Below are 71,491 nucleotides of genomic sequence, written 5' to 3' on the forward strand. Positions count from 1 at the left end.
GAAGCTGCAGACAGTGTTCCAAATGGACAATGACAGCAGCTTGAACAATGTGCATCTAGCTGGACCCTTCTTCCTGTAGATAATGTCAAAAAGGGGGAGAAGATATATCTAAATGCCAAAACAGCTAATGGATGTTGAATAAATCTAAATGCAACTCAGTAAAAGAAGACCAGATGGGAAGATTAGTTTCTGTATTTAGTTAAAGTTTTGATATCATCAATCAGAACTTGTGCATAATTTCTTAATGAACAAGTTGGGGGAGATTGTAATATATAATAGATGATGTCAAAGATTACTAGCATCTCTGATCATAGTATGGAGCAAATCAGATGGACATATGATCTGAGTAAAAGATTAATGAACAGTTATCTTCAGTAATCAGTTTAACTTGGGGTCAGTCTTGTTAACAGGCATGAATTTGTGATAAGCAATCTTCTCACAAATTGGGGGAGATTGTTGTGCAAGACATGCCTGTATCATAATAAGACTAAGTCATATTGACAACCCTAAGATTAGTTGTATTGTAACCTTAATCTGTAATTTATACTTGTAACACTTAATGTCTGTAAAATGTAAATGGAGCATACTGGAGCATTTTTCCCTAAACAGTGTCAAGTCTAAGAATTCTATCTGGAAGAAGATCAAGAAGGTCATGCCTCAGAAGAATTATGAAGAAGTTTGGAGTTGAATAATTCTGTTTGGTGAAAAACATTCTAAGTCAAGATATCTACAAGTCACAGAATTAGTGTTATAGAGAAGTCATTCGAGAACTCAGAAAGACCTATCGAGAACTCAGGAATTGTCTATCAAGAACTCAGGAAATGCTATTGGAGATATCGATAAGTCAGATACCCATTCGAGAACTCAGAGATATCGACAAGTATACATTCATTAGAGAACTCTGAGTTATCGATAAGCCAAAGTCCATTAGAGAACTCTGAGTTATCGATAAATCAAAATTCACCAGAGAACTCAGAGTTGTCAATAAGTCAAGTCAACAATGAAGTTTCAGAGATATCGACAAGCCGACAAGCCAACAAGCCTATCGAGATATCGAGTTCTCTACAACTTAATTGGAGATCTCGAAGTGAAGAAATTTCTCTAAGAACAGAATTGCAGAACAGTTAAATATCCAAGGTTGCAAATCAACAAACAATTCACATAGCTGAATTGACAAGTCTACAAAAAGTAGCTTGAGAGATGTGCAAGATTATTGGTAAAGATTAACTGACAGAGGAAGATTAAAGTAAACACGGGATGTTAAAGATATGCTAAGCCAGAAATGTAAGATTTGTTTTTCTATAAATAGAAATGAGAAGTGACGGTTTGGAAAAGCTAATAGCATGTTTATTATCCACTGTGTAATCCAGCAGTTAACTGAGTTATAAAGTTAAAAATGGTCCTTAGTCAGTAGTAAGAATTCAGATTAAAATTATATTCTCTCTCAAGAAAGAAGCTAAGTTCAAAACCAAAAACTTAGAGATTTTGTACCAAAACACTACTTGATTTTTAATAAAAAATTAAGTGAGTTTTGAAGATCTTTGTTTTACATATTTGCATTGTTATTTATGTTTAACATCTGTTCTACAAAATCATTGATAACAACCAACTGCTGAACCCAAAGTCGATCAAAAAGTAAACATTTAAGTCAAAACACATTCACCCCCTCTGTGTTGTATTCATATCTAACAAAAACATATATTTATTGATAAAACATATATTTAAAAAGAAAAAAAATAATTAAATTAGGAGACTATAATTTAGAAATTATTCTTAGACCATAATCTTCTCAAAGAAACATAGCCAACTTCTGCAGTTCTGCTGACAAAAATGACCCAGCAAGAACAATTGTCATGATGTTAACCGCATTACGCATTTGAAAGCCTGTAAATTACTAGTTCCAACTGGGCTTTCTAATGGGCTTGGAAGAGGGCGGTCACATGAGAATATGAGACTTATAACAGGGGAGAAGCAGGGTCCAAGTCAAATGGGGGCCCAAGGAAATAAAACACAACAAAAAATCGGCTATAAACATCTCCAACAAAAGGTAGAACCTGTTCCGTCAAGGCCACATCATTTTTTTTTGACAAATTCTTGACATTCCATGTGTTGGGGATGTTTTCTGCGGGTCACTTTGCCATCAATTTCAAAGCTAATCTTTGAAAAGTTGTAGTAAAACTTTTTAATTGAATTCTCTTTCTTGGACAGGTTATTTACGCAAAGAAAATATTAAATGCACAAAATTATATACAAAATATTGTTCAAAATAACGTCAAACTGGTTTTTATTAAAATGATCTTCTATTTTCACGTAATTAATGTATGTCACCTGATTTGTCACATTATTTTTTAACTAACATAATAACCCGTACAATATACGGATCATTTTCTAAAACTTTTTTTTATACATAATGCAATTATAATGTTTGTAACAATATCCTTATATAGGCTCTTAGTCAAACTTTGAAGAAATGAAGATAAAATTTCTCTCCAACAAGCTTCATGTCCCCCTCTATGACATTTAGGAGCTTTGAATGTTTTCTCACTTTTGGGAGTGAATATCCCCTCAACTATTATTATATTATATTTTTCTTACCTGTTATTTTATATTTAATGAATGAATATAAACAGGGTAGTAAGTGTTTGTTTAAAACAAAACGATTAAACTTAATTTGTAGAATGTCGTTAGTATGTTTACAAATAAAAAACTACAAATTAACATATATGTTGAATACAGAGTTGACTAAAATCTTGAATTTTATTTAAATAAACTATATGTATTGTTCTATATTATTACTGAGTTCACTGCTAACTTTCAAATAACTTACTCAATTTAAAAAGATAAAAAATGCATAACTGAAGTAAGAATGACTGATAATCATAATATACAATAATGTAAAATTTACATTATTGTTAATATTAAAGTTTATTTTAATGAAAAATATTAGTTTTTGAATTTTAACGTATGTATGTATGGAAAAATGTTAGTTTTTTTATTTACAATAGTGATAACAAAGTAAGAGTAAGTTATATGTATGTGTGTGTTAGCATGTAAATTATTGTATGTTAAATTTTTTAGTAAATTATGATGGTTTCAATTATTTATATGCTAAATACCTCATATATGCACATGTATAATCATTATTAACATGAGATAATCATTATTACTTAAATAACATGCATTTATAGTTATTCAAAAATTAAAATTATATAATAAATAAATTGCTATAATTTATATATGATATTCACATTACTGACAAACAATCCATATCTATTTTTTACGCAACCGGGTATCAACCATGGTTGTAACGTAAAATGAATTATATTTTTAAGACTTATTATTAATATTCATGATTTTTTCAAGAATTCGAAAGAAAAATTGTATTTATTTCGTTATTTAAACTGTTTTTAAGTTTCTTTCATTACGGCTCTAATATTTCTTCATATAATATTTTGATAACATTTTATACTATTCTTCTAAAATTTAAAAATTTCAGTTCGATAAAATTTTATAAATATCAGTTGAACTGGTTAATTTCTTCAAATTATTGAACAATATATGTTTTTTACCTTAAATAATATAAAATGCATTGAATCAAATGCTACAATATAATATAGATATAACTTTTATTTGAATAATTCAAAATATTAAAATAATTCAAAATAGTTGTACAAAATTATCTTGATCAATGAATATTGCTGATCTAAAAGAATTCTTTTTAAAAAGTTAGTTTTTTAAAGTGAAAAATGATAAATAAATCGATTTAATATATCATCGTAGTTTTAACAAATCTAGTGAGACCTCATTTCAAATTTCAAATATTCTTAAAATTGGGACAAATTCCAAAAATAATAATGCGTTATCAGTGAAGTTAGTAATTTTAATATAAATAATCAATTGACTTGATCCTATAAAAACCTCAAACACATTAATTTATATTAACATTAAATATTAAAAAAAATTCACATTATTGGTAAGATATTCTCGCCGAGCTTTTAATTTAAATTTACTAAACGTAGAATGTGACGATGTTTTTCGGCCGAGTCATGTAGTCAAATTTCGAGTATTTTTTGAATAATGAGCCAAGTTCTAAAATGCATTGACTCATTATAATTCGAATTTATCTAAATATGTAATACCAAAATAGATTATTTATATATAAACGATTCTATTTTTAATATATTTTTAAAAATTATATATGTACATTTTAATTACTTTTTATAATAAAAAATATGTTAAAAATATATGAGATATATTTTCAAACTAAAAAATGATTAATAAATAAGATATTAATCCATTTATGTACTATGCCTAATTTTATATCTGAAATTCAATTCTTTAAAATTAACTGTACAAATATTCAACTAACTATCCTTTTTTTTGCGGAATTCAAGTAAATATCTTTAAAGTTAAATAAAATATTTATTTAGCACACTTACATATTATGTGTATGATAAAAAACACATGTGACAGTATGGTGTAGTGGTAAGAGGTTGTATAGTTAAATGAAATAACTTGAGTTCGATTAACACAAACCATATATTTTATATAAATATTAAAAACATAGATAATTTAGTCTTTTTAATGTGAATTTTTAATCTCATGAAATTATACCATTGTTCTCCTATTATATAGAGTGTTGTTTCACCAGAAATCTCCTTAAAATGAAAAATAAAAATTAATGGTATTTTTGTAAATAATTACAATTTCAGTACCCAGATATTATACACAGATATACACCTAACACCCCTACAGCCCTACCCCATCCCCACCATTGCACATTCATTCATCCCTCCACCCCAACACCCATCTCCCCCAACCTGCACCTCCACCTCCTCCCCTCGCCTCCTTCCTCCGTTGCGGCACAACCTTCTCCCACCCCCTTTCGCCGCAAACCAAGCTCTACCGCTGCCGCACCACTGTCGAGCACCATATCTCTCTCTCTCTTTCTGTCACACCCCTGCTCCCTCTAGTTATCACTTAAATTTACCGTGTCTTTTAATCTCCTTAGCCCACTCAAACTTCCGATCTACCCACTATCCCTCCCTAACCCCGCACAACCTCCGCCCCGCCACCTCGCCGGTGACAGATTTGTTCATCTCTTTTCCCTCTTTTACCAAACCATATTCAAAATAAAAGTTTAGATCTATTATCAATAAAAACTCCACCCTGTGCAGATTTGATTGTATACATAAAAGTAATTTTTAATAATTGTGTTGGTGAAAACATGTTGGTAATAAAAATATGGTGATTTTTATTATAATGTTGGTGGTCGGAACTAATGAATGGAGATGATGACCGGATTTGGTAGCCGGAAACAATGGCTGGATGTGTTGATTTTTGTTTCATTTTGGTGATTTTTTGTATTCTGGTGGCCGGATATGGTGATATTTATTTTCCGATGGTGATTTTTTATTTTTCAGATGTGGTGATTTTAATTTTCCGGTGATGATTTATTTTTTGGGAATGATTTTTCATTTTGGTGGTTATTTTCCGGCGATGACGTTGCAGTGGGTCCCACTGCTGACATGGCGATGACGTGGCAGTAGGGGGGGGTCTCTGCTGATGTCTGTTGGGGTCATTACTTATTTAGGGGGCTAAAATGTAAAATTAAGGAAATTATTGTGTGAATTAGGGGGGCATAATATAAGTTTAAAAAATAAAGGAAGCATAATGTAAATTAAAAAAGTTATTTATAGTTTTCATTTTAAGAGTTATTTATATTTGAACAATTGTCCTATTATATATAGAAGAGATTTTCTTTGTGACTAATTTTATATATGTAACAAAACTCTTCACGAAAAAAAATTCCGGGCCAAACAACAACTCCATAAAAAATGCGCTTTACACATTATTATTTAAAAATGATTTTAATAACCGTATCAGAAAATCCAGCTTTTTTCCATGAAAAATTAAACATCATGTAAGGATTCACAAGGGCACCTAGACATATATATAACATATTTAAATGAAAAATTTGTTATAATTCTCTCAAGTTTTTTGAACTTCAAATGGAAGACACTTTTTGTTATCCTAATTTCTAGGGGTGTTCATGGACGGGTTCACCGGGTTGAAAGCATTTTTACGACCCAACCCAATTAGATCGGTTTGAAAATTTTTCACCTAACCCGTAAAATATAAAATCGTAACCCAACCGTACTCGTCATACATCGCTTTGGATTGGGTTATTTTGAACGGATTGAATGATTATATAAAAAAAGTTTTTGTACTGTATATAATTGCTAATTTCGAATAGTAGAACTTACGATTATAATACTATTTTTTAAATCTGATTAAATTAAGATTTTAGTAATGTATATCATGTTACAAATCATACATACATATACGAAATATAAATATAAATGAAAATATTTATATTATATAATGTACAATTGCATATATTATATAGATTATATTTAAATTATCGAACGAGTTTTAAGTTAAGCCAGGTTGGGTTGGGTTGACCGAAAAAATTCTTGAACCCGTACCCAACCCATTTAACGCGTTTTGAAATTTTTTTAACCCAACCATGGATCGGGTTTTTTTAAACGGTTTAATCGACTTAAAAGAGGGTTGGATTGTATCGATTTGATCGGGTTAACGAACCTTGAACACCCCGCTAATTTCTTTGATTAGTATACAAATCATGTGCGAAAACCACCTACACAAAACAGAAAGAGCCTCCGGTTTCCCACTAATGTCCATGCATCTTTTGTGGCTAGGCAGGCACACCCCAAAAGAAATTATTGAAAACTGAAAAGTAACCCATTAGTAAACCGACATAATAATCTATTCATAAAGTTACAAAATACTAGTACTTAGATAAATTAGATTACAAAATGTTAGTATTTCAAAACCAAAATGTCCAAAACCAGGTGTTTAGGTTGTATCTGTATTTCTTCTTAATTCCCAACCAAGCTACAATACATTTCCTCCAAACCCACAGTGTCAAATATACCACCTTAATTCCCTAAAACCATTCTCACTTCACCCTATATATATACTATATACCACCTTTCTACAAAATCACTACTTCAATCATCTCAAACAACTTCAAAAATTCATCTACACCCCATTAAAATTCATCAAAAAGGGCCAAAGAATCACCCAATGGATCCCGCAAATCAAGTAGGTGCAATCTCGCCGGCGATCACCGCCGGAACATTCACCGGAACTCTAGGCCGTCACCTCGCTCGCCGACTAGTCCAAATCGGAGTTAAAGACGTGTTCTCAGTTCCTGGTGACTTCAACTTAACTCTACTAGACCATCTCATCAACGAGCCTGAGCTCAATCTTGTGGGTTGCTGTAATGAGCTCAACGCCGGTTATGCTGCTGACGGTTACGCACGAGCGAAAGGCGTAGGTGCTTGTGTTGTGACTTTTACTGTTGGTGGGCTAAGTGTGTTGAACGCCATCGCCGGAGCTTATAGTGAGAATTTGCCGGTAATATGTATTGTTGGTGGGCCCAACTCGAATGATTATGGAACTAGTAGAGTACTTCATCATACTATTGGGTTGCCGGATTTTAGTCAGGAGCTTCGTTGTTTTCAGACTGTCACTTGTGCTCAGGTCAGTTACTTTCAAAGTTGGTGTAGTTGTGTGTGTTTTTTATTTTTGTTTATAGTTGAAATTAAAAGGTACATTAGTTTGCTCCATTGTGTTAATTGTTATGTATTAATACTTGGATCCTTTCCCACATCCAAATATAATTAACCTATATTGCGAGTATTTATGCTATACGGATAAAATTGATTTTTTAGTATTCGTAATTTTTTTGGCACATATTCCAGTTATTATCTACCGATGTCATGTTAAGGAAAATATTTGGTCGGACCACTTCCCCCGAATACTTTGTGTATGACCTAGGTTTACTTTAATTTATTCTCTCCCACTTATATTAAGTGTTATGTCTTGACTAGTTCATGCTCTAACTTTTTTTATATTTTTACCGTAAATTACACTTCATTTATAACTAAATATGATTCAAAACTTGTATCATTACAAAATATATCTAATTCTCTTCCAAATGTATTTTTCAATATTTTAAGATAACATATAAATTACTTTGATTACATAATAGTCAAAACAAGATACATAGTCCACATAATATGAATCTATCACCGCCAAGATTAGCATTTATCGCAAGCAGCATTCGACCTACAATAAGATCTTGTTGGCAGTAGCTATAAATGTTGTAATAAGTGTCTAAAAATAGTAATAACAGTCTACATGTGGACAACAAAGGTTGTGTAATGGGATAAATAACCAAAATAACTTTAGCATTTTATGTGTAACGCATAGAAATGCGTCTCATGTGTGAGTTAAAATGTGTAAAGTACACATGAAAATTAAATTTTGTGCCAGGTTTAATTTCTGGAATTTAAATAAAACATATGTTTTGACCAGTTTTAAGCATTTGGAATGATAATTTGTGGTAAGAATAATTTGGAATGATGCTTGCAACAGGCAGTGGTTAACAACTTGGAAGATGCGCACGAGCTGATTGATACTGCAATATCGACTGCTTTGAAGGAGAGCAAACCTGTGTATATCAGCATAAGCTGCAATTTGCCTGGACTTCCTCACCCAACATTTTCCATAGACCCAGTTCCATATTACCTAGCACCAAAGTAAGTGCTCCTTCAGTTTTCACTACCAACAAAGGATTTTTTTTGTTTGTTATTATTTGAATGTTCGATGGATATTTAATAGGAGCTGCAACTGCAAGTACAAAATAATTTTATACTCTATATATAAATTCAATTGCTTATTCATGATATGAGAAAAATGAGTACAATGTGAGTATGACTAGTGAGAGCAATGCTTCTAAAAATTGGTAACAGATTAGTGCTAGACATTCTTATGTGCTGTTCAGTTTTATTAGCTGTGTGATGATCATCATAACAAAACGTTTATACTGCACCATCAGACTTCAGTTATCATTATGATAATTCTTTTCACCTTTCTTCTCACGTGTTCTTTTTCGAAATCAGCTTATTGTCCAGATTCTTGTATTTATAGAAGGCAATATTCCTTTTTATTTCAGGGTCAGCAATCAGTTAGGATTAGAAGCGGCAGTGGAAGCAACAGCTGAGCTTCTGAATAAGGCTGTGAAGCCTGTAATTGTGGGAGGACCCAAGCTAAGGGTAGGAAAGGCACAAAAGGCCTTTGAGGAGTTTGCCAATGCTAGTGGGTATCCAATTGCTATCATGCCCTCAGCTAAGGGCTTGGTTCCAGAGCACCATCCTCACTTCATTGGGACATACTGGGGCGCTGTTAGTACCAGTTTTGTGGGAGAGATAGTTGAATCTGCTGATGCATATGTGTTCGTTGGTCCTATCTTTAATGATTACAGTTCAGTTGGGTACTCGTTACTGATTAAAAAAGAGAAAGCCATCATAGTGCATCCTAATCGTGTAACAATTGGCAATGGTCCTTCCTTGGGTTGGGTTTTCATGGCAGATTTCTTAACTGCACTGGCTAAGAAGTTGAAGAAGAACAGCGCAGCAATGGACAATTACCGTCGCATCTATGTACCTCCAGGGATTGCCCTCAAGCGTGAGAACTGTGAGCCTCTTCGGGTGAATATACTCTTCAAGCACATACAGGTAAAATTAATTTCCTAAATTTTTTACAATATACTACAGCACATGCTGTTGATTGGTTTATGCTTGCTTGAAAGAGAATTAGGATTTGGAGTGCAAACACATCATATCTGCTATGAGTGTTAACATAATATACCTTTGCTTGTTTTGATTCTTACATAATTTTGACAGTGCTTGTTTTGATGTTTAATATTAAAATCTTTCAATTTCGAGTTGAATAAGTTGCAACTCCGTCTCATTTCTTCCTCAACTCTATATGGATTTTTTATCCAGCTATACTATTGCCTCTTTGATTAGCAACTAAAACTAGTTCATTTATAGGCAATGCTAAGTGGAGATACCGCAGTCATTGCAGAGACAGGGGATTCATGGTTTAATTGCCAAAAGCTCTCTCTCCCTGAAAATTGCGGGTAAACAACATATTCCAGTGATAATGTGATTATTCAAATTTTTATATTAGTATCTTGTGGTACTCCCAACAGTTTCTATCAGTCTATTCTAATATAATTTTAAACTTATATTAATAAATCCTACTAATCACCTACTATGTTTGATCAGGTATGAGTTCCAGATGCAATATGGGTCTATTGGTTGGTCTGTAGGTGCCACCCTTGGCTATGCCCAGGCTGCGAAAGACAAGCGTGTGATTGCCTTTATTGGTGATGGAAGTTTCCAGGTAAGAGATACTGCTGGATTCAGTTTATTAAGGTGTAAAAAAGTTTCAGCTATTTCACGCATTGAAAATGTATATAATGAATGTAGATGAATGAGACACTCAATGTTATATAAAAGATCTGCATTCACTATTAATATTTGTTCATAAGGTTCACAAGGTTTTGACACAGTTATGAATGTATCAAATAAGGTAAAATATGACTTGCTGTAGAGCATTTTGACCAACAAATAGTTCCATTTCTCCAGGTAACTGCTCAAGATATCTCAACAATGATTCGATGTGGCCAACGTACCATTATTTTTCTGATCAACAATGGAGGGTATACAATAGAAGTAGAGATACATGATGGTCCATACAATGTGATCAAGAACTGGAACTATACTGGACTAGTTGATGCTATTCACAATGGTGAAGGAAAATGCTGGACTGTCAAGGTTAGCAGTAGCACTAATAAATGTTCATTCAATGATTTGAAAGTTTAACGAAGTGAACATAAAACTTATTAATAAATTTATTTCATATTGTACTCTTCCAGCCAAATAACCACCTTCTAATATGATTGGCAATTCCTGCTTCCAAATAACCACCTTTGAATATGATTGGTAATTAAACTCTGATTATGAGATGAAACACTCTGCAGTTCTTAAATTTTAGATGTTGTGATGCTACAGCATAAATTGAACTTGTCATTTGTCATGTACCAAAACTAGACTAAGATTGGTGTCGATGATTTATGGCAATGTAGCCTATACGGAAATATTTTGGCCTATCATGAGTGGGCAGTTACCAGTCATTACTACTTTAATTGTTCCTGCAAAATGATCTGGGCCATATTTTTATAAATAAATAGGTTCTGCATTGCATCTACCCAGTGATTCTGAAGCCCTTGTTCATTCAATGGATGGACATATAATAGACTAAAAAGTAATCAGCAGCCTTGCATGACTTGTAGTTTGGGACTTGTGTAGGCTGTGGTATTTTATTGAACTGGGTTTGAATATGCTTAACCGATTTAAGCATTTTAAGGTTTAAAGAACGGAAAAAGTATGTGGTTAGTTTGAAAGTTTGAAATCCTTGATTGATGGCAGCATCTGGACTAGACTTCTAGAGGCAGGTTTTCTTTTGGAATCCATTGATGCATGTATTCGGTATTCTTTAAAATAGTAACAGATGATATGTGCGAAGAAAAATTGATGCAGTTAAAAGGTTCCATTCAGTATTCTAACAAATGGCATGTGGGAAAATATAGGTACGCACGGAAGATGAGCTGACAGAAGCAATTGCAACAGCAACTGGAGAACAAAAGGATTCATTATGCTTCATTGAAGTGATTGTGCACAAAGATGATACAAGCAAAGAACTTCTTGAATGGGGCTCCCGAGTTTCTGCTGCTAACAGCCGCCCTCCAAATCCTCAATAGAACTATCAGTTTTATGTTATATAACTGACTCCTGAAGTCGGTATCCCGAGTCTTGCTTTCTAATTTGTCTGCACAGGAACTAAAAATAAATGTAGTCTAACAAAGTTGTTTGCTTCTTGTTTAATTGTGTACTAAAATCTCCAACGAAGTTGAAACCATCGGTTAATAATCCAGTTGTAATTTGTCTTGAATACATGAGTACATTAGGCTGTTGGGTTTCTGAGTTGAAGATATCTTCTTTAAAAGAATCCTGAATTCATGTGTAAGACACTATAGCAATAGATGTGCAAAGTGGAGTTTGTTAATCGACTTTAGTTGTGGTTCTCGGCTCAGATACTCTCTCTCACAATATGTACCACAAATGAATAATAAAAAGGATCTTTAACTAACCAACTAAGGTTTTTATGTGGATCAGAGTGATACTATGCTTTACACCAAGGATGCCAAGGGATACTATTTTGGTTAATACACATAAAAAATTTAATGAAGTCTTTTTCCGGTTTTTTTTTCGCTAAGTAATTGCAAGCACGCACCATGAGTCAAACTCTTACTTGTAACGAGAACAAACAAGAGGTTAACCACTGTACCGACCATTTGTTGCCTTTTCCGGATTTTTTTCCCTAAATAGGTCAACATGGGCATGCTGTTGATAGCCAGACAGACTCATGTTCATGTACTTATATAATTCACAGAGCGCATTCCCGTTTCATCTACATTTCCACTTATGGCTTTTTATTGTCCTTGCTTGAACAAAAGTACTCTCCTTATCTTGACTATCCTTCTAATCATTTCACTAGCTTCAGAAACAAAAGTGAGTGTACTTGCATCATCATGTAAACGTTTTAATTCGATCATAAGCTTTGGCGACTCAATGGCGGACACCGGAAATCTTCTTCATCTGTCATCTTCAAACAGCCCTCCTCATTTTGCATTACCACCTTACGGAGAAACTTACTTTCATACCCCCACTGGTCGGTGCTCAAATGGTCGCCTCATCATCGACTTCCTTGGTACGTACCCTTCTTAATTATGAATCTCGTATAGAACTATAGCAAACCCAAATAAACAGATTGGATTTTAGCTAAACCGTTTCTTTCTTTTCTTATTGCACAAGTAGTATAAAGCTTAAATGTAATGTGAATCACAAAAACCTCATACCTTTCATTTTAGAATTGTTGATGTAAATTTGTCTCTTAAAACTATATTTCTGGTTCTGCCCCCGACTGTGACTGGAAACAATGGTACATGTAAACAACTTAAGTAACAATTTAAGTATATGCAGCTCAGTATCTTGAAATTCCATTGGTACCGCCGTATATAGACAGCAAGAATAAGAGGAGCCCTGCAAATAATTTTTTGTCGGGAGTGAATTTCGCGGTGGCTGGAGCAACGGCCATGAATAAGAAATCTTTCGAAGAAAAAGGCGTCCATATTATGGTAAAGAATATATCTCTGGAGACACAATTGATTTGGTTTAAGGAACTGTTGCCATCTCTTTGCAAAACAGATTCAGGTAACCTAGATTTAACTCAAGTTTGTTAGTTTTACATAATTGAAAATGGCCTAGATCTCTGAACTCCTAGCAAGTGGGAACATTTTGTTAGGTACACTCATTAAAAAAAAACGAATACACTTTTGGCACTACTCTTATCACTTTATATATTACAGCAGCCAGCGTGCATAATGGGTCGCCTATTCATTTTGAAGCACTGCTTCAGAACGCATGTGCATGATCACCTTGATATAACTAAAAACTAGTATATAATACTAGTAACTTATACTCAACAGTTGACAACTGTCCAAGACTAATTTCTAGATTTCAATTAAAGTTTGCAATATTTCCTCAATATTTCAACCAGGAGCAATATATAGTTATACCATTCCAGGAGTCTCTCTGCCATTGCTCTGTCTCTGAGTGCTCTAGCAGTCCTTCATTTACAGGGTAGTTACATTATCATTTATACAAAGAAGTCATATATTTAGTCATGAAACTGCAAGAATTTGATTTGTCTAATTATTGATCAAGTGTTTTTGATGTGCCGCAGATTGTGAAAAACTATACGAAAGAAGTGTACTACTTGTGGGAGAAATTGGAGGCAACGATTACAACCATGCGCTGCTTGCTGGAATAAGCAAGGACGTCGTAAATACATTTGTACCATCTGTTGTTGGCCAGATTGCCTCAGCTGTTACTGTGAGTATCAGAATCCGAGAAATGCACATTTTTAAAGTTGTATGCATATAGGTGTGTTTATGTAAGTGTGATGTCTGTGTATTACATGCAGGAACTTGTAAAGTTGGGGGCTAAGTCAATAGTAGTCCCAGGAAACTTACCAATTGGATGCTCAGCAGCTTATTTGACACATTTTATGACTAATTCATCTAAACAAGACTATGACCCCAAGACTGGCTGCCTTATTTGGTTAAACAAGTTTGCCAAGTACCATAACAAGATGCTTCAGACAAAGTTACATCGGATTCAAGAACTTCATCCACATGCCAACATTATCTACGCGGATTATTACAACGCTGCAAGACCATTATTTATAAATCCACTGAAATATGGTACAAGTTCAGTAAACACACACATGATCACATTATGGTCTTAATCAATAGTTTGAATTTAAAAGTAAAATATATTGTTGTTGGCAGGATTTAGTAATGGAGCACTAAGAGCATGTTGTGGAGGGAATGGACCATATCATCATAACTCCTCTGTGGAGTGTGGGCTTTCACCATCAACTGTTTGCGAGAACCCTTCCTTGAATGTTAACTGGGATGGTCTGCACTTGACAGAAGCGGCTTATAAGTTCATTTTCAAACGTTTATTTACAGGGAGACTCACAGTTCCACCCTTCAAGACATTATGCACATGAGTTTCATAATTTTAATTAGTAAGTGCAAATTTTGGATGCCATATCTGTAATGATTCAACCGCATTAATCATTACATTACCAAATAACAACTTAAGCTTCCCATCCCACTTTTTATCTGCAACCTGCATATCATGTTGTACTGCAGTGTCATGAACAATAACATTCCAAATAAAGAGGATAAAAAGAGGTGATTGTTCAAATGCTAACCTATGATCCTGTAAAGGGTTTTTCTCTAAAATATTGAGATTTTAGAACGACTGATTCCTTAAAATTGATACGAGAAAAAGGTTGAGATTCTTCTTGTGGCTACAAAAATAAAAACTTGGCTCCAAATAAAGAAAAGCAAGAGATTTATTATCTTGGAAAAAAGAGAGAGAATAAAAGATATGGATCTTATTGATCACAAAAAGAATCCGAGGCTATTTTCTTGGTAATTTAAGTCGCAGAGTCTAGTTTATAAGAGGTTGAACCAACCACAGCCAACAGGGCTTGCTACAAATTTAAGAGGTTGAACTAACAAGAAAGTTTTTTTTATTGCAATTTAAGAAGTTACACTGTTTGAGGAGTTGAGGCTCGATGTTAAGGTGATTAATTTAGGTCTTTTTCCAGCATAGAGTGAGTTTCATACGCTATAAATGAAGTACTCTATGAGATAACTTACGTTTCATTTCAGAATCAGGACATAAAATCTTGGGGCTGTTTGTCTAGCCCTACATGAACCAAACGACTCCATACCTTGAACCAAACGACCCATAAATTAGTTACTATGCATACATTTCTTAATTTTGCTATAAATATAACTTACAAGTTACAGCTGCAGGTAGGTTACGGACACATATTAATATTGCTTCCGTGAAAAAGAACAAGATACGTGCCATGTTATGGTCAACAGAAATAATTTTGATAATAGTATTTCTGTACTCTTTAATAAAGAAATCATATACAGTCTTAAATATTCAACATTAATCAGTTTTCTATATAAATAGGCAACCTTAGCAATGACATGACCCCAATTAATTAACCAACATTTCACTAATTCATTTCTACCATTTCAATGGCTTCTTTTTCTTCTTCTTCTTCTTCCCCCTCAAGTACAAGTACAAGGACTTTACTCTTCTTCTGTATCGTTTTGACAAGTACATTAGCAGCGACAGACACGAAATCTAAGGTAATCGGATCATCCTGTAAACATATCGAATCATCGTGTAAACGTTTAAACTCGATAATAAGCTTCGGTGACTCACTGGCCGACACCGGAAATCTTCTGCATCTCTCAACCCCAATGGATACTCCTCATTATGCATTACCACCCTATGGAGAAACTTACTTCCATTACCCCACTGGGCGATGCTCCAATGGTCGCCTCATCATTGACTTCCTTGGTACGTACCCCTTTGTTATTATTCAAATATCTCATGCATCATGCATGTATAATATTTTTATATTAATTTTGAATATATGTTCCTATTTGTAAAAATATGCAGCTCAGTATCTTGGAATTCCAATGGTTCCGCCTTATATACGCAGCAAACATCACAGGAGCTTGTCAAATAATTTTTCGTCAGGAGTAAACTTTGCAGTGGCCGGAGCAACGGCCATGGATAAGGACTATTTTGAAGGAAGAGGGGTTCATATTGTGGTAAAGAATATTTCTTTAGGGACTCAGTTGGGTTGGTTTAAGCAGCTCTTGCCGTCTCTCTGCAGAACTGCTTCAGGTAATAAACTTTTTTTTAAGCATGTCCACAATTTTGTTTGAAGAAGATCATCATTTTTGATAATTTGATATACATATTGAGAATATACCAAATTTTAGTTGAACGTGATAAATTATCTAAAACCTTGTGTAAAATTGTAGTTTATTTTTTTGATCTTGTCAAAGAAAAAATTATAAGGATTACTGAATGAAGCCGATAAATTTTTTCAAGACAATATATATTAGACAATTCAATAAAATTGATTCAGTGCTTAAATCTGCAAGTGATGTGCGGCAGATTGTGAAAAACTATACAAAAGAAGTGTAGTGCTGGTGGGAGAGATTGGAGGCAACGATTACAACCATGCTTTGCTTGCGGGAATAAGCAAAGACTTGGTACAAACGTTTGTACCGCCTGTTGTTGGCCGGATTGCCTCAGTTATTACCGTAAGTATCAGTTTTCAGAATGCACATTTCAACATTAGTATGTGCAGTGTTAATGTGTGTGGTGCATGCAGGAACTAATAGAGTTGGGGGCTAGGTCAATAGTAGTCCCAGGAAACTTACCAATTGGATGCTCAGCAGCTTATTTAACACAGTTTTTGAATAATTCATCTACGCAAGACTATGACCCAAAGACCGGCTGCCTTATTTGGCTAAACAATTTTGCTGAGTACCATAACCAAATGCTGCAAACGGAGTTGAATCGGATTCAAAAACTTTATCCCCATGCCAAAATTATCTACGCGGATTATTATAATGCAGCAATGCCGCTATATCTGAATCCAAATAAATTAGGATTTAGCAGTGGGGCACTAAGAGCATGTTGTGGAGGGCGAGGACCGTATCATAACAACCCTTCTGTGGAGTGTGGGAAACCACCGTCAACTGTTTGCGGGAATCCTTCCTTGTATGTTAACTGGGACGGTTTGCACTTGACGGAAGCTGCATACAAGTTCATCTTTAAACGCTTATTTAAAGGACCGTCAATGGTTCCGCCCTTTAAGACATTATGTGCAGTTTCAGGCTCTTAATAAGTGTTTGCGAATGTTAATATTTAGCTTTGAAGATTTTAGCAGCATTAGCAAATAATACAATCTGTATAATACCCCTAGTCCAAAAAATATTTGTCCATTTTGACTTTTGACCATGACTTAACTATACTTTAACTGAAATTTGTATGTACCATATAATTTAATATAATAATATCGTTTCTAAAAGAGTGTCCGACACACATTTTAATATGAATAAAAAGTACGGCTCTATAATTTTTTTTTAAAAATTTCTTTTTTTGAATAAAAATTTAAACATTCTATTTTTATTCAGAGAAATAAAAAATTTAAAAAAAGTTATAGAACTATACTTAATATTCATCTTAAAATGCGTGTCAGACACTCTCTCAAAAACGATAACAAGTGGACGAGACTGAGGGAGTATATCATTAGAAAGTATATTTAATCTATTATAATATGTAATTTCCAGATTTTATAAATAATGAATAGATAATTTATAATATTTGTGACGCCTTCCCAATCTTGGGTCTAGATTGAAAAGTCACTTCTCATCATTAACAACATTATCACAATATAATTATTCAACCCGCTTTACACTACAAGGATCTTAAACAGGTCATGCTATGAAACAAGTTACAACTCCTAACGAACAATATAAAATTATTACAGACCCTTAATAAATAGCCATGATTATAACTCTGACTTGGAATTATACAAAACAAACCCAAAAGTACCGATAATACGATTTACATCAACATAGCTTACTTCCAACTACTATTAAAGTGTGTCCTCTGCCTGAGCTGGTATCGCAATTCTAACGGAACAGAGAGGCCCACTATAGACAATCTTAACAGCCGTGTCTAAACTTGACCATCTTCCGCATGCTTAACTGTTACAGTTAGATAAATAACGAAGTGTGCTACAAAAGCTTAGCAAATAACTAAGTTAAACAAATAGGCTAAATTATTTAACTGAATAAGGCCAGCCAAGGTTATAAGGGTCTTAAAAGAGTTTTCAAGATCAGGTTCATTACAAGGTAATCGTTTTACGACCATTACTTTATAAAACATTTCCTTTCTCAAAACTTTCATAAAATATTCGTTTATCAAAACAATACTTTTTGAAACAGTTCTTTTCATCAAAACTTTTCTTTCATTCATGAAATTATTTTATTTTCAAGAAAATAGTCCAATCATCTGGATATTTCTTTACATAAAACATGTTTACTCAATTGGAGTGTATGACGCTTTGCACTGCATGGGTGATCAGCCACGTACAATCCCCATACCGGACTTTATAGCCCCTTTGGACGTGAATATGGTACCTAAAAGGCCATATATTTAGCCTTTCAAATGCCAGCCCTCACTGGTCTTCATAATGTGTCATCCCTCGCAGGTCTTCATAATGTTCTGGCGTCACTCGACCACTTACACTTCCAATTAATGGAAATCCGTAAAAATCAATAGATATAAATCCTTCATTTTCAAAGTACTTTTCATTTTAAAATCTTTACCTTACCTTTGAAATCATTGAAACTCTTTCAAGTCTGAATTCATTCTTAATTTTAATTTCAATAAACCTTATTATATCGCAAATGTAGGGTGTACCAAAGGAATCATTATTCAGAGAATCAAAGGTATTAACAACTTGAAAGCATTGTCATTTGAAATAAGGTATAATATTCAAAAGGGAAAGAAACAGACTATGTCAATACACAAAACTAATTATAAGGCGACAGTAGGTGTTCAATCATAACAAAGGAGGCAAGGGTTGAAATGTTATTTGCCTTACACGCTTCCTTTCTTGACCACAGAACCTACTTTTTAGTCACCTGACGGGGTCTTCCCTTTTCTATACCGTGCGTTCTTACTTTCCGAATCTAGAGAGAAATCGAGAAATATGAGGTTTGGGTCGAAAAAAATAAGAAGGAAAGGGCTTGGTTTGATTTCAATACAGCCAGGCATTTTAGTAAATCTGCTGTTAAACAAATTTCAATATTTAAGTCATTTTATGCTAGAAAAATCCCTAAAATCGAACTTATTAAATAGAAAGCAGGAGATTGACAATTTTGAATTATTGAAATTTTATTTTTAAAAAGTGGAGAATTAAATTACCTTTCTTCCCATATTTTTAAAATAATTTTTGAGCGTATGGATTATTTTATAGGAATTTTACAAGTTACTACTCAAAATCAAAATAATGATACTAAAATCATTTAAAAATACTAAATCACCAAGATAAATTCATCCATCATTTTTATAAAGTCTCTAGGGATATTCTAGAGATACTACAATAAATCTCATGATTTTAAATACTTTTAATTATATTATAGGAATATTTAAAAGCTCATATACTTCTATTTTCACATAATAAAATATTTAAAATCGTTTAAAAATGCATCGAACACATAGTCCAACACGTACAAGTCATATATCACGTAATCACACATTCCTCGGTCGAAACTTCATGCTTACACTTAATTTCCATATTAAATCTGAAATATTCTCACTTTTCCATTTTCGTTATATATACAAAATTCCGATATCTTTTATCGGTCACACTTTCACTTTATTCATTTAATCGTATCAATACATACAGGTCACTTAATCATGAACTTACATGATTACCCATAAAAATTATAAATCACTCATTTCTCTTTTAATTCTCATAAATAATTATTTTTCAGTTCTTTGGCCGGTAATTTCAAATCAAATTCCATGTCATAACTCATTAAATGAAAATATAATGTAATTTATATTTTATAATTTCACGTAATATGGCACATTCACGTATAATATTCATGAATACAAGTTGCAAAATTCCTGAATTTTACAATATTTAGTCAAAAATTGATTAATTTGATTCTTAGAAAATCAAAATGTAGATGTAATTAGGGACAAAGAGAGTATTGTTTAGAGTAAGTCCAATGCAATGCTATCTTTGGTGCTATTGCTATATTATAGCACCAAATGCAAAAAAACTCAATTCCAAAGGATGTCTTAGATGCAAATATGCATATATGCATCCTTGGGTCTATATTTGAAACCAAGGATGCATATATATACATATATGCATATATATATATATATGCATATATATATATATGCATCCTTGGCACATCATCTATTATTGTAAATTGTTGACGGAGGAATTTGGGAACAACAAAACTTGAGGTTAGTAGCCGGAAACGAGATCTGTGATGGCGGTTCTTTATCGGAAAAGTGAACAGTAGTCGGTGGATCCGATGAACAGTACTCGTCGGAAAAGATGAACAGTGTTTGGTGGTGTTGATTATTGGGGGCTGAGATTGCTTAGGGTTAGTGGTGGCTCCTTTGCGCTCTCGCTTCTCCCCCTTACAATGTGCCTACTTACCCCTATTTATAGGGGATCAAGCCCACGTAGTTCTTGGGGAACAAGAAACCTAATGAGCTTAGATTTCTTATCCCGAGGCCCAATGGGAAACCCACTGGAAACCGTCTTCTACTAGCTTTAGGAATATCCGCCGATGAGGCCCAACCACAAAGGCCCAAGGCTCGTCCATGGCTTCGAGACTTCATGGATGAGGCATCTCCCTGGCCAAGGATAACCCTCCGCTACCAGCTGTTTCTCTAGTCCGTGGACGCAGGTATAGCCGAGGTTCACCCCAAATGTTGGACGCATCCTTGTCCCCCGATAAGGAGCCCCTACCAGATTGCAGGACAAGTGATCCCAAGCTTTTGGGTGCGAAGTGCAGGATACTCCAAAGTCTCCCAACGAGGACACCCGTTGACTACAGAGACAGAGCTCCCAAAGCACACACCAGATTTCACCCCACATCCCCAATGAGGACACCCATTGACTACAGGAGGAGGCCTTCAGTCCAGGCATACCCCTGGAGGTCTCTGACCACGGACACCGCCTTTCCTGTAGATATGCTACAGGAAGGAGTTCTTCAATAGAGTACCTGTATCAATAGGTTAGTAATAACATTCTCCATCTTCCTTGAGTCTTCCAGAGAATCCATCCAAGCAGCACATAAAAGTTATATTTATATGTCAAGTAAAAGTTGAGGGCGCGCCCTGACATCTCTGTATGTCGGCGCCGCCCTGTGTTACCAGCCTTTGGTCTCTTCTTATATCATTCTACATCATAGGGCGCACCCTAAACTATTCATCTTTAGGGCTCGCTCCAATTCTGTCTAAATCAAACAAGTCTGCCAAAGCAATCATGTCCAAACAACCCGTCCAAAGAGCCTTCCTTGCTCAAGGCGCGCCCTAAGGCTGACTACACTACAAGTTTCAGTTAAGAAAATTCTCTCCTCCTTCTTGATAACTGGGCGCACCTTCTCTACCTGTTGGAGGGCGCGCCTTTAAGGCATGATAACCACAACTGTCAATCAGCTATTCAATTCAATGGGACGCGTTCTTAGGGCGCGCCTTCTATTTATGGAAAGTCAATATCATCTTTTTCCTAGATTTCAGGCGCTCCTCCTTTAATTCTGCCCATTATATTAATCTTAATCTAAATATTGTTTATACCAATTTTTGGGCATAACAACTACCCCCCAAATTCCATATGTCATTGAAAATGGGATTGGAATTTTTCTTCATCTTTATTAAAACCCGTATAAACAAATCTTCCAATACTTTTTTACAGGGCACACCCTGAATAGGGAGTGTCTCCCAATTTTTCCCTTAAAGTTTCAAGGATTTCATAATAATAAGGCGCGCCTCCTATAAGGCGCGTCCCAGAAGTTCAAACGTTTTTAGAAGCCGTTCCACTTATTGGGGATTCACAATTGATATGATTGATTTGACAGCTGTCATATTTTTTACTATAAATATCAGTCATAAGCAGTCAATTTTTCTTTTACTTTTACCTTCCCCTTTTTTTCTTACTTTCTCTTTCTTCCCAAAAACTCCAAACCCGGCGGTATTGCTTTGCTCAGAATCGGCCTTCCCAGTCGCCATTCTCCAAATCTCTTTCAGTCAGCTTCTTCTCCATCCGAAAAGGTACGGCTGGCTTCTTACATTTCTGAATTTCATTAAGTAAATCACATTGCATGCCCATGTTACCTTTTCATCTTCCACTTCTGTTCTTGATGATTCATATGAAATGATGTATGTATCTGTGTATGTATATTATATATGCATGATTTGTAGTTCTAGATCCAAAATTATTGGGTTTAATTTTCAATTTTATGTTTCTGGGAATCCCAAACGCCTATCCCCCAGAAGTGTACGCCCTATGGTAAGGCGCGCCTCCTTGCTGATACGAGGCGCGTTCCCTTTTATTTTGAGCCATGCCATTGTCACCTAATTTGCTAGTCTTTATAGATATATTATTTTTTTAACTGTTTGATAGAATAGGACGCGCCTTCTTAGTATATGGCTCTCCTTGCTCTTCCTTTAAATCTATCCCTACCTTTTCTGTTTCCTTCATTCTTTCGTATCTCGTTCTTTCGTATTGGGCGCGCCCTCAACATTTCTTTTGGTTTTCTTAACAGCTGGAAGACGAGGGCGCGTCCTCTCCTTTTCACCCTTTCAAGAATTTTCTCATCAATTTGGGGATTTATTCGCCCCCAAATACTTACTTTGATCCTCAACCTCCAAATGCCCACCACACTCCTGAATTTCTGAGCCGGGTGGCGCGCCTTCTTCAGGATTCTAAAGAGGGTACCTTGATGGCAGACTCCTCAGATAATTCGTCCACAGATAATATTCTTCTATCTCGTAGGCAAGGCAAGCAGAAGCTGGTCCAAAAGGACAGATCTCCAATCCCAGATAGGACAGAGCTGGACGACGATGATTGGTTCGAGAGTTTGAACGCTGATAGATATAGGGGCATTGAGAGGGGCGTCAACGTAGGAGCAGGACCCTCTAAAGTATCCTACAGGACCATATCCCCAAGTCCGTCTCCCCAACACACAGAGGGCGCGCCTGAAGCGAGTACGTCCCCTCTTCGCGATGAGGAAAATTTCTTTGATGAGGATTCCTTCCAATTTTCCACTTCTCTTGAACCTTCTCCAATCCCTTTCCACCATTGGGAAGTTTCTGATAGTGAATTAGATTTTGACTGGGATGAATTTGAACCATGTACTGAAGCTGTGAAGAAGCGTTTTAGGAAGGAGCATGGGAAGCTTTTCTGCGTGGGCCTGTCCTCAGCTTGTTCAGACGAGCAACTGGGATGGCTTATGGAATTTTATGACATGAAGGGCATATGGGCGCGCCCTTTAAGCATGATGCGGCCCCATATCTTTAATTATGGGAAAAACTTTAAAATTCCCAGAATGGTGACCAGCCCCAAGCTGATATCTTTGGGTATAGGCGCGTCCTTACATCCCTACCTTAGGGAAGTGATAGAACTGTATGATGTGGCCCCACTTCAGCTATCTCCCAGCAACTATAAGTTTATCCTGGCTCTGTTTATCCTCTATATGGACTTGGGTTTCCCTCAACCGTCAATGGCAGAAGTTGCTTATTTTTTCAATCTAAGAAAATCTGACCATGGCTACTACTATCTGGTGGTGGACAAGCTACACAACAAGAAGGGTTTTTCCTCCGGCAAGCTTAGCCATGAGAAAGGTTGGAAGGAAAACTTCTTTTATCTGTATGACGTTCCCAGAATAAGGATAAGATTCAACAAGTCACCGAGTAAGGGCGCGCCCTTTCATTTTTTCCTTTGTGATTTCTATATTTTAGCTTTCTTTTCTCATCCTTATACTTTTTTCAGACAGACCAGCTTCTAAACCCCTTAAAGGCGAGCCCAAAAAATGAGCCGAAGCCCTCCTTAGAGTGGCTTCTGACAGGTGGAACCTAAAAACCTTAGTCACTCGAGCCAACTTGATGCGAGTAGGAATCCTTTCTGATCAAGTAGGAGTGAAGTGCAAATATTTAAAATTCAGGAAGGGTGCCCCTGTTTCTCGTGTTACCGATTTAGACAGCGAAGAAGAAGCTGAAGAAGAAGAAGAAGAAACAGAGGATGGCTCCCTACAAGGCCAAGATCCTTCAGGTTCATTAACTGTAGAATATAAGGGCGCGCATTTCCACTATTGGCGCATCTTACTTCTTTTTGTTAACTTTTCATTGCCATACTGGATAGAAAAAGTTTCGTTCATTTTATCTTTTTGCGTCTTTAAGGCGCGCCCTGTTACTCTAGGCGTAGCATTTTACTCATGTTTATCAATGTTGTCTCTATCAATTGCTTCTATTTACTGCATTGTTCAACATATTTGACTGTCATGTTTAACTAATATGTCTTTATGTCTTGTGCAGAAATGGCTCCTCCCAGAATCCCTAAGTCTTTTGGGGCGCGCCCTGGTGACAAGCCTAGGCCCAAGGCAAAAAAGGATGCTCCTGCAGCGCAGGCGTCTGTTCCAACTTCCGCCCCCATTCCTCAAACAACACCTGCTCCAAAAAGGCCCATAATTGATCTCACAGAAAAATAGGGCACGCCTAAGAGGCAAAGAGCAGAGGGCGCGCCTTCCGTTTCTTCTGCTGCCCTGAATGCTCTTGGCCCCATGGGTTCCATTCATGTTTCGGATGAAGAAGTGGAGCAATGGCAAGCCATGGATTTGAGAGATGCAGCTCGTGCTTCAATAAAGGCATCTTGCCAATTGTTTATCCACTCTACTCGAGTGGTGGACAAACTACTGGAAGAGGGGGCGCGCCTGGAGATGCTGCAAGGGGATAACAATATATTGAGGAATACCCTCAAGGACAAGGACTTTTTGCATGCTAAGGACATTAAGGCCAAAGATTCTGAGATTTCTTTTCTCAAGGACGAGGTTGCCAATCTTACTTCTTAGCTAGAGATTGCCAACAAAGAGGCTACCTCTCTCCACACTGAGATGGGTGCAGCCAACTTGAGGATTGAATATCTTGAGGAGCAACAGAAACTAGGCTGGCCTGATAAAAAGAGGGAGATATCTGATGAGGCATTTGCCAATGGTTTTCATTTCTACAGGATGGGCTTTGTGACCAATGATCCTGACTACTCCTTTGAGAAGTTTGGGGAGGAGACTGTTGCTGAGATGGTGGAATTCAAAAAGGAGCATGCTGCTGAAATGAAGGCAAGGAGGGTAGAGCTTGGATTGGAAGAAGAAGAAGAAGGGGAGGGCGCGCCTCAAGAAGAAATCTCCAAGGACGCGCCTGAAGTCGATCCAACTGTCCCTCTCCAATCTATTCCTCCAACAGACCAGTCCCAAGGCGCGCCTTGATTATTTACTGCTTTAAATTTCACATACTTATGAGGAGCCAGCCCTCTTTTGATGCTGTGTAAAGTTGTATGACTTGTTTTTCTGCTACTCTTTTATTCTTGCATGTATGACTCGTTGTTAATTTCATTTTTACATATGGAATTTGTTCAGTCATTTTGATTTTTCCCCTGGTAATCATATGTTTCCATGGAGTATGTTACTATATGGCGCGCCCTTATAGATTTTTGTGTGATCTCAAAGTTTGTCATTGTGTTTCTTTCCATTAGTGCCTTTGCCATATTTTAATTTACTTATTGGTCCAATAGGCGCGCCTTATTGACCATGTGCATTTATTTTCTTCACTTTTGTCTACTATGTCTGTCATGATCATAAAGCAGGAGTTTATCAGATAGGGCGCGCCTCTTTGTAGGGCGCGCCATTGATATTTTTCAGGTGAGAATTTTCATGTTAAGCAAATACAGTAACTTTTGAAGTAACTTTTCTCTTTTATTGATAATGCGCTCTAGTGGGTAAATTATACCAGTCCCATGGCTACTATGCTCTATGGGGAAATTATTTGAAAAAAATTTCTTCCTTCTGCTAGTTCCGAGGTTCGCAGTCATGTGTACTACCCCCCGAGGCTATGAGGAATTTATTTGCTACTAGCCTATTACATAAGAATTAAAACAAGGAAACAAAGGGGGCACAACCACACCCTACTGATAATACTTCCGCAAATGTTCTGCATTCCATGCTCGAGGAATAAGTTTACCATCTAGATCTTCTAAGCGATAGGTCCCTTTCCAGAGTATAGCTTTGACTTTGTACGGTCCTTCCCAATTAGCTCCAAGCACCCCGTGCTGAGCTATCTTAGTGTTTGGCATAACCTTTCGCAACACGAGGTCTCCAACCTTGAACGGTATGGGTTTTACTTTTTTATTGAAATACCTTGCGACCCTCTGTTGGTACGCAGCGAGCTTCAATTGAGCATTTGCCCGGGCTTCATCTAACAGATCCAAGTGGAGCCTCTGGTTAACTTCTGCATTCTCCTCGACGAACACATCTCTCCGTAGAGATCCTGCTCCTACCTCCACGGGAACCATGACCTCATACCCGTAGGTCAGCAGAAAAGGGGTTTCACCTGTGGTTGTCCTAGGTGTCGTGTTGTAAGACCAAAGGACCATAGGCATTTCTTCTGGCCAATCCCCTTTCTTTTCTTCTAACTTTGCCTTCAAGGTATGTTTTATGATTTTGTTTATGACTTCTGTCTGACCATTACTCTGTGGATGATAAACCGTGACGAAGTCTTTTTTAATCTTTAAGTCTTCACAGAGCTTCCTTAACTCCTTACTATCAAATTGTTTTCCATTGTCTGAAATGAGCTTGTAAGGAATACCAAACCTGCATACTATGGAGTTGAACACAGAATCTCTTATCTTCTTTGCCGTGATCGTGGCTAGTGGCGTGGCTTCTGCTCATTTGGTGAAGTAGTCCACATCTACCACGGCGTATTTCACACCCCCCTTTGCTTTGGGTAACTCTCCAATGAGATCAATCCCCCACATGACGAAAGGCCAGGGACTTGTTAATGAGGTAATGGTGGATGTCGGGATGTTGGAATAGTTGGTGAACCGTTGGCAACGATCACAAGCCCGGACAAAATTGAAAGCATCTTCCCTCATAGTCGGCCAGTAGTACCCTTGTCTGAGCAATTTTAATGCCAAAGAACCACCCCCCGAGTGATTGCCACAAATCCCTTAATGCACCTCTCTGAGAATATAATTTCCCTCTTCCCTGTCCACACAACATAACAGTGGCTGGTTAAATCCTCTCTTGTATAGTACCCCGTCATACTCGACATACTTTGCAGCTTGGTACCGAAGACGTCGAGCCTGTAGTTTATCCTCCGGTACAGCCCCTGACTGAATATAGTTATGGATGAGGGTTATCCAGTTTTCTTTTGGGATTTCTTGCGTTTGAAACACCTCCACCTCTGGGATACTTGGAACTTCCTGGATCCCCAAGGGGATTTGTCCAAGTTGAACGCTGTCCATCTGTGAACCCATCTTGGCCAAAGCGTCCGCATTACTATTCTCTTCTCGCGGAACACTTTCCAGTCTGGCACTTGAAAATTTTCCCAGTAGGCGTTTTGCACATCTCATATACAGCTCTGTCCGCGGTCCTCGGGTTTGGAATCCTCCGTTGACTTGATTGACAACTAATTCGGAATCACTTTGAACTATCAAATTCACGGCCCTACCTCCAGAGCTAACTTCAGACCGTTAATCAAGACTTCATACTCAACATCATTGTTGGTAGCATAAAACTTGAAATGGATAGCACTCATCAAGCGGTGCCCCTCCGGAGTAATCAAGACTATCCCGGCACCGGACCCGCTGTTGTTTACGACCCCGTCCACATGTAATGTCCACCACGGGTGGGGGAGTTCCTGCTTCTTTTCGTCCTGATGACTTTCTTGCGGGGTTGGTTTTGCCGGCACTATGGCCTTATCATCAATTTCTTCATCAAACTCAAGTACGAAATCGGCCAACGCTTGTCCTTTGATTGCCGTGCGTGGACAATATTCCAAATCGAATTGCCCTAGCTCTATGGCCCATTTTAACATTCTTCCTGACGATTCAGGTTTATGTAAAATTTGCCGGAGCGGATAAGCGGTGCGAACTTCTATTCTGTGAGCCTGAAAATACGGTCTTAGCTTTCGTGCCGCAAGAATAAGAGCGTACACTAATTTTTCCATGTTGGTATATCTGGTTTCCTCATCCAACAACCTTTTGCTTACATAGTATACAGGCCACTGGTGGCTTGCTTCTTCCTTTAACAAGACGGCACTGACGGAATATTCTGACACCGCCAAATATAGAATTAATGTTTCTCCGTCTTCTGGTTTGGCCAACATCGGCGGATTTCCCAGTTGTTCTTTGATTTTCAGAAAAGCTTCTTCACAATCAGGGGTCCACAGAAAATCCTTCCCTCTCCCTTTGATCGCTTTGAAGAATTCTTTGCACCTATCCGACGACTTTGACACAAATCGATTCAGGGCCGCGATCCTTCATGTTAGACTCTGTACCTGTTTGACACTGGTGGGAGATTTCATGTCTAGCAGAGCTTTTATTTTTGCCGGGTTGGCCTCAATTCCTCGGTTATTGACCATGAATCCCAAGAATTTTCCCGACTCTACGCCGAACACGCATTTCTGCGGGTTCAGTTTCATCCTATATTTTCTCAGGATATGGAACATTTCAGTTAAGTCGGCGACGTGGTCTTCCGCCCTTTTCGATTTCACGAGCATGTCATCCACATACACTTCCATAGTCTTCCCAATCTGCTTCTTGGAAATTTTGTTTACCAACCTTTGGTAAGTGGCACCGGCGTTGATCAGACCAAATGGCATTCCGATATAGCAATAGAGCCCTCTATCGGTGATGAAAAAGGTGTGCTCCTGGTCAGGCTCATACATAAGGATCTGGTTATACCCAGAATATTCGTCCATGAAGCTGAGCAGGGCATGTCCCGCCGTGGCATCGACCAACTGATCAATTCTTGGTAGGGGAAAACTATCTTTTGGGCATGCTTTATTTAGGTCGGTGAACTCCACGCACGTTCTCCATTTGCCGTTGCGTTTTTTTACCAATATCGGATTTGCTAGCCATTCTGGGTAAAAAGATTCTCGAATTAGTCCGACGTCTAGGAGCCTTTCTACTTCTTCTGCTAGGGCTATAGCTCTCTCTCCACTTACGGCCCTTCGTTTTTATCGAACCCCTTTATGCTTGGGGTCGATATTCAATCGGTGGCACATTATTTCTGGATCAATCCCCACCATATCAGAATGGCTCCATGCAAATACATCAAGGTTCGCCAATAGAAATATTGAAAGACTTTCCTTTAACCTTGGTGCCAATTGGGACCCTATTCTCAGAACCTTACTCGGGTCTTTTTCATCAACGAGGATCTCGATCGTATCTTCTGCTGGCCCCATCTTTTCCGTCGGCATTGGTATCCGGGGATCCAAGTCAAGGGGATTATAGATCTCCTGGTCTTGTAGAGAGGGTGCATCCCCTTCAGGCGGTGTGCCTTGCGTAGTAGAGTCATCAACTTTTTCAGTATATTTTGCGGGCGAGGGTGCTCCTGCAAGAGGAATGGCATCACCCTGTTCGAGGCTTTGCAAGACATCAAATCTGCCTTCTAAACGTTCCCCATGGAAATCTGCTTGGACTATGGTATCCATCGCCTCCTCTTCTTCTTCCAACATCTCAATTCTGATTATGTCTTCCAAGTACAACATTGTCGAGGGCAACTCAGAGGGATGTTCTTCTTCTTGCTCAACATAATAGTGGACTCGGATTTCCTCGGTTGGTTGCTCAATGCTTTTCTCCCGATCCATGTCCGGAGTATCATCGGCGTGGGAGTCTTTTCTGAAACCTTTCAATGCTTGCATGTAGCACTCCCGTGAGTCATATTGGGAACCCCTGATAATTCCCACTCCATTTGGCGTTGGAAATTTGATAGTTAGGTGATGAATTGAAGTGATGACTCTCATTTCCCGCAGAAAAGGTCGTCCCAATAACACGTTGTGGGACGATTCCTGATTCAGAACCTTAAATTCGAGCATCTTTGTTACCGACAGTGGGCTTTCCCCCAGTGTACATGGGAGCCGAATTGACCCCATGACTCTAACTCCTGCACCTGAAAAACCATAGACCCACGAGTCTTCCCCCGACATATCCTGATCAGGCAGTCCCATCTTTTTGAAGGTGCTGTAATAGAGGATGTTTGCGGAGCTTCCATTGTCCACAGAGGCTCTATGGACATTCTTTGTACCGATTTGGATGGAAATAACCAACGCATCATTGTGTGGGTGATGTACCCATCGGGCATCTATTTCTCTGAAAGTGATATCCATGGACTCACCCTTAAACACCTTGGGTGGCCGGGTTTCCACCCTATGAATATCTGTGAGAGGCCTGAACCGGGCTTCCCTAGCGTATTTTGCCAAGGCTCGGTTGCTGCATTCCATTCCGGGATCTCCCCCGTAGATTGTTCGGATACTGCCATCTCTGATAAATTTATTTTCCTCCGGGGTATCATTGTTTGTCCCGCGTGGGGCTCGTCTTTCCTCTTCCCTTGTCCTGTCATCCTTGTGCTTCCTTACTTCCTTAACTACCCATTATCCGAGGTATCCTTCCTTGATAAGCGCTTCGATTTCGTCTTTTAAATGTCGGCACTCGTGCGTGTTATGTCCAGATAATTCATGGTATTCGCAATATTTTTTCTTGTCTTTGCTTTGCCATGATGATAAAGCTTCAGGTTTTCTAAATAGCCCTTTATTTCGGTTTACCTCATAGATATGGTCGATAGATGCGACCAAAGGTGTGTACCGGCTTGTCCTGTAGTCATAGTTTGAGGGAGGGCTCCATCCCCTCCTTGTGCTTGTTGTATTTATCCGGTCTGGGCTTCAACTATCCCTTCGGTATCTCGGGCTTGGTGACCTATCCCTCTTCCTTCCTTTGTTTCTCTGACTCGACTGTGAGGTTGGTTGTACATCTGCCAAAGATTGTTCTATAGCTTTAAAGGATTCTGCCAAAGTGAAGACATCTGCGAGAGTGGCCGGATCTTTCCCTTGTAAGTGCTTCCAAAAATCTGAACCAACCCTTAATCCTGCGATCAGGAAACTTTTTAAGGCTTCGTCTGACGCCCCCCTCACGCTAGTAGACTCGGCGTTGAACCTGTTGAAGTACGATGTTAAGCTTTCATTTTCTCTTTGCCTAACATTGGCAAGAGTTGTGACAGAGGGAGCGTATCTCACCGCGGCTTGGAACTTAGTTAAGAACAAATTCTTCATCTGATCCCACGAGGTGATCACCCCTGGCTCGAGCTTTTGAAACCACTGCTGGGCGCTTTCTCTAAAGGTTGCCGCCAAGAGACGACATCGAGCCAAGTCCGGGACTTGGTACACATCCATCTCTATATTAAAACGGCCCAGGAATTCCACCGGATCTGAGTTTCCGTGGAAACGGAGATCGTTAGTAGTGTTGTGATACCCGGCCGGCAATTGTGCATCCCTTACTGCTGCCGAGAATGGGGACGGGATTTCAGCTGTAGCCGTCACCCTGCCTTCGAGATGGTTAAGTAGCCTTTTCAGATCTCCTACATTGAAAGTTCCCACGCCGGGAATGGTCTGCATTTGAGACTGCGGACCTTGGGGTTGTAATGGAGGTATTTCCACTTGATTCCCCCCGGAAGGGGCTTGCTGCTGGTTTGTATTCTGGGCCTCTTCAGGTATTACAATTATTTCAGGATTTCGTTCTTGATTTCTCCCTTGATTCTCTTCCCCACCTTGGCCGCGGCCCCGAACCGTACCGCGGTCATAGTTTTCTATATTCCTGGGATCATCATGTTCCACATAATCATAGCCATCTGCTTGGTTATACCAGCAGGAATCAAGGTGTCCGCGGTGATTGCCACGACAGTACCCGTCTAAATATCTGCCTCGGCCTCCACCTCTTCCTCTCCATTGAGGCATTCTCTATCGATCGTTTCCATACCCACGTCCATATCGATCCAGCGATCAGCGGGGAGGAGCTCTCTCATGATCGCGGTGCCGCTCCCTATTTTCCTGGGGATTCGGGGGCACACGCGTTGGATCGCGGTGCCGCTATCGATTTTCCTGGGAATTCAGGGGCACACGCGTTGGATCGCGGTGCCGCTCCCGATTTTCCTGGGAATTCAGGGGCACACGCGTTGTATCATGGGGAGTCACATCTCCGCGATCAGCTTCTTTCTGCCATTCAAGTAACACCATTCTCAAATCGTCATCGCCCAAGCGAATCCCCAAGCGATCTTTCAGAGCTGCGAAGCCTCGTGGCTGATTCTCCGGCATTGACTCCGCCTGCCGGCGTTCCTCGAGACTACATCCAGAGCGGTGCGGATGGGTGGCTCCCCGGTTATCTGTTCGCAGAATTTCCCGTCCATCAGCATCTTCTTCCACTAGCTCAACGATCGGGGACGTGTCATTAGAATAGTCCAGGCGTCACGGGGTTATCGGCACACGCCCTCTTTCAGTGTGGCCATGGCCGGCCGAGACATCCCTGTCTGTCATGGGTGTTTTTCCAGGCGCCTGAGCCGCTCGGTTAGTAGCCGGAAACGAGATCTGTGATGGCGGTTCTTTATCGGAAAAGTGAACAGTAGTCGGTGGATCCGATGAACAGTACTCGTCGGAAAAGATGAACAGTGTTTGGTGGTGTTGATTATTGGGGGCTGAGATTGCTTAGGGTTAGTGGTGGCTCCTTTGCGCTCTCTCTTCTCCCCCCTTACAATGTGCCTACTTACCCCTATTTATAGGGGATCAAGCCCACGTAGTTCTTGGGGAACAAGAAACCTAATGGGCTTAGATTTCTTATCCTGAGGCCCAATGGGAAACCCACTGGAAACCGTCTTCTACTAGCTTTAGGAATGTCCGCCGATGAGGCCCAACCACAAAGGCCCAAGGCTCGTCCATGGCTTCGAGACTTCACGGATGAGGCATCTCCCTGGCCAAGGATAACCCTCCGCTACCAGCTGTTTCTCTAGTTCGTGGACGCAGGTATAGCCGTGGTTCACCCCAAATGTTGGACGCATCCTTGTCCCCCGATAAGGAGCCCCTACCAGATTGCAGGACAAGTGATCCCAAGCTTTTGGATGCGAAGTGCAGGATACTCCAAAGTCTCCCAACGAGGACACCCGTTGACTATAGAGACAGAGCTCCCAAAGCACACACCAGATTTCACCCCACATCCCCAATGAGGACACCCATTGACTACAGGAGGAGGCCTTCAGTCCAGGCATACCCCTGGAGGTCTCTGACCACGGACACCGCCTTTCCTGTAGATATGCTACAGGAAGGAGTTCTTCAATAGAGTACCTGCATCAATAGGTTAGTAATAACATTCTCCATCTTCCTTGAGTCTTCCAGAGAATCCATCCAAGCAGCACATAAAAGTTATATTTATATGTCAGGTAAAAGTTGAGGGCGCGCCCTGACATCTCTGTATGTCGGCACCGCCCTGTGTTACCAGCCTTTGGTCTCTTCTTTTATCATTCTACATCATAGGGCGCGCCCTAAACTATTCATCTTTAGGGCTCGCTCCAATTCTGTCTAAATCAAACAAGTCTGCCAAAACAATCATGTCCAAACAACCCGTCCAAAGAGCCTTCCTTGCTCAAGATGCGCCCTAAGGCTGACTACACTACATGTTTCAGTTAAGAAAATTCTCTCCTCCTTCTTGATAACTAGACGCGCCTTCTCTACCTGTTGGAGGGCGCGCCTTTAATGCATGATAACCACAACTGTCAATCAGCTATTCAATTCAATGGGACGCGTTCTTAGGGCGCACCTTCTATTTATGGAAAGTCAATCTCATTTTTTTCCTAGATTTCAGGCGCTCCTCCTTTAATTCTGCCCATTATATTAATCTTAATCTAAATATTGTTTATACCAATTTCTGGGCATAACATAAATGAAGAGTAAAAGTTAAATGATTATTGTCTCGTACATCTTAAAGTATCAAAACAATATTAAATTAAGTAAAAGTTAAAAGATTTATAAAAATTTGAAACTAGTTATGAAACTAGCGTGCAACTTTTATTTTAACACCAAAATAACACCTTTTAGTGTCAAATTATAATAATGACTATAGTCATTTTGCATCTATAATTAGACTTACTTATTTACAGAAGAGCAGAGTTTGAGTTTCCATTTCTTTAATAACGAAGTTGCGATGCATTAAACTTTCATTTTTAGTTCAATAAAAACTCAAATCCCTTCTTTGGGAGTTTTGCTGGTTTGGAATCAAATATTTATTTGTTTATATAAATAAATATAAATTAAAATTGAACAGATACTTTTTATAATACTATGCGCCTATATAATTATAATCAACAGGATGATAGTCTGATGAGAACATATATTAGGCGGAGGACTCTGATAATATTTAGCATCATTTAAAATGTTCAAGTACACGATATAATTGTTTTCACTATTTTTACTACAAAATTGTTGTCACCTAAATCATCCATCTCAGTAGTTGAACATATACATTTGACGACGTATATTGTCATAAAGATATAAACAACTACTCTCTTATTTGAAGGGGACAAAGAGCATGAGAAACAGATGTGCTTCAAATCTTGGCGGTGATAGATTCATGTTCATCGCATACTAGACATTAATACTTGTTTATTTCTCCATGCTCACCAACCGGAAGTCACTCTCTTTCTTATTTCTCCGATAGTCTTGTTGTCTCCTCCACTTTACAGGCGTCGACACTTTTGGAAAATTATATCTCATATATTAAAATCATTGAGATTTAGAGACATCAAGATCGAATATCGACTTTTTTATATCAAGAATCGAATAAGATTCGGATGGGTCAAATTAACTATTTTAATTAACACTCTGTCCCGTTCCTCGCACACAGTAGTGAGCAGACAAAGACATTGTCAGTTAGATTGTACTACATTTTCCCTCAGACTCACTCCATGTCCGAACCCCTTTATCTACATTGGATCAACTTAAAAACATAACACTCTACGTACATACACACGCACACCTTTGTAAATATGGTTACTGGAAAGGTGACGGGTTTTCAAAGAACTTCAGCAAATCCAAAACCAGTCGCACCTATAAAACAACCATCTTTTACAACCTCAACGAAGCCACCTCAAAAGGGACCACCCTCACGCTCATTCAGTGTTTATTTCCCACGTGCCTCTGCGCAAGTCCAGCCACGTCCACCTGATGTACCTGAGCTTCTCCACCTACTGGATGAAATGCAGCAGAGAGAGTGTGTATTTAAGACACAGATTCTTCAACTAAAGAAATTTAAAGAATCTAGTTCTGTTGTTTCGGATCTAGAAAACAGGATTGTCGAAAAAGATCATGAGATTAAGCGATCGGAAACAATGGTGGCTTGTTTGGGGAATGAGAATGAGAGGTTGAGGCAAGAAGTTGAAATGCTGCATTGTAAGTTAGTTGAACAGAGTAGAGATTATGGGGAGAGAATTAAGGCATTGGAAGCTAAGGTTTCGGAGTTGAGTCCAATGACAAAGGTGGATATTAGGAAAAAGAATGGACAAGTATCGAAATTGCAGAGGTTTCAGGGCTTAACTGATGTTTCTTGTAAATCTAGTGTTAGGAAAAATGGGAACATTCTTGAAAAGTTTGATTATTTAGAGCAACCAGTAGGTAAAGAAAAAGTTGAATCTGAAATTATATTGCCAGATCGTTTAGGAGTTAGTGTAGAGTTTGTTGTATCAGCTGAATCTCGGATGCCTAGAATTCCAAGACCCCCGCCAAGACCAAATGTCACATGTGCTGATTCGTCAGACTCTGTCTTGTCATTAGTTGTAGCTCAACCGTTGTTGAATGTGGCTCCTCAGCCTCCCCCACCGCCACCTAAGGGGTTTATGGTTGCGGTGGGGAAGGTGAGGAGAGTGCCGGAGGTTGTGGAGTTTTACCACTCTCTGATGCGGAGAGATTCGAGGAGAGATACTGGTGGTGGAGGAGCGACTGATGGGATGCCAGGGACTACAAAATCACGAAACATGATCGGGGAGATTGAGAACCGATCATCCTATTTGCTTGCAGTAAGTACCATCGTATATCTTATTTTTCTTGATTTAGCTTCTTGTTACTTTGTCAGTAAACACAACTGACTGAATCTAGTATTCTTAGTGTATCCAAGTATTACTTCTTAAAAATGCATCACTAGTTAGGACTGAATATGTTCTTGGTTTGAGCCTTTGAGTGCAATAAGTTCAATTACATGTTCTTTTTAACTGGATTTGTGACATGGCGGGCTTTTTTTCCCAAGGACTAACTTAATGTTTTATATTTCCTTGTCATCTCCAATTTCAGATTAAATCAGATGTAGAAACGCAAGGTGAGTTCATTAGGTTCTTGATCAAAGAAGTCGAGGATGCTAAATTTTCAGATATTCAAGATGCTGTTGCTTTTGTTAAATGGCTTGATGACGAGCTGTCTTACCTGGTAATATATATATAATCCTACCCCAGTGATAAGTTTTTCTAAATATTCTGTCCTGTAGTACAGTGTCATTAATTATAACTTTGATAAATTTCTTAATTTTAGGTCGACGAGAGAGCAGTGCTTAAACACTTCCAGTGGCCAGAGAAAAAAGCCGATATATTAAGAGAAGCAGTATTTGGTTATTGTGATGTCAAGAAGCTGGTATCAGAGGCATCTTCGTTCAGTGACGATCCCCAGTTGCCTTTTATTCCCGCTCTCAAGAAAATGCAAGCCTTGTTTGAAAAGTAAGCCAACACCTTAGCTTTGTGTTTGCCTAGATTTTAATGCAAAACATGTTAAGAGAGATGATTGCATTCTAAATGAGTAAACAATTGTGACTGCACAGACTAGAGAACGGAGCTTACAATCTCTCACGAACTAAGGAATTGTCTGGCCAACGATATCAAGGGTTCCAAATTCCAATAGATTGGATACTAGAGACTGGATTTACAAGTCAGGTAAATGATTATATCCTCAAGTTCTTTAATATATACAAGCTCAGATATATTCCACAGTTTTAAATTAATTCATATTTTTACTATTTTTTTTTCTAATTTTGCTGGAGTATAGTAGTCATATACTAGCAATTAGTGTCTTTTTCTTCAGACCATTGCGCATAAGGTGACTGATCATATACTATAGTTGCAAAGGCACCCACTAGTCTTAATGTCATATCATAGAATGTGGAAGTGATTGTTAGGGCATTCGGCCTTTCGTCGTGTTCATCCATCTGTTCACCTATAAATGGAGCACAGCCTGGAAAATTGGAGTTGGGAAGCTCTCTTAAGAATTCTGTCGAGGTTACTACTATACTAGGTGGCTCTGATCTCAAAAGGCAATTCGCGCACTTAATAAATTCTTGGACAAAAAAGACTTCAGAGATCCTAGACCAAGCAAGATCCGTAGACATTAACATATCACCTGTTTTTTTTAGTTGTTATTTCATTTCGTATAGATATTATAGGCCAAACAAGATCCGTATACATAAATTTTGTCGTTGAGTTATTCATAATTTTAGCATTCAAAAAGTAATATAATTGCACTTCAAAATATCCTATCCTTTTGGACCCAATACTTAAATATACAAGATTATGTTTCCATGCCCATGACAGTATTGATCTAAGCCATGTGCTTGGGTTTCTTACCTATTTGTAAGATTCATCTCAATAGACAAGTTAATGTAAATCATGAATACGGTATTAACTAATGTTTCTGTGGACTTTATCAGATTAAGCTAGCATCTGTAAAATTAGCAATGAACTACATGGAAAGAATTTTGGCAGAACTTGAAATGGTAGGTGGGGGCTCTGAAGAAGAAGAAATGATAGTTGAAGGAGTAAGGTTTGCTTTCCGGGCACATCAGGTATGACTTTTAATTTTGACATTTCATAGTCAAGGTCGGTGCTTGAAAGTTTTGTCGTAAACTTTAAATAATTTGATCCTGGGCTGGGCAGTTTGCAGGGGGTTTTGATGCAGAAACGATGAGGGCATTCCAACATCTGCGACATAAAGCAAGACTGTGCGGTATACAATGCCAGAGTCAACAACAAAATTATGCTTGGAGGTCTACAGCTTGCTGAAACAGAGAGAACACAATAGCTCTACAAACACGATGGAAGATCAATCAAGGATTGTAATTCTTGATTAAAGAACCTTTCAGAAGTTCAAAGTAAATTAATTACTTTATTAGCTATCTCACGCTAATTTCCGGGGCTTTTCTGTGTCCAAGTCACCATACCAACAACTAGCCCTTCTAAGCAACAGTGTAATTTTGTAAGATGTGGGATACATGTGGTATTTTGAGCCCTCATCCCATGTTATAATTTGGTTTACACTTCTTGAAATTGTGCTACATTGTGTATATCTTTTTGATAAGCAGAGTATTCGACCACCTTTGAAGTAGAACACGTAAAAAGTTCATTCATATCACACCTAAACACAGGGAAACCAATGAATTGACTAAGTGAGAATCAGTGATGGTCAAGCTGATGAATATATAAATCACAGTGGAGGCATTTTGAACAATGAAGTTTTGGAGGGACTTTCTGCTTTAGCTGGAATGCGGAACAAGTGGGAGATTAAAATGTTTTTCGTAGTCGAACTTTCAGTATGTATCAGACGCTGAGTAACACTAAACTGAAGGTTTAGTGTAGTGTTCTCTTATCTTGTTGTTTCTTGTTAAGTACTATTTCCTCATTTCAATCAAATTTATTGCTTAGCCTTAAGATTTACAATGTTTTAATTATTTTCTATTTGACTACTTTTATGAGAGGTTGAGATTGGATATCCGGCTTAAATGTCACAAAAAAAGAATAACTAATGACAAAATCTGATATTAAAGCTCAATCTGGAGCCATTAGTGATCAACTAAAGTAAGTATAGAGATAGATTGTATATATGTATATCTATAGCAACTGTATTGATTAGAAAGAAGAAGATATGATGTTATTTTCCATCCGTTTCTTATATACATACTCAGAGAAATGTGATGTTATTTTCCATCCGTTTCTTATATACATACTCAGAGAAATGTAATGTCTTTAATAAACTTTTCCGCCTAAACTTAACTATAAGTATTTCTATTTTTAATTTAAATACTTGAATATGCCAATACCCCCCTCAAGTTGGACTTTATGGAGGTTCAAACAGAAGACCAAACTTGAGAGACTTGAGAGACTTGAGAGGCAGTTCTTTGTGTTGAGCCGCAGACAAAGTCTTTGTTATGATATCCGCAGACAGTTCTAATATGAAATTTTTTGATGAAGCCAGAATTAACAAAATCTCGAACGAAATGGCAATCCATGCGAATCTGTTTAGTGCGTTTTTGAAATATCTGATGCTCAGCAATATATTTTTGTTACAATAAAGATTAATAGGTGTTTGATAGAAATATTAAGATCAATGAAAAAGCCTTCTAACCAGACAAGTTCACTAGTAGTATAACTTATACTACAATATTCAGCTTCAACAGTACTCTTAGAAACTATCTTTTGCTTCTTATGTTCCAAGAAATCGAAGAGAAACCGAGAAAAATAGCATAACCAGATAATGACTGAGTCGAAAAGGGACAAGTAAGTCAATCAGCATCACAGTACGCTGTTAATTCCAGAGAAATGTTTTTCCTTATAAAACAAACCAACATTTAAAGTACCTTTGAGATATCGTTACACATGTTGTGCAGCATTTAAATGAAATTGTGGAGGTGCAGACAAAAATTGAGATAATTGTTGAACAACATAGGAGATATCAGGTCTAGTGAGGTTCAAGTAAAATAACTTGCCAACTACCCTTTTGTAAATTTCAGGATTAGAAAGTGTTGGAGTGTCATCAATGCTTAACTGCAAACCTTTTGACAAAGGAAAAACAACAGGAGTACAATTGAGCATATTAATATCCTTAAGTAAATCAATGATGTATTTGCGTTGATTAAGTTTGATTTTTGAAGCATCCATGTAAACTTCAACCTCAAGAAAGTATTTAAGATCACCTAGATCCTTGATAGTAAAAGCCTTATGTAAATCAAATTTGATAATTTGAATTGCATCAAAATCATTTCCAGTAAGAAGTAAATCATCCACATAACAGACAATGACTATATAAGAAGTGTCTTGTTGTTTGATAAATAAGGAACAATTTTGATTAGATTAACTGTAACCCATATCAATAAAAAATTTAGTCAGTTCAATGTTCCATTACCTGGAAGCCTGTCTTAAGCTATAAATGGATCTTTTTAATTTGCAAACGAAGCCTGGAGGAACATCATAGCCAAGAGGAGGCATCATATAGATATCCTGATCAATAAAATCATGAAGAGACGTATTGTTTATATCTAATTGTTGAATGTGCCAATTGTTTGTAGCAGCTAATGCAATTAAACATCTAACAGTAGTAAATTTGGCCATAGGATTAAAAGTATGCTTGAAATCCTTTCCCTTAATCTGTTTATCCCCTATTGCCACTAATCTGGTTTTGCACCTTTCCACAGAACTATCAGGGTTGAACTTAATTTTAAAAACCCATTTTGAACCAATAACATGAGCATCAGGAGGTAAAGGTGTCAGATCCCAAGTTTCATTTGCCTCAAGAGCAACTATCTCTTTTTGCATAGTTTCAACCCATCTAGGGTCCCCTTTAGCTCGCATAGAAGATGAAGGTTCAGAGGTATTTAAAACAGAATTAAGACTTGTCAAATTGTGATGGTCAAGATGAGACAGTGATGATTCAAAAACACATTAAAAATGTGTGATGTAACAGGAGAAGCAAGAGAAATAGACTTGCTAGTGGGAAGAACAAAATTATCAAACTTCTTAGGTAACTGAGAAACTCTAAAAATTCTTCTAAGTGGAACAATATCAGATGGAGTATGTGGAATGAATATATCAGAAGAAGTAGATGTAGGAGAGTCTGGAGAAGCATAATCAATGACATGTAGAAGAACAAAAAAATAGGTGTTATCAATTCAGAAACAACTGGATTGACCTAAGGTAGAGTAGGGGCAATATGAGAGGAAACAAGAGTTTTGAATGGAAAACATGTCTATTAAGAAAAACTTGATAAGTTGCAAGATCATATAATTTGTATCCTTTTTGAGCATAAGGATAACTAAGTAAAATGCATCTTCTAACTCTATGAGCTAATCTATCTATTGTTTTGATAGCAGTAAAACATAAAAAAACCTATGGTTCTTAGATTCTCATAAGAATCAGATTTCTTCATTAAAACCTTATAAGGTATTTTCCGATCTAAAATAAAATTAGGCATCAAATTAATAAGGTAAATAGCAGCCAAAATACAATCATCCCATAATTTAGTTGGAAGATTAGCATGAATTCTTATGGCTTTAGTTGTATCCAATAAATTCCCATGTTTTCTCTCTACCCTGTCATTCTGTTGAGGATTCCCAACAATACTTTTTTGATGCACTATCCCTCTAGAAGCAAAAAGATTGACACAATTTTGTTGTACTATTTTTGTTCCATTATCAAACCTAGCTGTGACGCCCTCACGCTCCATATCTACAATCCAAAAATCAAAACCTTAATTAGATTCCCATTTGACGTTCCCGGAACGCTTAACAATTTCCCTTTATCGCAATACCCTAAGAGTACATATACTCAATCATAACACAAAGCACGTTTATACCATAACTCGTATACTTTAACCAAATAGCCATCGAATCACATATTGCGACACAATTACAACATATAGCATATAATCCTTGTATCCAAATTCTATACTCGAGTTATAATAACAATTATACAATCTCATATCAAGACGAATCAATCCTTCCTTTTATTTCACATTATTCGAACCAAAACCATCAAATAAACCAAATAATCCCTAGTAATCTTACATGCATTTACTTTGTGAAGTCCTATGATCAAATCACCCTCTTTTACACCCTTAACCATTCGGCCCTTACAACCAAACACAATCAAGTGTACTCAATTACAATCACACACAGTCAAACACAAATAAACCTCTTTTAGTAACATGCAAGTACAAGAATCACTTACACAATCAAGTCTCATCCTTATTAATCCAAAAGTCGAATCAAAATCACAATCAAAATCAAAAATCAAAACCCACTTTTAATTATCAAAAATTCGAACCTAAAATCAACACAAACACCATCCAAAATTGACATGCAACCAAGTACTCATTTCGATTATCATTAGTAGCTAGAGCAATTAGCATATAAGCCCACAAAACCGACTTAATCCTTTTCCAATCATAAGACCCATTCGGGTTTTTTCAAAAAAAAAACACATGCATAGATCAATTTTGACATGCAAGGCTTTAAATCACAATTTCAACTCATTTTAACCCTTAACTTAACCATTTAACTCATTTTATTTATAAATCAAACTAAAATCATTTGATTATACTCAAATCTTACATGCATGCCATGAAACTTTCTTGGAAACAAATATTTATATTCAATATCAAGTTTAACACTAAAACAAATAAACAACTCATCATTCAAAATCAAAACCCCCTTTTTCTTTTAACAACAAAATTCGAACTAACACCAAACAAAACCAAAAAAAATACCACATATCATCCGTTATACTTCTTCTATGATCATATACTAAGAAATTGAGATTTTCTTAGGTAAAATCAAAAGAAGTTGATTTCAAAACTAGCTTAAACACTTACATGCAAAAGATAAACAGATAGAGAATGAGAAATAAGGAAGATTGATGGTGAAAACTTTGATTTCCAACTAGAATTAATTTTTGCATGTAAGAGAGGGAAGAAGGGAGTGTATGAGAGAGAGAGAGAGAGACGAGAGGGAGAGTTCGGGAGAGAAGAGAGAAAAGAGAGATGAGAGAAAAGAGAGAAAGAGAAAAGAAAGATATAGAATGATATGGAAATGACCAAACTTCTCTCCTTTTATACTTACAAGTTAGTAAAAAAGAGAAATTACCCTTGTACCCTTCTCTCATTTTTAGCACAAAATGCATGCAAGGATAGTGCAGTCATTTGGTTAAATTCAATGGAGATAGTGGGGTAGGAAATGAGACATCTAACCTTCTCTCATGTTGATAGTGGGGTACGAATTTGATTAATATATTTTTAAATCAGAAAAGATAAATATTCCACGAATATCACTTTTAGAATATATATCTTGAAATTAGCTTTTCAGCCATATTTTTAAAATAATTTTTGAGCGTACGGTTTATTTGTTATGAATTTTACAAGATTGCGCTTAAAATAGAATTATTACTCAATAAAATTATTTTAAAATACACCGATCACGAAATAAATCCGCCTATCATATTTATAAAGTCTCTAGGACTATTTTGAAGATAACCAAACCAACTTCACACCTTGAACATACTCGGATAATTTTATAAAAACATTTAAAGGTCCAATAAACCTTATTTAAATCAAATAAATACTTTAAAATCATTTAAAATCATCCAGATCACGTAATCATGCATACAGAAAAGCAAACACATATATTCACACATCACAACTCATACTTGATCACAAAATTTTCCTTTTTATCATTACTTTCCTTTTTCGCGTAACGGGTCGCGTCTTGTCTGACGGCCCGACGCTGAGCGTTTTCAGACACGCTTCATAATCATTCTCTTTATATCAATTGACACATCACTGAAATATAATACTCATATAAATATTCTATTTCACACAATAGCACATAGTTCACATTTAAATACTTTTAATCTCTTTTAAAACGGGTCCCGTTCTACCTGACGGCCCGACAACACAGCTTATCCCCTAAGCTAACTCATCAAACTGGAACGGGTCATCTTTCGTTCCCAGTCACTAATATACAATAAAGAAAATTAACCAAAAAAATCATTTATCCCTTTATTTAATCACATAATTTATAATTACACCACATAATTATACTTTATTCACTTAATCATGTCGCGAAATTCCCAATCGTCACAATCTACCCCCCTTAAAAGGATTCCGTCCCTAGAATCTAGTCTAAGCAAGTAGATGGGGATACTTTTATTGCATTTAACTTTCTAATTCCCAAGTTGACTCCTTTTTTTAAAGGATTTCTCCACAACACTCTAACTAGAGGTACAACTTTATTTCTGAGCGTTCTCTCTTTTCGGTCTAAGTTTCGAACTGGTTGTTCCACATAAGTTAAATCTTGTTGTATTTCCACTGGTTCCAATTCGATCACATGGATTGCATCACCATTATATTTCTTTAGAAGAGAAACGTGAAACACGTTATGAAGATATTGCATCTGCGGAGGTAACGCTAATTCATAAGCCACTTTTCCAACTTGTCTAAGTGCTTCGAATGGTCCAATATACCTGGGACTCAATTTTCCTTTCTTTCTGAATCTGGATAAACCTTTCCACGGAGATATCTTTAACAACACTTTATCTCCGGGCTCGAATTGCATATCCTTTCGATCTCGATCCGCATATTTTTTTTGTCGATCTTGAGCAATAATTAACCTTTTACAAATCATTTCCACTTTCTTTTTCGTTTGTTGAACTAGTTTTGGCCCAATTAGTTTGCGCTCACCAACCTCGTCCCAATATGTAGGGGATCTGCATTTTCTTCCATACAACGCTTCATAAGGCGGCATGCCAATACTCGCGTGATAACTGTTGTTGTAGGAAATCTCAATCAATGGCAAATTATCATCCCAATTTTCTTTGAAATATATTGCACAGGTTCGCAGCATATCCTCGATCGTTTGGATTGTCCTTTCAATATTTCGTCGGTCTGCGGATGATACGCCGTGCTCATTTTCAATTTAGTTCCCAAATGATCATGAAATTATCGCCAAAATCTCGAGTTGAATCTCGGATCTCTATCAGACACGATAGATACTGGAACTCCGTGACGCATCACAATCTCGTCCGAATACAATTTGACCAACTTTTCCTATGAAAATCTTTCGTTGATAGGCAAGAAATGCGCTGACTTCGTCAATCGATCAATTATCACCCAAATCGCATCATGATTAGACTTGGTCATTGGCAATCCTACCACGAAATCCATCGCAATATGTTCCCATATCCATTCAGGTATGTCCAGTGGTTGAAGCAATCCACTTGGTCGTTGATGTTCCACTTTTACTCTTTGGCACATATAATATTTACTTATCCATTCCGCAATTTCCTTTTTCATGTTTGACCACCAATAACTCTCTTTTAAGTCCCTGTACATCTTTGTACTTCCATGGTGAATTGAAAATCTTGAGTTATGCGCTTCGTGCAAAATCTCATGCTTTAGCTCCAAAATGTTAGGTATCCAAATGCATGACTTAACGCGATATATTCCCTTTTTCATCCTTTTAAGCTTTAACTTCCTCTCCTGTCAACTTATCTTTCTCGTGGTTCATTACTTGTTCTTGACAACATCGAATCTTTTCCAAAAAATTTGGTTGAAATGACATTGCATACATGGCTCTTCTTTCCAGCTCTGGAATCTGCACTTCTATTTCCAATTTTTCAAAATCTCTGATCAATTCCTTTGATGAAGTTAACACATTCAATCTTTCTTTACGGCTCAATGCTTCTGCTACCACATTCGCCTTTCCAGGGTGATAACTTATCATACAATCGTAATCTTTGATCAGTTCTAACCACCTTCTCTGTCTCATATTCAACTCCTTCTGAGTAAAAATATACTTTAAACTCTTATGATCCGTATAGATCTCACATTTTTCTCCATATAAGTAATGCCTCCAAATTTTAAGAGCAAATACAATCGCTGCTAATTCCAAATCATGTGTGGGATACTTTTGTTCATGCGGCTTTAGTTGCCTTGACGCATATCCTATTACTTTTCCGTGTTGAATTAACACACATCCTAGCCCTTTATAAGAAGCATCGCTAAAGATCACAAACTCTCCTTTTTCATCTGGTAACGCCAAAACTGGGGCAGTTACCAACCTCTTCTTTAATTCTTAAAAACTTTCTTCGCATTTATCCGTCCACACAAACTTCTCGTTCTTCCTTGTCAACTTAGTTAATGGGACCGCAATCTTAGAGAAATCTTGCACAAACCTTCTATAGTATTCTACTAATCCCAGAAAACTTCTGACCTCCGTAGGGGTCTTGGGCCTTTCCAAATTCATTACAGCCTCTATCTTGGTTGGGTCTACTTTAATTCCTTCACTATTTACTACATGTCCAAGAAACTGTACTTCCTTCAGCCAAAACTTCACACTTTAAAAACTTGGCATATAACTTTCCTTTTCTCAATATTTCTAAAGAAATCCTCAAATGCTCCATATGGTCTTCCTCTGTCTTGGAGTATATCAAAATATCATCGATAAACACTATAACGAACTTATCCAAATAATGCTTGAACACTCTGTTCATAAGATCCATAAATGCGGCTGGCGCGTTCGTCAAACCAAACGCCATTACCAAAAACTCATAGTGTCAATATCTCGTTCGAAACGCTATCTTGGGTATATCTTCCACTTTAATCTTTAGCTGATGATACCCAGATCTTATATCAATCTTGGAAAAATAAGTAGCTCCTTTTAATTGATCAAACAAGTCGTCGATTTGCGGTAGAGGGTACTTATTCTTAATCGTCAACTTATCCAATTCGCGATAATCAATGCACAACCTCATACTTCCATCTTTCTTTTTCACAAATAACACCGGTGCACCCCACGGGGATACACTTGGGCGTATTACTCCTTTATTTAATAATTCTTGTAACTGTGCTTCTATCTCCTTCATCTCGACTGGCGCCATACGATAGGGAGCTTTCGATATTGGTTCCGTTACAGGAGCCAAATCAATCATAAACTCGATCTCTCTATCTGAAGGTAGTCCAGGTAATTCATTTGGAAACACATTGAGAAAATCTCTTACTACTGGAATATCCTCAATCATTACGGATTCTTCCTCTATATCTTTGACATGAGCCAAATAAGCTTCGCATTCTTGACATAACAATCTCCTCTTCTGAATAGCCGTTAGAAACTTTTTCACTTGTCTTGTTCCCATAAATATCACTTTGTCACCATCCTTGGTTCTTAACTTCACCTTCTTACTTTTACACTCAATTTGCGCCTCGTGGTTAGACAACCAATCCCTTCCTAAGATAACGTCGAATTCTCTTAACTTAAAAGGAATTAAGTCAGCAGAAAAGTGCCGACCTTCCATAACCACATCGCAATCGGGATAAACCCTTACCCTATTAACAATGACTTTCTCTTGATTTTCTACTTCTATAATCAAATTGGGTTCAAGAGGGCACGCAACATAATTTAATCTATCAAGAATACTTTCAGCAATAAAGGATCTAGTTGCTCCAGAATCGATTAACACTTTTACTTCTACTGAGTTTATAATGAGCATACCTGCCACCATATCCACATCTTGCACAACATCTTTCATTGTCATATTGAAGGTTCTAGCTCTGGGTTGAGCTGTTGGTGCTGGGGGAAGCGGCGGTCCAGCAATTCTAAGAACATTGGCCTTTTGAACAGGCTTCTTGCAGTTTCTGGCCATATGGCCCACCTTTCCACAATTGACTAAGGTTAAATCAGGCTTCTTTTCTCCACTTGGGTACTCCGACGAATAATGCCCCTTCTGATTACACTTAAAGCAAGTCACATCCAGCTTATTACATATTCCCGGGTGTCTCTTCTCACAAACTTTACATTCTTGAATCTGAGGTCTATTATCCTTTCCCGGTTGTCCGACCTTCTGGAAACGATTCTTCTGAGCTCCGTTCCCGGGTTTAAACTTTTGAAACTTTTGGTTCTGACCTCCACCATTCTTTCCAAACTTCCCTCTAAACTTCGAACTTCCTTGCTCTTGCTCCGAGCTCTCAAACTTCCTTTTCTTACTTTCATTCTCTCTTTTTACAGCTTCACGATCCCCTTCCACTATCATTGCCTTCTACACCAAGGTGGCATAGTTCTTGATTTCCAATAGTGCCACTTGACTTCGAATCTATGGCCTAAGTCCCTGTTGGAACCTTTTGGCCTTCTTCACCTTCATACTCGGGTACAAATCTAGATAACTCCGAGAATTTCACTTCATATTCTGCCACCGACATATCTTCTTGTCTAAGTTCCAGAAACTTCATCTCCAGCTGATCTTGAATGTAACTTGACAAATATTTCTCCAGAAACATCTCAGTAAACTTTTCCCATGATAAATCTTTTCCTTCAATAAAAGCCTTAGAAGATTCCCACCAGAAACTTGCCTCATCTTTAAGATAATAACTCGCATATTGAGCTTTCTTTTCATCCTTAACTTCTGCTAACTCAAACGCTTTCTCCATTTCTCTTAACCACGACTGAGCTTTTATCGGGTCAGGCAATCCTAAGAACTCTGGGGGATGAACAAATTGAAAGTGTTTGAAGTTTCCAATTTTAGGGGCTTTGGGTTATTGCAAAAGCTGAGCAAGTCGGCTCATCATAGTGGTATCTTGGTTCAATTCTTGGTCTTGGGTTTGAGTTTCTTCTTCTTGGTGATTTGGTGAATTGGCCATTTCTTACAAACCTGATTGAGCAATTATTTAGGAATACGATAGCATGGCATTGATATATAACAACAACATTTTATTACGAAATCACTTTTGCGGGTTTTAAGCTTTACCCAATTTGCACATGCAATCCTATTACTATATAATTTCTTATATCATTGGTGTTTTCTCATGGCACAGGGTACGATTTTACGAAATTTTAAACACGGTTGTATATAGACATGGTATACAAATCATTTGTAAAGATTTCAGGGTCCACAATAGGAAATAAGATATATGATGGATTCAACAAGCCAAGGGTACATCGATAAAAAGTCTGATTATGACAAGTTCTGAAATACAATACAACATAATAAATGAAAAAGGGATCCCGGCATCTGACCAAGTATCCCAAGCCTACTGGCGCTGAAAGGGAACAACAATTACGAGCTCCACCAAATGTCCCGCTTGATCAACACTAAAATCTAATCATCCAGAATCTCTCTCAACACAACCAACATCCAGCAAATGATCTTATGCAGCCTCCGGGCCTCCGCATCAGCATTATAGTAGATGGTCCCTCTTCCAATCTCCTCCGGGCAACCTGCTCCACCATCTTAATTCGGACTCTTCACTCATCATCCACAACTAAAGCGTTCTACCTAGACTCTCGAGCTAGCCTATCCACCAAAGCTCCCAACTCAGGAATGCGGGAGTAAATAAAATCTCGATCCTGAGCTAACTTGCCACCAACACTAACAGGCACAATCTTAGGCATCTCAGACTCTGGCTCAGGGACCGGGGTCGCTGACTCTGGCCTCAAGGGTGATATTTGCATAGGATCTCATTACTCTCATATGGATCCTCCTCTGGATCTGAACTAACATACACAGGCTCCTCTGAAGAGGGTGAAATGTGGTCCACTGGGGTACTAGTCAAACTAATCTCTGAATCAGAATCACTACCACTACTGGGGTCCTGAGAGAAAACATAAAACAACCAAGAAACAGTGTTAGGGCTAAATAAGACTTCCAACTGTCTCGCACCCTAACTCTAGTTGCCACTTTAACATATTTACTTTTCTTAGACTATACCTAATAGTCTAACTTAACTCTATATGAGTTGAACACTCTCGCGATATAGATATAACCCAAAATATCCTTTTATCCTAACTTGTCTCAGGGACTAGATCTTGTAGCTCTGATACCAACTTGGGACGCCCTTACGCTCCGTATCTACAATCCAAAAATCAAAACCCTAATTAGATTCCCATTCGACGTTCCCGGAACGCTTAACCATTTCCCTTTATCGCAATACCCTAAGAGTACATATACTCAATCATAACACAAAGCACGCTTATATCATAACTCGTATATTTTAACCAAATAGCCATCGAATCACATATTGCGACGCAATTACAACATATAGCATATAATCCTTGTATCCAAACTCTATACTCGAGTTATAATAACAATTATACAATCTCATATCAAGACGAATCAATCCTTCCTTATATTTCACATTATTCGAACCAAAACCATCAAATAAACCAAATAATCCCTAATAATCTTACATTCATTTAATTTGTGAAGTCCTATGATCAAATTAACCTCTTTTACACCCTTAACCATTCGGCCCTTACAACCAAACACAATCAAGTGTACTTAATTACAATCACACACAGTCAAACACAAATAAACCTCTTTTAGTAACATGCAAGTACAAGAATCACTTACACAATCAAGTCTCATTCTTATTAATCCAAAATCTGAATCAAAATCACAATCAAAATCAAAAATCAAAACCCTCTTTTAATTATCAAAAATTTAAACCTAAAATCAACACAAACACCATCCAAAATTGACATGAAACCAATTACTCATTTCGATTATCACTAGTAGCTAAATCAATTAGCATATAAGCCCACACTTACATGCAAAAGGTAAACGGATAGAGAATGAGAAATAAGGAAGATTGATGGTGAAAACTTTGATTTTTAACTAGAATTAAGCTTTGCATGTAAGAGAGAGAAGAAGGGAGTGTATGAGAGAGAGAGCCGAGAGGGAGAGTTCGGGAGAGAAGAGAGAAAAGAGAGATGAGAGAAAAGAGAGAAAGAGAAAGGAAAGAGATAGAATGATATGGAAATGACCAAACTTCTCTCCTTTTATACTTACAAGTTTGTGAAAAAGAGAAATTACCCTTGTACCCTTCTCTCATTATTAACACAAAATGCATGCAAGGATAATATGGTCATTTGGTTAAATTCAATGAAGATAGTGGGGTAGGAAATGACACATCTAACCTTCTCTTGTGTTGTGAGTGGAAATGCATGCAAGGGCAAGTTGGTAATTTAAAAAGAATCTAAATTCTTAATTCCCTTTTATCCTTAATCAAAAATGAATTTGATTAATATATTTTTGAATCAGAAAAGATAAACATGCCACTAATATTACTTTTAAAATATAGATCTTAAAATTAGCTTTTCAGCCATATTTTTAAAATAATTTTTGAGCGTTCGGTTTATTTGTAATGAATTTTACACGATTTTACACGATTGCTCTCAAAATAGAATTATTACTTAATAAAATCATTTTAAAATACACCGATCACGAAATAAATCCACCTATCATTTTTATAAAGTCTCTCGGAATTTTGAAGATAACCAAACCAACTTCACACCTTGAACATACTCAGATAATTTTATAAAAAGATTTAGAGGTTCAATAAACCTTATTTTAAATCAAATAAATACCTTAAAATCATTTAAAATCATCCAGATCACGTAATCATGCATACAAACAAGCAAACACATATATTCACACATCACAACTCATATTTGATCACAAAAGTTTCCTTTTTATCATTACTTTCCTTTTTCGCGTAACGTGTCGCGTCCTGTCTGACGGCCCGACGCTGAGCGTTTTCAGACACGCTTTATAATCATTCTCTTTATATCAACTAACACATCACTGGAATATAATACTCACTTAAACATTTCTATTTTACACAATAGCACATAGTTCACATTTAAATACTTTTAATCTCTTTTAAAACGGGTCCCGTTCTACCTGACGGCCCGACAAAACAGCTTATCCCCTAAGCTGACTCATCAAACTGGAACGGGTCATCTTTCGTTCCCAATTACTAATATACAATAAATACAATTAACCAACAAAATCATTTATCCCTTTATTTTCACATAATTTATAATTACACCACAATATTATACTTTATTCACTTAATCATGTCGCGAAATTCCCAGTCGTCACACTAACAAACTTAACAGAAGTCTGATAGTGATTATCAACATAAACCAAGAAGGCCTGAATAATACTAAAACTCGATCCTTGGTTGTAAGTAAATGAGTCCAAGTGACTCTGGAAAAATCATCCAAGATAGACATAAAATATCGACCTCCAGGAAAATTTGGAGTCTAACATAGGGCCCCATAAATCTATATGCAATAAATGAAATGATGCAGGAGCAATAGGTAGTGAATCATTGAATGGTAATTTGTGATGTTTAGCAAGAATACAAGAATCACAAATGAATTATCATGAAATTTGTTACAATAAAATATATTGGACAAGTGTTTCATTTTCCCTATAGAAGCATGTCTTAATCTTGCATGAAACACATCCAAAGCAGGAATAACATTAGAATACAAACATTCTTGAGAAATGAGATTACAAGATTGAATTTGAGAAGAAAAAAACTTGTAAAAACCATTTGATCTTGTACCAACAGCCTTGACACTATTAGTTGAAATGTCTTGAAATAGACAGCAATCTTTATCAAATTTAGCAATTAAATTATTGTTATCCTACAACTTGCCAACTGATAAAAGATTATGATGAATATATGGAACATACAAAACATTGGTAAGTCGAATGTGAGGAAACAAAGAAACTGTTCCAAATTCAGAAACCAGTTTACAAGAACCATCTAGTAAAGCAATTTTAATACAGTAGAAACTCTTTGAATTAATACTCATTAAATTAATAAACTCTCTAAAATAATAAATTTTTCCGGTCCCGACTTGAGCCAATGTAAAAAATTGAAAAACTCGATAAAATAATAAGATAATAATTTTTCGGGAAATCCTTTATAGTTTTCAGTCCCAAGAAAATCATAAATTAATAATTCATAGGAACTGAAAAAATATATTACACCTTATTGAATACTCTAACACGTTCATGTAATTTATATATGCCAAACTTGTTTGAGAATACATTGAACACATTCATTAATCTTGTTTACATTAATTATACAGTACAACTTCAAAAGTCATTGTTAATTTCCCAAGATCACTAATTACGTTGAATCCGAAGGTTCGTTGATTCTAAGAGGTATGTAAATTATAATACGTTAAAAACTCTTTAAATTAATAATTATTAATTTATCGATAAATTAATAACTCTCTAAATTAATAAATTTCTCTGGTCCCGACATTATTAATTTATAGAGTTTTTACTGTAGGTTCTTAAAGAATTTGTAAATTATCAAATAAAGACAAATTAAAAAATATATGATTACTAGCTTCTATATCAATTATCCATGATGCATAATTTGCAGAAGAATTAACAGTGGATGTAGAGACAATACCTGCAAAGTTGACAGAACTCGAATCATGTTCTGAGATAGACAATCCTGCATTTTGTTGCATCATCTTCATGATTTCTTTGTAGACATGTGAAACCAACCGAGGATCCATAAATTGAGCAGTGGGAGAAAGATGTGAACCAGATGATATATCCAGAGGAGATGCTCCAAGAAGACCAGAAGTATCAGCAACATTAGCTGCAAATTTGGTAGAAACACCAAAATTCTTTCCTTTAAGATTCATATACCAATCTGGAACTCCAGTCAATTTGAAACATTGATCCACACTGTGTCTTTTTTTCTTGAAATGATCACATGTCAAGTCAAGCTTAGACCTCTTAAAATCCTTCTTATTCTAAAAAGACCTTGGAACAGAAAATGAAGGCTTATTGCTGTAAAATGCACTAACATCAGGAACCTTATACAGGTTAACGGCCATACTCTGTTGTTTCTCAATATGTTGTAAGATATGATATGCCTTCAAAATAGTTGGTAATGGCTCCATACTCAACATATTAGTCTTAACATTGTCATAGTTCTTATTAAGGCCACAAATCGATTGAATAAGCTTCTTAGTCTCCGCGGCTTCATTAGCTTTCATCAACAAGTAACAAGTATATTTTGCTAAAACACCACAATTACAATTAAATTTTCCTTCAAGTACTTGTAACTTGCCCCACACATTCTTAAGTATCCCATAATATTCAACAATCGATAGATTATTTTGTTCAATCTTAGATAGACTAGTATGAAGTTCATACAACAATGAAGCATTTGATTTACCAAAATGCTCAGAAATATTAAGCCAAAGATCACGAGCAGTAGAAGCAAGATAAAACTGTCAGATATTACGTGTTTCATAGAAAACGTAAGCCATGACATCACCATATAAGCATTTCTAGTCCATTTGTTCAAATCTGATGATGTAGAATTAGGCATCGATAATGTTCCGTCAATAAAATCGAGTTTATTTTTCGCACAAAGCGCCAATTTACTCCACGACTCCAGTTTATAAAATTATCACCATTAAGCAACAAATTCCTCAACTGTTGTCTCAGATTATCACCGGAAGAAAGAAAAAATGGACCGTTATAGTTGATTGCAACATTCTGCAAATTAGTGTTTATATTCTAATTTTCGATTTCAGTCATATCTATTTCGTAATCAAGAAGGAAATAGAGATTGGAATCAGGAAAATGATCGAATTCAGAGAAATAAGGAGATAGATTCAAGAGAGATAAGAGAGATAAGAAGATCGTAATCGCTAATCAAAGAAATCAGGGTTTAGATTGATTCTATATCGAAATCAATCAACAACTCAACAAATCATCAGAGGATTGCTCTGATACCATGAGAAAATCTAATATTAAAGCTCAATTTGGAGCCATTAGAGATCAACAATGGCTAATTATTAACAAGCAAGTATAGAGATAAATTGTATGTATGTATATCTACAACAATTGTATTGATTCAAAAGAAGAAGATATGATATTATTTTCCATCTGTTTCTTATATACATATTCAGAGAAATGTAATGTCTCTAACAAACTTTCCCGCCTAAACCTAACTAAACATTTCTATTTTTAATTTAAATACTTGAATATGCCAATAAGTAAAAACCCGCACCAGTAATAATTAAAACAAAACAGATAGTTACCAGCTATATAACTGTTAAAAAATTCACAAACCTGTCTCACGTTGAGTCACACATGCCCAATTAAGTTTAAAACTTAATACTCCTTAAGGGGTCGTTTGATTGGAGACATTCTGGTATCAGATATGAGTTTCGTTCATTCCAACCCCATACCTGGTGTTTGGTTCAGAATTTTTTTCCTCCAAACCCGTTCCTCATACCCCCAAGGTATGAGTTTTTGATACCCAAGGGGAGAGGTGGGTATGAGGAAGGGGTATGGGGAATCAATTTTATTTATAATATTTCAACTTTATTTAACCAATCAAATGCAAATATTTAATACAAAAAAAAAATTAATGAACTAAAATATATTAAAATGATAATTAAAATAATATTTAAATTAAAAAAAATTAATAACTTAAAAAATATTTTAAATCTAAAATATTTATTCCAGCACTCAACCAAACACATGATATCATAAATGATACCTCAACCCCATACCATCTTAACCCGATTCCTTATTCCAACCTCATACCACTTCTCGAAGCAAACGACCCCTTAGAGATTTCTAACTAAATGTATGGGTATTTTTATATTTATATAATTTAATTAAAAAATTAGAATTATATTATTGAAAATATACTATATACTTGTATAACGCTCTAAATATTTAATTAGGGGCATTTTTCTTTTAATAAAATTAGTCACAGCAAATTACATGTAGAAAAACATAATTATCCTGACAGAAAAAGAAAGAAAATAACATAATTATAAAATAGTAAAAAGATGAATAAACTTTAAAGTAATGTTCCATCGATAAATGTTTAATTAAAATTTTGATAAAAAATGTTTTCGTCAACAATTTTAAATGAAATGAAATGAAATGAAAAACACACACAGCCTGTGTAGCACCAGTAATGTTATCCTGTCACCAACCACAGACGAATATAACCAAACCCCCGTCCATCTTTCTCACATAGTAGTCGATAAGGGTAGCATAGCACAATCCCTTCTACTTATCTTTTAACTGAACAAAACCAGAAGAACACAAATGGCGTGTATGTCAATGGCCACATTGGGTCTATGTTCATACGTGGGCCCATCTGCTTCCTTATCTGTGTCCACTGGTTCCAAGCCCAGAAGCTCTGTTTCCTTCAAAATGGCCCCTTCTGCCCTGCCCACTTCCTCCTTCCTCACTTCCTCCTTCTCTTCCCTCTCTATCTCCTCATCTTCCTCATTTTCAGGTATCATCTTTTCTGGGTCTTTCTTTTTTCTCATTTAATTTTATGTATATGTTGTTAACATATATAGAAAAGATCTTTAATTTATCAAATTTGGAGCTTGTTTTTGTGGATTGGTTTATCTGTTGAGTTAATTAGGTTTGTTTTCTTGATTTTGAGTTTCTGTATGAATGGTAAACATAATGTGTTTGTAGTTTGTGGTGTGTGTGTATTTTGGCCTTGGGTGAAAGTACATTCTTGAAAATTTTGTGTACAACATAGATAGTTATAGTTTAGGTTGAAGAGAGTTGGTGACTTAACGTGGTCTCGAGTTTGGGACCTCCGTTTTTCGTAAAATTTTGATTGGGAGGCTAAATGTTGCAAAGGTTGATGGTTCCTGTCTATTGAAAGGAGTGTTAAAGATACAATCTTTAAATTTTGTCCATCTACTAAGACTACGAAGCTGTTACCTTTTGACACTTCTTGTTAACGATTTAAATGAAGAAGAAAGTAAGAAAATTGCCATCGTGATGAATAAATTAGCTGTGTAGAATCAGGATTTTTTTTCCATTTAAAGTTTGTTAAGCACGGATGTGGTTCTAAAGAAAGTAGAGAAGTCTTGTTATTATTTCATTTACTCCTTTTTCTTTTTATTATTCTTTAGGATGTCTAAGGACATCATTTTAGTAGAAAAATATTAAGGAGCTTAAGTTTCTTACACCTCCATTGTTTGGCATGATGAATTTTACTAAAAAACTTTATTCTAGTTTCCTATGTTTGTCTGCTTAGGATAAACAACTTAGAGGAAAAATATTGTGCAGGTTAGAGAAAAAAGACTTAAAGAGATAGAGGATGTCATTTACATATCTAGAAGTTGATAAAAGAATATTGTAGGAACATCTTAATTTCCTTGCCTAGTATCTTCTAAAGACAATATTACGCAAAACAAAAGATGCCTTAATTACAGATAAATTCTTGAAACTATACGAGTCCATGTTTCACAGCACCTGATGCATACCAGTCATGGTTTACAATTGCATTTATAAATATCGTTTAAAATTTCTTACAAGCTAAACCTATCAAAGTAGGGCTCAAATTTATATATACCATCGATTCATTTAATTGCTGTACCATAGTGTCTTATTGCTTATGCATTGCAGGTTTATCTTTGGGGCTCAACTTCAACACTGGGATGAAAACAGAGAAAAGCCGTGGTCTAGTTGTAAGAGCTGGGAAAGCAGCTCTTTGTCAAACTAAGAGGAGTAGATCTCGGAAATCTTTGGCCCGCACTCACGGTTTCCGTAAGCGAATGAGTACTACCAGTGGAAGAGCTATAATCAAACGAAGACGTGCTAAGGGACGATGGAAGCTTTGCACAAAGACCAACCACAGCAGTGGGAAACAATATCGTTAATTTATCATTTCCTTGAACGACTTGTTGTAGTTGAAACATGTTAAATTGTGATAGTTCCATATTCATGTAAAACCTTATCTGGATGACTGGGTAATTTGTATCTAGTACTATACATTTTGATTGTTTGACTCAAGAAGCTTCATTTAAATTCATTGTAACTGCTGCTACCTTATCTTATGTCCAAATCAGTCACATTAGAATTTCAATTGATTAATACCACTTTACCTTACAGTGAGGTTTTTCCATGTAATTCTATGCACTTGGATGATATTCTAGGATATAATGCCAACTGCTAAGCACATTCGCCAAGTCTATGTAATAACATTTTCACGTTTGCAAGTCTTGGCTCCTGAAGTGACAACCAGTAGCTCAAATTCTATGTATTCCCTCTATTTCAAAATACTTGTCCACATTGACTTTGCACACGTATTTTAAATTGCATTTCAGAAAAAGAAAATTTAATAAATAACTTATGCAGTCATGTGATTAGTTCATTTTAAAATACGTGTGCAAAGTCGAAGTGGACAAGTACTTTGAAATCAAGGGAATTAAAAAATGCTAAATTTTGGCTCTTGAGGGTTATGCATAATTCAATCCAAATTCTTTACTTGAGGCAAAATCTTGCTCAACTTGGGAAAAAACTGAATCGAGAAGGGGACAATGAGAAATCATTGACTGGGAAACGCTTCATCCCGTTTTTGTTTTGTAACCTTAATTTCTAATGAGGTTTAAATGATGAGCAAAGTTGGCTTAATGGCACATAATTCAATACAATTCTTCGTTCAGACCTCTAAAATTATTATTAGATTTAGAGTACATATGAAAGCATGTACTACAATATAAATTGTCAGTTTATTCATTTTAGCACTAACCAGAAGGGATGAAAACATGTTTAGGGAGGTTTTAGGCCTTGAGCAGTACTTAGATAGGATGCATCCATCTGAATACCATATAATTTGGAAAAGTTTGAGCCTTTTCTCCAGGATGTAACCATAGCAACACTGCAGAGGTCACAGACCCTCTCGTTCAGTGATCCCCGGAGCGCACTCGTTTCCCATGAATTCTTAGTCAACCAGTGTGTGTGGCTGTTTACATTTTCTTTTAAAATTGTCTACAACTATGGTCAGATGACTAAAATTTTAAAGTGCAGATGTGTAGTACCAAGTTGAATTTTTTTGTTCTCATAGACTATGTTCCTCGGACTCGGGTAAGGAGTGCCGTACAAGTGTCGGTTTGGCACTCTCGAAAAATTAGGACACAGAGACACTGTCCGAAATTTGGACACCGGGATATGACATGGACATTTAGGCCAATACTACATTGCAGCTGCAGATAGACTATGTGTTACATCTGCCACTTGCCAGTTGCAATCTATTGCAGAAAGATATATCTGTAGAAGTTGGTGTTGCTTAGAATCAAATAGAAAAAGAAGACATCAGATTTATATATTCAAAAAGTACATCTTGCTACATACGGTTAAACCTTGACGAAGTAATAATCGATAAAATAATAATTTTTTTAAACATAATATTTTCTCCGGTCCCAATATAATGGACATAAAGTATTTTTGCTCTGAATAAAGTAATATACTCGCTAAATTAATATTTTTTCTCGGTCCCAACAGTATTATTTTAAAGAGAGTTTTGATTGTATATTTCTCTGAGATTCATATAAAATAAATGTACATTTACTGAGATATGAAAAAAATTAATAAAATCTAATATTAGAAAAGTGAATAATAAACCATTCCTGTCTGAATCCATGAAAATGTTGTTCAGAAAACTTAAAATTCCTAATCGTGCATGGTATATATTTGCGAAAAGATTAGATTTACGATTTCCGCTGCAAAAAAGTTTGCAATCATCCTTACAAATTGAATAGATGAAGCGGCATTCTCTAAACCACCACATAATCTTCCTCGGAAAACTCATCCTCCGATGAAAATGAATCTGCATATGACAAGGTCAAAATAAGAAAAATAAACATACAGATCTAATAAGAAAAGGGTACATACCTATCGATACCATTGAAAGAGCACCATCACGATCTCCCCTACTAAGTGACCCGTCAGATTTAGATAACTCAGTAGAAGGAACAAAATTAACAGCTTGTTGATCACTCCCTACTTCAGTATTTAAGTCCACGTCTCTACCTGTTCCACATTTAGTGGAAGAATCTGATATGATTTGAAATGATCCAAGTGAAAAAAATTCTGTTTCACCGATACAATTCTTTTTATTGCCTGCATTTGAGTTATCATACATCCTCACAGCTGCATTTTGCTTAAGGGATGAATTTTCTTGCACGTTTTTGTCAGGTTCAGCAGCGTTCACTTTGGGAAGAGAACACATGTTATCATCCACGATTGCAGTTGGTTTTTGAGAATCATATAGGGAAGCAGGAACTTCCTCTTCTGTAACATTTGCAATATTTTGGGGCTGCTTAGGGTTCTTACTTTGCATAATCTGTGACCAGAATCCTTTAATATGGGTACCAACTGCCACTAACTGGCGCATTATATACTCAAGGGACATTTTAATATTTTTCTTGTCTTCATTTACAGTTGCAGTTGGGGTTTGAGAATCAGATAGGTCTGGAACTCTCTCTTCTGTTGCATCCATGATTTTACGGGGACTCTTAGGACTCTCATTTCCCATAATCTTTTTCCAGAATCCAGTGATATGGTTACCGAGTGTCATCAATTGGCCTATAACATACTTAAGTGTATCCTGTTGAAAAATCAGTATTTAAGAAAAACTAAGTTTCAGTTTAGCACCAACCGTAATATAACATTTACACAGATTAAGACACTAGAATCGACTATCAATGTGGCCCATGATGAAAGAAAATGAAAGAACAGTGCTAGCAACTTTTTCTTTTTCCGTCAGGGATGATCTCCTTTAGCATTCTACTCACGGTAGGCATGAACTAGATTACATAGTATACTCCATGAGATGTTGATGCCACTTTCAAAAAATAAAATTCAGTAAATGAGGATAATAATACTAATAATAATACCTGGCAATGGATGTCTTCATCGACTGCTGAACAAAATCTATCAAACTCGGCTTTTCTGGATTTCATTTTAATTCAAGTAATTTGGTATCTAGAGAAACCAAATGAAAAAACAGAGAATAAAATAATATCAGCTTCTACAGGTAAGCAACCTTTTATGTTTTAGTTTATGGTATTATACTCATCTCATTCCTCAAACTCAAGATTTACGATATCATCATCCATGTTATGTGCACGTACATGAAAGAAGCAATCAATATATAGAGCTCCTATAAATTTAACTATGCAGGTCTTCCATTTTCAGTGTTAACACTGAATTAAAGGTGAACAAACCCAAAACTAATATTAGCTCACATAATTGCAAGTATACATGAAATATCCAAATATATCACGCTAGCTCCTCCACATAAGGACACACAACTAAGCAATGTACTTAATAAGTTGAAAAGAAGATAAAAATCGACATAATCATATATTCCTAATCATACCAAATAAGACAACCGATACATACATAACTATCGGAATTCAGCAGAATCAGTGGGTAAAGACAAACAGAGCAATATACAGATCTGGGAAGAAATCAACTACAGATGCCAATGTAAACATTCATTCATAAAACCATATCCAGTACATGCAGCTGATATTTAAGAATGTGCCAAAACGGGAAAATAACAAATTAGGAATTAAAAGACAAGAGTAGCCTTATACTAACAGAGCCATCTAAGCTAGCACAAGGACAGGAGAGACATTAATGCAGGAGAGGTGGTCCTAAGTTTGTTGAGGGAATAAAGTGAGGTGTCATGCAAGGTGGCATGTATTTATTTCACGTGCTTTCTTCAATACTCCCCTTCAAGCTGAGCTGGAGGTGCAGTGGAAGCTCCAAGCTTGTCAAGTAGGTGATAGTGTTGTTGCACAGAGAGAGGTTTGGTTAGAATATCAGCCAGCTGAGATTTGGAGGGAACATGGGACGTTTGAATTTCACCAGCTGTCACTTTGTCACGAATGAAGTGACAGTCAACTTCAATATGTTTTGTCCGAGCATGTAACACAGGGTTTGCTGCGATAGAAAGAGCTGCCATATTATCACAGTGCAGGAGTGCAGGAGGCAGAGAAGTGAATCCCATATCCTTGAGGAGGGTTGTTAACCAGGTAATTTCACAAGCCGTCACAGCCATGGAGCGATATTCCGCTTCAGCAGTAGAGCGTGCCACGACCTTTTGTTTCTTTGTTTGCCAGCTAACAGGAGATGCACCCAACAGGAGACAAAAACCAGAAGTTGAACGACGGGTCACCGGACAGTTTGCCCAATCACTGTCTGAGTATGCTCGAATGATCAAATTCGAGGAAGAAGCCAGCAAAACACCTTGAGATGGATTGCTCAGTAAGTAACGAAGCAGCTTTTTAGCAGCCAGCATGTGTGCATTAGTTGGGTGGTGCATGAATTGGCTCAAGATATGCACAGCAAAGACAATGTCAGGACGAGTCACTGTCAAGTATATAAGCTTTCCCACCAATCGTTGATACGGGTGAGGGTCTGTGAGAGGCACACCAGATGTTGGTGTTAGTTTCAGATGAGAGTCCATTGGAAGTTTGAGAGGAGTCGAGTTCACCACATCAAATTCTTTCAGTAGATCCAGTGCATACTTCTTTTGCGAGATGAATATGCCAGCTGATGATCGAGTAATCTCCAAACCCAAGAAATAACTAGCTGCACCAAGATCTTTTATGTGAAATTCTTTGGCTAACATGACTTTAATGTACTCGATTTCAGCATCACTATTTCCTGAGATAAGCAAGTCATCGACATAAACCAGAACTAATGTGATATTTGAGCCAGAATGCTTTGTAAATAAACTGTAATCAGTTTTTGATTGCTCATAGCCAAGATTGATTAAGGTGGTAGATAGTTTGCTGAACCATTGACGAGGTGCTTGCTTAAGTCCGTACAATGATTTTAAAAGTTGACAGACCCATTCACCAGTAGGCAGGACAGCAGACAAGGTGGACTCAGGAGTGATACGAGAACCCATGCCACTGTATCCTTGAGGAAAGCGCATGTACACAGTTTCATCTAGATCCCCATTCAAAAATGCGTTGGAAACGTCCATTTGAACAGTTTTCCATCCTTGGATTGCTGCTACAGCCAAGAGAGTACGCACAGTTGTTAACTTCGCAACTGGTGCGAAAGTTTCTACATAATCGATCCCATATACTTGCCTGCAACCCAATACCACAAGCCTTGCTTTGTACCTCTCAATCGAACCATCAGGGTTGTATTTTGTTTTGAATAGCCATTTGCAAGCAATAGCTTTCTTTCCTTTGGGAAGCGGAGTAATTTTCCAGGTGTTATTTTCTTCTAATGCTGTCAATTCACGGTTCATTGCATCTCTCCATTTCTCATGTTGGACAACATGTTTGAAGCAGGTAGGATCAGGATTGGCTGTCAAGGTGGCAGAGTGACAGTGAAACTGCTCTTCTAGAGGAAGATCAATTACTTGAGCTACATTGGCTGATGAACAAACAGTGTTCACATAATCTCCTAGCCAGGCTGGTTTTTGTGTTGTTCGAGAAGAGCGTCGAATTGTTGGATCTGGTGGTGTAACAACAGTGTTATGTGTGGGATGTGTCTCAGCATCATCGACCAAAATGTCATCATGACAATACACACCAGGCTGAGGCATAGGCACAGGTGTAGGCTGGATATAAGAATCTGAGGTTGCACCATTTAGAGGAAAAATGTTCTCGTGAAAAATCACATCACGTGAAACAAAGGTGTTTTTTGTTGTCAAATCCAACAGAGTATAACCCTTCTTAGAAAACGGGTAGCCAACAAAGACACAGGGCACTCCTTTTGAGCCAAACTTATCAGAAGTCTGAGTTGGGTTAGCAGCAAATGCCAAGCATCCATAAGCCTTGACCCGATCATAATCTGGAAGGTGATTGAAAAGCAACTCATATGGGGTTTTGTTGTCCAAAACAGGTGTTGGAAGACGGTTAATGAGGTAGACAGCTGCAAGTACACATTCACCCCAGTGTATTAGGTCGAGACCTGCTTGAAAACGAAGGCATCGAGCTACTTCAAGAACATATCTGTGTCGCCTCTCCACACGGGCATTCTGTTGTGGACGATGGACACAAGATGTCTGATGTAGTATACCTTTATCAGCATAGAATTGCCTGTAAGGAGCATCACTAAATTCACCAGCATTATCAGACCGGATGGTACTTATATTCTTGTCAAAGTGCTCATGAGCATAATTATAGAATGATTTCATGGTCGAAAGGTAATCAGATTTTTGCTGTAAAAGATAAACCCACGTAACTCTGGAAAAATCATCAACTATGGTCAAGAAGTACTTGTATTTACCTCTTGTAGCCACTTTATACGGACCCCAAGTGTCAACATGGATTAATTCAAACTTATCAGAAGCATGTGAGGTGCTCAAGTCAAACGGCAGTTTGGCAAACTTTGACATTGGACAGGTAACACAAACTTTATCAGCAGGCAGAGTGTGATTTTTGAGAAAAGGTATGTACCTCAGTTTAGTAATGGGAGCATGCCCAAGACGTATGTGCCATAGTGCATAGTCTGAACTTGGAGTTTTTGAGGCAGAGTTGCTCATGATTGAAGGGGGTTCATCCTTGAGGTAATACAATCCATTTTGAAGGGAGCCAGCAGCACGCTGTTGTTTTGTTTCAGCATCAACAATAACACAGCCGTCAGGATGAAAATGAACCAAACAATTGTTGTCTTGAGACAACCGGTGAATAGATAAGAGGTTGTGTTTGAATTGAGGCACATAAAGGACCTTCTTCAAGACCAGACCACTTTGTAAAACTAAGTGGCCAATGTGAGTTATCCTTGTGCTTGCTCCTGTTGGCAATTTGATTATCAAATCAGAGGGGGCTGCTTGTATATTACATAGCTTGTCGAGGCTGAAGGTCATGTGGTCACTCGCACCAGAGTCGACAATCCAGGTCGAGGTGTCAACAGCAGACATATGGCAAGAAACCATACCAGAGAAACAGTTCTCAAGTTCATCATCAGTCAAAGATGGGGCAGTGTTGTTGGAAGAAGCCTGTTGAGGCAACAGCTTCAAGAGTTGTTGCAGCTGGGATGCTAAGTTCACATCTGTAGGGAGAGTGGCCTGGACAACATTATTTGCCTGTCTGGGCTGTTTTGTGACAGCAGCCTGAGGTCGTGAAACAGGCTTATACTTACGGTGCCACCGAGGGTAACCAACAACCGTCCAACATCGGTCGCCACTGTGATTTTTCTGACCACAAGCATGACAAGCAGGGCCTTTATACTCAGATTGTGACCTGCTATTCATAGCAGAGACATCAGCAACAGCAATGTTAAACAAATCCTTCTGCGATTCTTCCTGTTGAAGAGTAGAGAAAGCAACCTCCACAGTAGGAAGTGGATTTTGCATCAACAGTTGAGAACGAAGAGCAGCATAAACATCATCAAGGCCATTTAAAAACTGAAACAAACGAGACTCAGCTTTTTGTTTGTTAATAGCAGCAACAAAGGATGTAAAATCAGGGGCAACAGTGGTGACTACTGGTAAGGTGTTCATAGACTCAATCTCCTCCCACAGACTACTTAAGGTAGTAAAGTAATCGTTCAGTTTCATGGTGTTTTGTTTAAGAGCAAACAGATCTCTAGAAAGTTTGTATTTCCTAGAACCATTACTTAACAAGAAACGATTCTCCAGTTGAGACCATACCTCAGATGCAGTGCTGATAAAAAGAATGGATTGTTTGATGCTGTCCGAGACATTAGCGTGCAACCAAGAAATTACAAGGTCATTGCAGGTGTCCCATTGAGTAGCTTGAACATCATCAGTAAGATCTTTGATAACAGAACCAGTTAAGAACCCTAGCTTGCGTTTAGCAGAAAGCTGGATTTCAAAAGTTCGTTTCCAGGATCTGTAGTCTGAAGCTCCTTGAAGCTTGGAAACGCTCACAGACAAAGGGCCATCAGATGGGTGTATAAATAAAGGGTTTTGCATATCAGCAAAAGAGAATCTCCCACCATTCGCCATATCTGGTAAAACACAGAGTATGCTTTCTCAGATCTGAAGAAAAGAAAAACAGATAGAGAAAGGATGAATGAGACAACTGACACTAGATTGATTTTTCAAGAAAACACCAAAAATGTATGTAAAAAGCTCTGATACCATAAAGACAAACAGAGCAATATACAGATCTGGGAAGAAATCAACTACAGATGCCAATGTAAACATTCATTCATAAAACCATATCCAGTACATGCAGCTGATATTTAAGAATGTGCCAAAACGGGAAAATAACAAATTAGGAATTAAAAGACAAGAGTAGCCTTATACTAACAGAGCCATCTAAGCTAGCACAAGGACAGGAGAGACATTAATGCAGGAGAGGTGGTCCTAAGTTTGTTGAGGGAATAAAGTGAGGTGTCATGCAAGGTGGCATGTATTTATTTCACGTGCTTTCTTCAATAGATAACAATAGGACAGATATACGATTAAAGCTAAGAAGATAGTTCTACTTTCCAGTAAGTTACATGCATGCAATTAAAATCCAAATAAAACTGTTAACATTCATAAACATGAAAGATGAAATACAATTTACTGTTACATCTATTATATAAGCAGTCACTATTAGGTTTATAAAGATATTATGCAGCATATTAAAATGCCAATACAAAAGAAATTAGCAATAGCTTTTAGTTGATTAGTTAGTTATGGTCAATGCTTAGTCAATATGTACACCTGTCATAATATTAGAGGTAGTATCAATAGTATATAAACAAACAGATGTGGAATTTTACAGATTAAGAAAGTTAGTTAGACATTTTCATTTCTATTTTTTTCTCTCTATCTCAGATCTCTCTCTCTCAATCTCTCTAATTAGTATTTCTTAGTATGAATATACATTAGTCCATATGGTATCAGAGCAGGAGAAAATCAAGATCGAAGCTTATCTCATGGAAGAACGAGGCATTGTTACTTGATTTTCAATCAAATCACGATCTCAGAGACAGGTGTAATCGATCAAATCATTTTTTTTCCGTCGTTATTTGGTGATGTTTTCAGTAGAATTTCTTGATTTCTAGTTGAAATCTGTTGTTTGTGATATGATAAGATGTATCAATTCAACGCTTACAAAGTGTTTGTCCGATGGAATCGAATAGGATTTTTTTTTTGATTTTGTTGATACACCATGATAGGTTACAATAGTACAGTTAGACCTGCAATTCGACCTCAGATGTCTTTTGCAAATGCTGTGACTGGTAATAATGGTAGCAGTAGTAATCAAACACCGCCACCACCAGTTGAAGAAGAAGTTTCTATAGAATCTAATCTACATCCTCTGTATTTACAAAACATTGATCATCCAGGCCTACTTCTTATTTCCAAGAAACTAACTGGAACAGAGAACTTTGGACCTTGGAAGAGATCTATTACTATTGCTTTATCTGCCAAGAACAAGCTTGGATTAGTTAATGGTACATATCCTAAGCCTGAAGAAAACTCACCTCTTAAATCACAATGGGACAGAGTTAATGACATGGTGATTAGTTGGATTTTAAACACTGTATCATATGAGATAAGCAATGGAATGGATTTTGTTACTTCAGCTCAAGAAATGTGGGAAGAGCTTCATGGACAATTTTCCAGTGTGAATGGTCATAGAGTTTATCAGGTCTTGAAAGATACTCATGCCTTAGAACAGGGTGATAAATCTGTTGAGATATACTATCACAAATTGAAGAATTTATGGGATGAATATTCAGCTTTAGAACTAGTAAATGCTTGCAAATGTGGATGTACTTGTGGTTTTGTAAAGCTACAAGAAGAAAGGGAACAAAGAAAGAAACTACTTCAGTTTCTTATGGGATTGAATGATAGTTTTGCTGTGGCCAGAGGTCAAGTGTTAATGATGTCTCCTTTGCCAAATTTGTCTCAGGCTTTTTCTCTCATAAAACAGGATGAAAAGCAGAAGCAAGGTAGTCATGTTCCTAGTGTTTTCTTGGGTTCAGTTTCTGATGCTAATAGTAATGCACAGAAATCTGTCAATACATCTGGAGGTTTCAATAAATCCTTTGGTATTTCTAAATCTGGATTGAAGTGCTCTTACTGTCATAAGGAAGGACATCTCAAGGAACAATGTTATAAACTCATTGGCTATCCAGACAAGAAGAAAGGAAAAGGGAAATTTCAGAATCATAATATATCTACCACTACTTCTACTAATGCTTCTGGTTTCAGGCAGTTACCTCAAGCTTTGAATGTTTCTAGTCCAGCTTATCCACAGAGTTTCTCTGGACAGCCACCAATGCAGCAACCAATGCAGGGTATTTTACAGACTCCCATTTCAGCTTCTGGGAGGTCACAATCTGTAAACTCTCCAACTATTGAGCAATTGCAGAGTCAAATGACACAAATGAATCAGATGATGATGCTCATGATGAATAAGCAGAATTACTCTTCTCCTGAGGATCATGTCAATACCATGGCAGGTATGGTATACAGTTTTCATACATATTCATTTCAACATTCCACACACCTATGGATTGTTGATACTGGAGCTTCAAGCCACATGTGTTCTAATAGAACTCTTTTGACAAATATTAGATCCATTTCATAGCCTTATCACATTGCTCTTCCAAACAAACATATAATCTCTGTCACTCAAATAGGAATAATGTTTTTAGCTCCTTCAATCATACTTAAGGATGTATTATTTGTTCCTGATTTTCATTGCAATTTGCTATCTGTTTCCAAACTAACACAAGATCATGCTTGTGTTGTTTCTTTTCTGGAAAATCAATGTATTTTTCAGGACCAGAAGCATCAGAAAGTGCTAGCTACTGGTAATCAATTTCAAGGACTTTACTATTTCACTCATTCTCCTTCATCTTCTGCAAGCATTACTGATCCTGTTGCTTCTCCAGTTCTCAGTCCTTCATTTTTTTCAAATGTAAGTACTGTTTCTCCAATTTCTGTTTCAAAACTTTGGCATATGAGGCTAGGTCACATACCTAATAATGTACTTAGTCATATTCCAATTTCAGTTCCATCTGAACCTTGTAACAAAGAATGTCCTGTATGTCCTCTTTCTAAACAATGTAAAATACCTTTTCCTAAGTTCAATGCTTCTGTTTCTACTGAATCTTTTGCTTTAATTCACATGGATATTTGGGGGCCATATCATATAGCTACAAATACCGGTTGCAAATACTTTCTTACTATAGTTGATGATTATACTAGAGCAACTTGGGTATTCTTAATGCCTAACAAGCAACAGATTCTTAGTATATTTCAGACATTTGTGAGTCATGTAGCTACTCAATATCATAAATCACTTAACGTGATAAGATCTGATAATGGTAGTGAATTCATGAGTCATTCTTTCAGCTCCTTTCTTTCTAGTATTGGTGTCATTCATCAAACTTCTTGTCCATACACTCCTCAACAAAATGCAAAGGTTGAAAGAAAACATAGTCATTTATTAGAAATGGCTAGAGCATTAAGATTTCAATCAGGCTTACCCTCTAAATATTGGGGGGATTGTGTTCTTACTGCAGCATATCTCATAAATAGAATTCCAACTCCAGTTCTACACAATAAATCACCTTTTCAGATGTTACATGGTAAATTACCAGATTATGATGCACTTAGAACCTTTGGTTGTCTCTGTTTTGCTTCTGTGCATCCCTCAGATAAATTTGCTTCTAGAGCAATAAAATCTGTGTTTTTAGGATATCCTTTCCATCAAAAGGGATATAAACTTCTTGATCTTTCTACACATACTGTTTTTGTCAGCAGACATGTTAAATTTCATGAACATGTGTTCCCTTATACTTCATCTTCATCTAATTTCAATACTGATCTACACACATTTAAAGATTGGTATTTGGCTGGTCAAGATTTATCTTCTTCAGTTTTCATTAATGGTTCTTCTAATGGAAATGATTCATCCATTTTACCTATTAATACTTCTGTTGACAACTCAAATCCAACACCAACATCATCAACATCTGATGTTAATTCTTCAGATACAGATGTTAATTCTTCAGCTACTAATATACAGCCTAACCCTGTTTCAGATTCCAATACTATTATCAGTACTGATTTAGTCCCCCATTCTGTACCCGATCCAGTTCTTAGGTAGTCTACTAGAAATATTACCAGACCTAGATGGTGGTCAGATTATCAGCTATCAAATCAAGCAAAACCATCCTCCATCAATGTTCAAGCTTCCAAAGCACATTTTACTACTCTCTTATCATCTTTTCCTACAGATGCAACACAATTTGCTTTTATGGCAAATTCTAGTAAAGTTGTTGAACCTCAACACTATTATCAAGTTGTGTCTAATCCTTTATGGGTTCAAGCAATGCAAAAGGAATTATTAGCACTTGAACAGAATCATACTTGGGATCTTGTTCCCCTTCCTCCTGGTAAACATGCTATAGGCTGTAAGTGGGTCTACAAAGTCAAGTATCTAGCAAATGGTGAGATTGAAAGGTATAAAGCTAGGTTAGTAGCTAAAGGGTACACACAGACAGAAGGGGTTGATTACCATGATACCTTTGCCCCTGTAGTAAAAATGGTCACTGTTAGAAGTTTATTTTCTATAGCAGCTGCTAAAGGATGGATCATAGAGCAACTTGATGTCAATAATGCTTTTTTGCATGGGACTTTACAAGAAGAGGTCTATATGACATTGCCTTTGGGATACATCAATACTTCTGGAATTCAAAATTTGGTTTGCAAATTAGTCAAATCCATTTATGGGTTAAAACAAGCTTCTAGAGATTGGTTTGCAAAGTTAACTGTTTTCCTAATTTATGAAGGATATGTTCAATCCAAGACTGATTACTCTATGTTTACATTGCATCAGAATGGCTCTTTTGTTGTGGTACTCATCTATGTAAATGACATCCTCATTTCTGGTAATGATGCCACATTAATTGCTCATTTGAAGCATTTGTTGGATATTAAGTTTGGAATAAAGAATTTAGGTGCTGTTAAATATTATCTGGGATTGGAAGTATGCAGAAACAGTATAGGTATTTTTGTCTCTCAACAAAAGTTTATTACTGATCTTCTTTCTTCAGCAGACTTGCTGGATTGCAGACCTCTTTCTGTTCCTTTGGATCCTCATCTCAAGTTATATGATCATGAGGAGTCTGGTCCTTTATTGACCAATCCTTCTATTTACAAAGTTTGGGTTGGAAAACTCATTTACCTTAATACTTGCAGACCAGATATATCTTTTTCTGTCCAACTTCTGAGTCAATTTATGCATGCTCCAAGAGTTAAGCATCTAGAAGCTGCAGTCAGAGTTCTCAGATATCTTAAATGTACAATAGGCCATGGTCTCTTTTTCCCAGCTGTCAATGATCTACAGTTAAAAGTTATAGTGATAGTGATTGGGCAGGTGATCCAAATGATAGAAGATCTGTAGGAGCATATTGTCTGGTTCTAGGTCATGTTACTATTTCTTGGCGATCCAAAAAACAGCATGTGACTTCCAAGAGTTCAGCTGAGGTAGAATATCGTGCTCTTGCTGATGCATCTTGTGAGGTTTTATGGATTCTTAATTTGTTACGAGAACTCCATCTTTCTTCTTTCTTTCTCAGGTCCAATTGCAATATACTGTGATAGTAAGGCTGCTATAGACCTTACTGCTAACCCTGTCTATCATGCCCGTACTAAACACATAGAGCTTGATGTTCATTTTATTAGAGAAAAAGTTGCTTCAGGGTTAGTAGCTGTGCATCAGATTTCTACTAAAGAAAATTAGGCAGATATAGAAAATTTGGCAGATATATTTACCAAGGGGCTGGGAAAGTTTTGCACACAAATTGGGTCTATTTCCTCCATCACAGTCTCCAATTTGTGGGGGGCATAATGCTGATGATGTACATGCACAAGTTTCAACAGTGTTTGTTCAAGGGGAGGCTAAAGATATTATACAGCATATTGAAATGCCAATACAAAAGAAATTAGCAATAGCTTTTAGTTGATTAGTTAGTTATGGTCAATATTTAGTCAATGTGTACAGCTGTTTAGTCAATGTGTACAGCTGTCATAATATTAGAGGTAGTATCAATAGTATA

The 71,491-nt window shown here is 37.0% G+C and overlaps 7 protein-coding genes across 8 annotated transcripts; 6 read left to right on the top strand and 1 right to left on the bottom strand.

Moving 5' to 3' along the window:
• The first annotated feature begins 6,847 nt into the window (after positions 1 to 6,847).
• On the top strand, positions 6,848 to 11,892 carry LOC141665265 (pyruvate decarboxylase 1). The gene is made up of 7 exons (XM_074471247.1): positions 6,848 to 7,569; positions 8,467 to 8,630; positions 9,047 to 9,608; positions 9,927 to 10,015; positions 10,164 to 10,281; positions 10,527 to 10,715; positions 11,531 to 11,892. The coding sequence occupies exons 1-7, from the start codon at positions 7,111 to 7,113 to the stop codon at positions 11,699 to 11,701; spliced, it is 1,752 nt and encodes a 583-aa protein (XP_074327348.1). The 5' UTR covers positions 6,848 to 7,110; the 3' UTR covers positions 11,702 to 11,892.
• A 448-nt stretch (positions 11,893 to 12,340) lies between these two features.
• LOC141665266 (GDSL esterase/lipase At1g28590-like) lies at positions 12,341 to 14,769 on the top strand. The gene is made up of 5 exons (XM_074471248.1): positions 12,341 to 12,711; positions 12,984 to 13,214; positions 13,747 to 13,895; positions 13,987 to 14,266; positions 14,354 to 14,769. Exons 1-5 carry the CDS (start codon positions 12,426 to 12,428, stop codon positions 14,575 to 14,577), a joined length of 1,170 nt encoding a protein of 389 aa, XP_074327349.1. The 5' UTR covers positions 12,341 to 12,425; the 3' UTR covers positions 14,578 to 14,769.
• Positions 14,770 to 15,001: 232 nt separating this feature from the next.
• On the top strand, positions 15,002 to 17,474 carry LOC141667872 (GDSL esterase/lipase At1g28580-like). The gene is made up of 4 exons (XM_074474506.1): positions 15,002 to 15,959; positions 16,062 to 16,292; positions 16,569 to 16,717; positions 16,789 to 17,474. Exons 1-4 carry the CDS (start codon positions 15,632 to 15,634, stop codon positions 17,302 to 17,304), a joined length of 1,224 nt encoding a protein of 407 aa, XP_074330607.1. The 5' UTR covers positions 15,002 to 15,631; the 3' UTR covers positions 17,305 to 17,474.
• Positions 17,475 to 27,707: 10,233 nt separating this feature from the next.
• Positions 27,708 to 30,494, bottom strand: LOC141664986 (uncharacterized). Its single transcript, XM_074470946.1, has 3 exons — positions 29,405 to 30,494; positions 28,548 to 29,131; positions 27,708 to 28,496 (listed from the first exon to the last, which is right to left on the bottom strand). Exons 1-3 carry the CDS (start codon positions 30,492 to 30,494, stop codon positions 27,708 to 27,710), a joined length of 2,463 nt encoding a protein of 820 aa, XP_074327047.1.
• Positions 30,495 to 34,590: 4,096 nt separating this feature from the next.
• Positions 34,591 to 38,843, top strand: LOC141664071 (protein INCREASED PETAL GROWTH ANISOTROPY 1-like). 2 transcript variants are annotated; one of them, XM_074469930.1, is made up of 6 exons: positions 34,605 to 36,100; positions 36,372 to 36,503; positions 36,606 to 36,787; positions 36,889 to 37,000; positions 37,771 to 37,905; positions 37,997 to 38,843. In XM_074469930.1, exons 1-6 carry the CDS (start codon positions 35,075 to 35,077, stop codon positions 38,120 to 38,122), a joined length of 1,713 nt encoding a protein of 570 aa, XP_074326031.1. In that variant the 5' UTR covers positions 34,605 to 35,074; the 3' UTR covers positions 38,123 to 38,843. The 2 variants fall into 2 exon arrangements, with proteins under 2 accessions (XP_074326032.1, XP_074326031.1); XM_074469931.1 differs by lacking the exons at positions 37,771 to 37,905; positions 37,997 to 38,843 and adding an exon at positions 37,149 to 37,762 and having other exon boundaries at positions 34,591 to 36,100.
• Positions 38,844 to 55,627: 16,784 nt separating this feature from the next.
• Positions 55,628 to 57,515, top strand: LOC141668337 (large ribosomal subunit protein bL34c). The gene is made up of 2 exons (XM_074475180.1): positions 55,628 to 55,967; positions 57,104 to 57,515. The coding sequence occupies exons 1-2, from the start codon at positions 55,775 to 55,777 to the stop codon at positions 57,355 to 57,357; spliced, it is 447 nt and encodes a 148-aa protein (XP_074331281.1). The 5' UTR covers positions 55,628 to 55,774; the 3' UTR covers positions 57,358 to 57,515.
• Positions 57,516 to 66,582: 9,067 nt separating this feature from the next.
• On the top strand, positions 66,583 to 69,537 carry LOC141664987 (uncharacterized). Its single transcript, XM_074470948.1, has 2 exons — positions 66,583 to 67,887; positions 68,206 to 69,537. The coding sequence occupies exons 1-2, from the start codon at positions 66,583 to 66,585 to the stop codon at positions 69,535 to 69,537; spliced, it is 2,637 nt and encodes an 878-aa protein (XP_074327049.1).
• The last annotated feature ends 1,954 nt before the right edge of the window (positions 69,538 to 71,491 follow it).

The sequence above is a fragment of the Apium graveolens genome, chromosome 6, assembly GCF_009905375.1.
Source record: "Apium graveolens cultivar Ventura chromosome 6, ASM990537v1, whole genome shotgun sequence".
NCBI lineage: Eukaryota > Viridiplantae > Streptophyta > Magnoliopsida > Apiales > Apiaceae > Apium > Apium graveolens.

Coding starts and splice junctions, on each gene's coding strand:
- LOC141668337 (XM_074475180.1), top strand. CDS start 55,775: ATGGCGTGTATGTCAATGGCCACATTGGGTCTATGTTCATACGTGGGC. Junction 55,968..57,103: donor CTCATCTTCCTCATTTTCAG/GTATCATCTTTT, acceptor TATGCATTGCAG/GTTTATCTTTGGGGCTCAAC.
- LOC141667872 (XM_074474506.1), top strand. CDS start 15,632: ATGGCTTCTTTTTCTTCTTCTTCTTCTTCCCCCTCAAGTACAAGTACA. Junction 15,960..16,061: donor CCTCATCATTGACTTCCTTG/GTACGTACCCCT, acceptor AAAAATATGCAG/CTCAGTATCTTGGAATTCCA. Junction 16,293..16,568: donor TCTCTGCAGAACTGCTTCAG/GTAATAAACTTT, acceptor GATGTGCGGCAG/ATTGTGAAAAACTATACAAA.
- LOC141664986 (XM_074470946.1), bottom strand. CDS start 30,494: ATGGAATGCAGCAACCGAGCCTTGGCAAAATACGCTAGGGAAGCCCGG. Junction 29,132..29,404: donor CGTTGATGAAAAAGACCCGA/GTAAGGTTCTGA, acceptor CTTTTTACCCAG/AATGGCTAGCAAATCCGATA. Junction 28,497..28,547: donor CTCCCACCAGTGTCAAACAG/GTACAGAGTCTA, acceptor TTTGTGTCAAAG/TCGTCGGATAGGTGCAAAGA.
- LOC141664071 (XM_074469930.1), top strand. CDS start 35,075: ATGGTTACTGGAAAGGTGACGGGTTTTCAAAGAACTTCAGCAAATCCA. Junction 36,101..36,371: donor GATCATCCTATTTGCTTGCA/GTAAGTACCATC, acceptor CTCCAATTTCAG/ATTAAATCAGATGTAGAAAC. Junction 36,504..36,605: donor ATGACGAGCTGTCTTACCTG/GTAATATATATA, acceptor TCTTAATTTTAG/GTCGACGAGAGAGCAGTGCT.
- LOC141665266 (XM_074471248.1), top strand. CDS start 12,426: ATGGCTTTTTATTGTCCTTGCTTGAACAAAAGTACTCTCCTTATCTTG. Junction 13,215..13,746: donor TCTTTGCAAAACAGATTCAG/GTAACCTAGATT, acceptor GATGTGCCGCAG/ATTGTGAAAAACTATACGAA. Junction 14,267..14,353: donor TATAAATCCACTGAAATATG/GTACAAGTTCAG, acceptor TGTTGTTGGCAG/GATTTAGTAATGGAGCACTA.
- LOC141665265 (XM_074471247.1), top strand. CDS start 7,111: ATGGATCCCGCAAATCAAGTAGGTGCAATCTCGCCGGCGATCACCGCC. Junction 8,631..9,046: donor CCATATTACCTAGCACCAAA/GTAAGTGCTCCT, acceptor TTTTTATTTCAG/GGTCAGCAATCAGTTAGGAT. Junction 10,282..10,526: donor TTGGTGATGGAAGTTTCCAG/GTAAGAGATACT, acceptor CCATTTCTCCAG/GTAACTGCTCAAGATATCTC.
- LOC141664987 (XM_074470948.1), top strand. CDS start 66,583: ATGATAGGTTACAATAGTACAGTTAGACCTGCAATTCGACCTCAGATG. Junction 67,888..68,205: donor TCAATACCATGGCAGGTATG/GTATACAGTTTT, acceptor TGTATTTTTCAG/GACCAGAAGCATCAGAAAGT.